Source organism: Acipenser ruthenus, chromosome 6, assembly GCF_902713425.1.
Source record: "Acipenser ruthenus chromosome 6, fAciRut3.2 maternal haplotype, whole genome shotgun sequence".
In the NCBI taxonomy this organism is placed as follows: Eukaryota; Metazoa; Chordata; class Actinopteri; order Acipenseriformes; family Acipenseridae; genus Acipenser; species Acipenser ruthenus.
The window spans coordinates 81,209,930-81,282,018 of record NC_081194.1 but is presented as its reverse complement, the minus strand read 5'-3'; the positions used below and the strand labels follow the sequence as shown (position 1 = coordinate 81,282,018).

The 72,089-nt window shown below is 39.3% G+C and overlaps 1 protein-coding gene and 1 long non-coding RNA gene across 2 annotated transcripts; both read left to right on the top strand.

Annotated features, from left to right (window-relative positions):
* Positions 1–2,215: 2,215 nt before the first annotated feature.
* Positions 2,216–9,063, top strand: LOC117411513 (hepatocyte nuclear factor 3-beta-like). Its single transcript, XM_034019129.3, has 3 exons — positions 2,216–2,418; positions 6,244–6,345; positions 7,133–9,063. The coding sequence occupies exons 2-3, from the start codon at positions 6,277–6,279 to the stop codon at positions 8,300–8,302; spliced, it is 1,239 nt and encodes a 412-aa protein (XP_033875020.1). The 5' UTR covers positions 2,216–2,418; positions 6,244–6,276; the 3' UTR covers positions 8,303–9,063.
* A 2,318-nt stretch (positions 9,064–11,381) lies between these two features.
* LOC131737354 (uncharacterized) lies at positions 11,382–54,348 on the top strand. The gene is made up of 2 exons (XR_009328974.1): positions 11,382–11,674; positions 52,361–54,348. It is a non-coding gene; the product is annotated as an uncharacterized LOC131737354 (long non-coding RNA).
* The last annotated feature ends 17,741 nt before the right edge of the window (positions 54,349–72,089 follow it).

Here is a 72,089-nt window from a genome sequence, read left to right as displayed (position 1 = left end):
CAATCGGACTGTAATCAATGCATTGAATTGGTGTTATCAAGACACATCAGACCCCTTGGAATGGTCTGTGTGGTCCCCCATGAGTAACACATGGGGTCCGTAGGTGATCACCAACGCATTGAAAGGTGAAAAGAATTGTGGGATATGTGGGAGCGAGTCTTAGAAGCAAAGGTATATTTCAAGGTTTTAAAACGACATATCCCACAATTCTCTTCAACGTCCCGTCCCTGCCTATTGGCTGAGCGTCGTAGAGCAAGCTGGGCGGCACATTCAAAGTTCAAACTACACAGATAGGACACGGAGCATTTAAATTATTTGTTTTGAAACTACTGACTGTCTCTGTTGAACCGAATAATGTTTTGTTTTTAGCCGTATTTTTATTTTCATCGGCAGACGCGGTCTGGATGCAAGTACAGTGCTGACATGTCATTTCCTAAAATTCTATTAAGTAATTGTTTTGTTACAGTTTAATTGGTTTAAAAGCAAACACGATTATCCATAAACTAATGTTCACAGAAAATAAATATAAAAAAATAATTTCGACAAAAGCTGCCGGGAAGCACTGTGGTTGAAAGTGAAAACGTTACTCACTTAACGTTTTTTCCACCAGAAAGGAGAAATGCAGAAACGTCAATCTGTTAACTTTTCTCTCATGAGACTGGGTTGCTCTCATCACCTTTCAATGCGTTGGTGATCACCTAACGGACCCCATGTGTTACTCGTGGGGGACCACACAGACCATTCCAAGGGGTCTGATGTGTCTTGATAACGCCGATTCAATGCATTGATTCCAGTCCGATCGGGTGAAATTATAAATTTCAATTGCGGTATGTAAACTTTTGACTACAACTGTATAGGGCAACGATATGAAAATTGTATATCGATATTGTACACGTATTTCGATATTGATAATATCGAAGTCTTCCAAAAGCCAGTCTCGAAGTAATTTAATCTTCAGTTGCTCTGCGTGTAAATGCTGACTCATTAAACCTCTGAATGTATTTAGGTGTCATGCGGAATTTTGCATTATTTTTGATGTGTTTTGATGTTTTAAAAGTACATCTCATTTATAATATCGAAAGTTCATATTTTCAAAATAGCTTAATAATAGTATAAGTAATGAACCGCTAATGCATGCACATATCTCAAAATAATGCAAAACGGATGGCCAATTGTGCTTAATGCAGCAGCAAATAGTGTTTGGTACCTAAACACCAATCAGTGGAATACAAAGGTTAAATCATACTTCAGTGTGTGGTGTTGCCTATGAGACTGACAATGATTGGTATGTATAGGGTTTGTTGTATCTTGATATAAACGGAGGAGGCTGTGTGGTCCAGTGGTTAAAGAAAAGGGCTTATAACCAGGAGGTCCCCGGTTCAAATCCCACCTCAGTCATTGTGTGACCCTGAGCAAGTCACTTAACCTCCCTGTGCTCTGTCTTTCGGGTGAGACGTAGTTGTAAGTGACTCTGCAGCTGATGCATAGTTCACACACCCTAGTCTCTGTAAGTCCCCTTGGATAAAGGCGTCTGCTAAATAAACAAATAATAATAATAAAATAAACTTGATTATACTGCGCTGTATGCATTACTTTTATTAAAGATAAGACTAAGACTCCAATGGATGCGTTTCAAATTAAGCATTAGCTTTAAAAAGAAATGCTTAAATCAACGAAATTGTCCAATGATAGAATAATAAGAACTGTTTAATTAAGCAATAAGGCACGAGAGGGCATGGGTTGTGCTAGACAGGGTCACTTTTTGGTGCGATGTTAGAACAGAAAATAGTCCCTAATAATATTCAAGTAAATTCAAATACATTCAAGTAAAACATTTTACATTTAACAATTGTTTTAATAAAGACTTTAAATAACTATAAACAACTTGCTAAATGTGTTCATGTTTCTGTCTTCAAATAACTATCAAAAAACCTTGCTTAGTTGTGTATCTGTGAGCTGCCTGCCTTCCAGCCTATTGGAACAACACTGTTGCTAGATATCATCCCCTCCCATTGACTCTAGCGTATACCAAACAGCGCAAGGGTTAAGGTGCTTTGTTGGGATGAAGATTATTAATTAAATAATTAATTTAAAGTCAAATTGTATTTTGAAGAACGCCAGTCATTTACGCATTTAACAGCCCAATTTGTGTGGTATTAATTTAATTTCGTATCTGTAAAGAGAGTGAGTCCATGGTAGTAAAGGAGAGGAGAAACAGCGAAGAAAGGCGCGAGTCGGATAGTTAAGACATCGCGTGTAGTAATGTAAATAGCCTACTGTCGAAAAATATTAAAATATCCACAGTTCAAAATTAATGAAGAGTCAGTTTCACAAAACGACGGCTGATACCTACTAAAGGAGTAAAATAAAACGGAATATCTGACAACTAGATCCGACTGAAGTTACAGAAAATGACTGGTATGTACAAATAAAATACAAAACAGCGTCTTGTTTAAAACAGCAAACTGGTTCGTAGTGCAAATTAATATAAATTGGAAGCTATACTATGTAAAGTCAGATTCAGTGCATTATCTAATATCAATGAGGTTACACAATGACGTTGTAAAGTCAGATTCAGTGCATTATCTAATATCAATGAGGTTACACAATGACGTTGTAAAGTCAGATTCAGTGCATTATCTAATATCAATGAGGTTACACAATGACGTTGCATTTAAGGGTGCTTTATAGAATATTGGAACAATTCCAAACTATTACATTTTAATTTGAATAATATTTATATAGCATTTGGGCAAAGAGGTCCGAATTAAATTTAGTTTCACTATAGTGAATCACATTATTACAAATACGCATTTTTTAAACTCAAGGGTTCACCTGACCGCTTTCTCGTCTTGACAAACAAACATTTATATTATATAATAGCTTAGCCACAAAGATGACCCGACTCTGCGTATTCTGTCTATCATTGGCTCAGTTGCAGTCTGCCCTGGTCGGCTTGAACATTGAGGTAAGAGCGAAGATGTTCCTGAAGAAGACTATGGCTGTGGAATAGAAGTTCTTATCTTGACCCACCTTCATGATCAACAGCTACCATTATGGTACGAACGACATGTTGATGCGTTTTAATATACAGATTTGAATATGCTTTACTTATTTACGGTTATCTGTCTTCTATGTTTACTCGTAAACTGGAAGCAGGTTCAAAACACACACCCCCACGCCCCCACCCCACACACACACACATACACACACACACACACATATATATATATATATATATATATATTGCAGGTTTGAGACTGTCCGTTTGGCAAATACACAAGGACATTTAAAGATTAACACTTCGTCAACTCCCCGGAAAAGATGGCGGACCTATCCTCTTGGAAGAAAAGACACCCTGGTGATGCATCTTCCTCACTGGAAGTCACACCAAACATACGTTGATCAGTAAACGTGTATTATGCGTTCGGTGGCGTTTTAGAACCAGATCGATCCCTATCGCCTACTGTACAAGTGGATTATTCAGTGTAATAAAAAGAAATCAAATCGCCAGCAAATTCTACGCAATGCAAACCGGCCTATGTTATTTTTGTACGATCCGTCTGTAGCTTCATATCCCAAGATGACCCATTCCTGTTGGAGCCGGCAGGCTGGGTTTTGGAATTCCGTTGATTTAGTTAATGATTGCTGCCCCTATGTAGCGAATAAAAACCATAGATAAAACAGGAAGCGTCAATAGAGTAAACTGTATTGTTAAGGTGAGTTGAGTGGACGAATAAAGTGAGTGTGTGTGTGTGTATATATATATATATATATATATATATATATATATATATATATATATATATATATATATATATATATATATATATATATATATTAACAGGGCCAAAGGATAGACCTAGCAAAACTCAGAACATGCGATTATTATTAAACTAAATGTAATAATAATAATAATAATAATAATAATAATAATAATAATAATAATGTGTATAAGGTATACAAGTTCACTGTTTTTGTCATGGGAAGTTTGTTCAATGCCCCCGTAAACATGTATACATATTATGCGTATTACTGTACTAATATTTACTATTGGACATTTCTGTATGTTTTTCTTCAAGCAGACAGCAGAGGGCACTCCCGCACTTATTCCATTTCAGTTCAGATCGCATTTCTCTGTGGCAGTGTCAGATGCAGAGATGAGCAGCATTGTCACTTATTTTGAACGCTCTCTGTATGGGACGTCTACAGAGTGTTATCATACAAAAGTGACGAAAAACGAAACTGAATACAAATAAATAAATAACCTAACCGAATATTGCATTAATATCGAACATAGTTAAAACGTGCAAGTGTTTATTTACGTGTGTGCTGGATTGTGTTGCGTGGTTTTGAAATAATGCGCCTAAAAATGGTAGGCCTAGTTCTTAAAATGAATAGCCTACACCGTAAAATAATTGTATGCTCCAAAACATTGGCCGTATTTATTTTATAGCTAAATAAGATTTATTTAATAATAGCTTATTTTTTGAAAACACTGAAATCAAGCGCAATTGATCATCTGAATTAAAGCAGTACTATATAACATGTATTCTTGTATTAGGCTATAGCATGTATACAGTATATCTGACAGGTTCGTCACGGTTCCAACTTAAACAGGTGGGCTTTATGCTTCCCCATTTCAATATCGATTGGCTCAAATTCTACAATTCAGCTCTATGCAAACAAATTAGTTTCCATGTTGGTATACACAAGAAAAAGTAATTGAGCGCTGTGATCCCGAATACTTCCAAATGCAATAGAATGAGTATGTGTGAGTGGGTTCGGCCACTCGAGTATTCGCGCATAAAATGAAAACAGATGCCGGAGAATTCGACCACTTGCTGTCTCTGTGTAATAGGCAAATATATTAGCAGTGAAATAGTACGATTAATTCCACTTCAAAGAATAGCCGTGTTTTCAGAAGGCTGCTTTATCAGCCATCGCTGAAGAGAGCCGCTAAATCTCAGATGATCAAACACATTAAATAAACTGTACTCTGTTTAATATCTCAAACAGAAAGAGAGTCCCGCTCAATCAATAAAACACCAGGGCTCGGGAATGGGACTGAGCAGTATTAAAACAAGGGGAATGCACATTCGACATTTTGTTTCATAAAAGCATATTCTTTTAATATAATATCTATTTTTTTTAATTATGGCGAAAGCAACTAAAACGACTATGCATTGTTAGCGTGTTACATTATTTTCATATATAGTTAGTCTTGAAATTATAATTTCCATGTGAAAGTTAAGATTACAATTGTTTTTCTTGTGTTTGTTTGTTTTATTTGAGCCGATGTGAGTGTTTTATATAAACTCTTTTTTGGTAAAGTCACTGTGTGGAATTCGCTTTCAAATGTTTGCTTACGTTGCGAAACATTCAGATAGGCAGGGAGCTGAGAGCTTGGAGTAACCTTGGACCCCTGTACCGACACCAGCCTTACACCTTTCCCCGTACCAACACCAAATCTCATTCCATTGCAAACAACATTGCACTAATGGATCCTAGTCTGAACAAAACACACGCAGAATGTAATCTTCATACTGAAAATACCACTACCTCAAAACTGCACCTTTATTATTATTATTATTATTATTATTATTATTATTATTATTATTATTATTATTATTATTATTATTATTATAGTGTATTGATACCGTAGAATAAAGGGTTCGACTGTGACTTTAAAAGTTTTTAAAACATGCAACAACGATTTTAAACCAGTTTAGCTGAAGAAAATCTAGATAAAAACGTAGTATTTTTTTTATCTATGTATTTATTTTGTTTTATTCAACAAAAGGATATCCATGCCAAAAAAAATAAAAATAAAAAAGTGTATCTATGAGTTTAAACAGCCTCTTTTTCTATTGAAGAGCAACCAGATTAGGATTTAATGGAGCTATTCAAATGGGTTTATTCTTTTTCAGCTAGGGCAGGTGTATAATAGGGGGCCAAGCCGAGGAGGCTCACGCCAAGGTGTGAGCTGATTATTCAAATAGGGCTCCGAAGAAGTAGGGATTGGAGGCACGCTGCCGCACACAGCTATATCACAGCGTCTGCAGACAGCCACCAACGTCACTTCGACTCTGTCATCAGCATAGACTTTCCAGCACCTCTGGGCACCGCGATTCTGAAATCTACACATGCACGAGCACAGAACTGCACAGCAGACCAGCGCTTTGGGAAACCCGTTGCCAGATATTTTGGTTTAGGAAAGTTTTTTTTTCATCTTCTCTCCAGAAGTAGTAGAACACAGATTCTGCTGCTTCCGCGATGCTGGGTGCAGTGAAAATGGAAGGACACGAACATTCAGACTGGACCAGCTATTACGGAGAGCCCGAGGTGGGTAGCAATACTTTTTTTTGTCTAAAGCCGATCCTTTTTATACAACTCTGTATTAGCCTTGAGATAATATTAACTGTGTGATCAAATATTGACTTGAGGCGACTCCAAATCCTGCAGATCTCTGAGCGCTACTATCCTAACAAAGTTGGGTTGACAGGGAACAACTAACTCAAATCGTTTTGCATAAAAGCCAGATACATTTAATTTCTTGCGTGTTTTTAATGTTAATTAATTTATAGCCTACATTTCTAAAAAGGATATATATATATATATATATATATATATATATATATATATATATATATATATATGCAATGTATGCTTGTTAATTTTGTAACTTCTGCGCAACCAACAGGAGATGGCAGTTTCTCGTATAGATAACTCACTTTTCAAATATTATTGCTGCCGATAATTTGACACGTCCTGTCATTTTAATGAATAGTCAAGTTTTGTTGAAAAAACAAACAAACAAATGTTAATCAATTGTCTATCTAAAAGAGGTAGGGTAGCTATTAGAAACTCGACAAATGCCGTGATCATTGTCTATTTGATTATTATTATTGTTTTGCTATATTGTAAACACAGATGTTTCTCAGTATTTTAAATAACTGTGAACTGTGAACAAACGCATTCAACTAAAATAATAAAAAATACAAATAAAAGATGATTGTTCAAATACACAATTAAGTGTGTTGACTGAATATAATCGTACATTTATTGTTATAATATACCGACAACATTATTGTTGTTTTTGACTAAACCCTTTCTGCTTTTCTTCATCTAGTGCTACACATCGGTGGGCGGCATGAATCCGGGACTTGGCATGAACAGCATGAATACGTACATGAGTATGCCAGGAATGAGCTCCACGGGCAACATGACGGCCAGCTCTATGAACATGTCCTACGTGAACACCGGGATGAGCCCCTCAATGCCGGGCATGTCAGCGTGCACAGGGGCCATGAACGGCATGGGCGCTGGGATGGCGGGCATGAGCGCCTCTCTCAGTCCCAGCATGAGCGCTATGAACGCCCAGCCTCCATCCATGAATGCTTTGACATCCTATACGAACATGAACGCAATGAGCCCCGTGTACGGGCAGTCTAATATCAATAGATCAAGGGACCCGAAAACCTACCGAAGAAGCTACACGCACGCCAAACCCCCTTACTCTTACATCTCCCTCATCACCATGGCCATCCAGCAATCTCCCAACAAAATGCTCACCCTCAGTGAGATTTACCAGTGGATCATGGACCTTTTCCCTTTCTATCGACAGAACCAGCAGCGCTGGCAGAACTCGATCCGCCACTCTCTGTCCTTCAATGACTGTTTCCTTAAAGTGCCGAGATCACCCGACAAGCCTGGCAAGGGCTCTTTCTGGACTCTGCACCCGGATTCGGGGAACATGTTTGAGAACGGCTGCTACCTTAGGAGACAGAAGCGCTTCAAGTGTGACAAGCTTCCAAAGGACTCGGGCAGGAAGGCTTCTGATGGGGGCTCTCACAGCAGCTCCGAAAGCTGCAACGGCAACGAGTCTCCCCGCTCCAATGCGTCCTCTTCAAACGAGCACAAGCGATCCATGCCGGACATGAAGTCAAACCAAGCACTGAGCCCCGGACATGCGGCTTCCCCAGCGTCTCAGGCACAGCATCTGATGTCCCAGCATCACTCGGTCCTCGCCCATGAAGCGCACCTAAAGCCAGAGCACCACTATTCGTTCAACCACCCTTTCTCCATCAACAATCTAATGTCCTCCGAGCAGCAGCACCACAAAATGGACCTTAAAACGTACGAGCAGGTGATGCATTATTCTGGTTATGGGTCTACCATCTCAGGAGCCCTTTCCATGGGTTCAATGGCCAGCAAAACGAGCTTAGACCCCTCGCAAATTTCTAGCGACACGTCTTACTATCAAGGTGTGTATTCCAGACCTATCATGAACTCTTCTTAAATGTTCTGAGACCCAATGGACCTTTTCTCCCCCCCCACGATTTGTAAATTTGTAAAATGATAGTTTGTGAACACGCATTCCGAAATATTTTTGATGTTTCTCACTGACGTGTCGAGGTTGTTTAGTATTTTTTTTGTAAAGGGGTGTTATATGTCATAATATGTGGCAAAACATTTGTTTTCATGCCCTGCAGTTTTTACGGACCAAAAATGATGTATTGTTGAAAAAAAAGAAAAGAAGAAAAAAAGTCTCAATATATTGTGTAATTGAATAATAGACGCTGTTTTTCTTCAAACCACTAATTCGTCGTTTGTGTGTTCCTTATTTATGACGTGTAAATGTGGATTCTGGTAGAAAACAAGAATTACATAATCTATATTAAAGTGTTATTCCAACTTTCTCTGAATTTTCTGTGTGTGAGTTTGTCCCCCTGATAGTCATTTGCTTATTAATGTCTAATTACATTTACTTGGTTGAAGTCCCTATGAAAATACAATAGGCCCCTCTTATTTCGATTAGAAGGTTAGAGAAAAACTAAGTAATAGATTGAACACAGATTGATAAAAAAAAAAACTGTTACATTTTTGGTAAAACAATGTATTTGTGATACATTTCTGGGTTCCTTCTATTCAGCCTGCTAACATTTATTGGCGAACCAAGATAATCCTAATATTTTTAGACAAGCTTCATTACATAAAAAACTTGTAAAAGTGTTACACATGTAAATCATTTGTTTTTCTCGCGTGAATTGAGAATGTATATACTTAAATATATAAATAAATACATGAATATAAGTAATAAAGCAATCTGAATAGCATCTTATCTATAAAGCAGCCTTCATTTCTCGATTGTTTTTACATTTTCAGAGGTTAAATAAAATTGTTCATTTCCTGTGTGAGCGGCGCCAGCAGGTAAGAGGTTCTCGTATCTGACCTTCCTGTCCCTCGATTAAAAGGGTGCAGCTTCACAAATAAGAAGGTCATTTCAGACGCCACACATTCCCATTATAACGCACAGTAGTACCAAATGTAGAATGAAACAAACTAAGTCTTACAGAGCACCTAAAACACGAGCGCTACCAAAATGAACACTACAGCGTGAAGTAGCCGATATGAATACATACTTTTTTACGTGTTTAAAATCTGTTGCATTGGATTTATGTTTAGACCTATTACAATGTGAATGAAGTGTCTTCGTCTGTCTGTGGTTTGATTTAGCTTCTGCTATTCCAGACTTAAATCACTATTGATAAAAAAAGAAAACACACACACACACGCATAATAATTGCAATACAATACAAAATATATACCATAAATATAACTGTATTATTATTATTATTATTATTATTATTATTATTATTATTATTATTATTATTAGTGGTGGTGATATTAACATACATGAATAGTTTAGTAAAAGGCCTCTGTGATCTGGTATAATACAAAATCAGCCTTCATTATTTAATGACAGTGTTTGATCCTGTGCTAATGCTCATTTAAACCATATCAGATATACTGTATACGTTGTCTTGCTAATTCACTTCAAGAATTAATGAAATCAAATATTTAAAAAATATATCAATATTTTATAAACGATCTGTACATTTTATAAGATTGTGTTTACAGCAACCTTTACGGTAATCAGCTGTATTTTTAGGTGTTTGTTATTTCACACACAAAGTAGTAACAACCTGTACAGTGCATGCACATTTATGTACATTTTATGGGAAAAATAAATGAAAAAAAACTGTAAAAAGTATTTTGCTGTAACCTTTACAGTTATATACCGTAAGTTTGCCGGTAAATATGTGTGCGGTGAAACCGTAAATTTTACTGTAAAAGGTTGGCAGCACAGGTGCCAATCTTTTTCTGTAAAATTTATTTTCTTTTCTTATTTTTAAAAATTTTTTTACAGTACATACACACACTCACACTATCTGAACACTTACATTTCCCAAAATAGTTTGTTAGCCTGAGTGTTGTAACGGCTGATCGTTTTATTAATAATCTGCTACATTTTGTATCGGTGTTTATTACTAACAGGAATCTATTGCAAATTAGGCTACTTTGTTAAAAAGTTGTAGCTATGCGGCAAACAACTCGGAGGCCAAAAGTGCTTTTAAAATATAAGGACTTAGCCTATAGGCACTTCAATTGCAGTACCTAAACGTGTATTATTATTATTATTATTAGTATTATTATTATTATTATTATTATTATTATTAGTAGTAGTAGTAGTAGTAGTAGTAGTAGTAGTAGTAGTAGTAGTAGTAGTAGTAGTAGTAGTAGTAGTAGTACTAGCAGTAGTATTGTTTTTATGTGCAGTAAATTAGGAACACATTTAAATATATATTATTCATAAAACTCCAGGCATCGTTCACTACAGCAACACGCATATTTAGGATAATAGTTATCTGTTACATCTTGGCTTTTTTTTTTTTTTTTTTTTTTTGCACACAGATGGCCTGTTACATTTCCCATGGATAGACCAAAATCGTACCCACATAACAAGGATCAAATCCTCTCTAAATTCCAGATTGTAGTGAGAATGCAGGCCTGGTCACAGATCCCCGGTCTCTCTCTGTGTTTCTTTCCTCGGGGAGGACACACACGTTGCGATCCAAGCATGAAATTTGTTTCATTACCACATAAAAGCCCCCCGGGGCGCAGGAGAATAGATGGGGAAAATGGGGCAGATTTTGGAACAATGCGTGTGAATGCGATGCTCTAACCTGCTATGTTCCATACCACAGGCCCATTGTCAGGGGGGTCGTTTTAAACTACTTAGTGTCCCCCACTCCACTGATCCTAACAGATAAGATGGAGTTCTCTCCGAATAAATCAAAATCGGGGATGTCATTTGGATGACTGAAACCGATCGGTTTTTTTCCTCCCACAGACCATTCTTTTGCACCGCCAGTAACTTGCCAATGCCCCCCTGCAATCAAACGCTCTATTTTTTGTACAGTCCGTTTACTGTTGAAACCGCATTCCGCAAACCGGTTTTAAACACCCGTGGTCTGTGAATAAACAAAGTCAGTAAACAAGGAAATCTAGCAAACCCAAATTCAAAAAAGGTAAACTTTCAACAGCAACGCGTCACACTTCAGCAAATTTACACAGATATTCTATTTTCGTTCTCTTCTCTTAGCTATTACGCTTTAATGCATTTTATTACGGAGATCGATATCTTGGTAAAATAACCATTTTTATAAACTAGCGGGGCAGTGAAATCTTTGCTTTGTGCTAAAGTCAACAGTGCTGAGTTGAGCTCAAATAAATGCTGCGATGCTCGAGCCCGTTGCAGTAGTCTGTGAGGCTAGTCTAAGCGCGGGACTGCCATCGCTTTCAAATCTACAGAACACAAGGGCATCAGGTAGGGATATTTTAATAATGTATATATTTTGCGTACATCTTTGTATTTACTTTAAGCCATCGGGTTTATCGAACAATATTTTTTTAAATATATATTATATTACAATACGGAGGTATTGTGTAGCAACGATACAACATTTGCTGTTAGTTTCATATAGAGTACAGGGTATGAAGTACTGCACTAGCGAGTTTTTATAAAGAAGTGTGTGTGTGTGTGTGTGTGCGTGTGTGTGTGCGTGTGCGTGTGCGTGTGTGTGGGTGCGCGTGTGCGTGCGTGTATCTGTGTGTGTTTCCTTGATTGTCAGGATAGCTAGAAGCTGGCGTATGTTGTATAAGCTAGTGATTTTGTTTTTACTGTCCTAACAGTCACAAGCTGTTCACTCAAATAATACAAATTATAACCGCAATATAGATTTGTTTCTTCTTTTTAACAAAAAGCGACACAATACTTTCAACAGGTGTTTTTGACATTTTAATTTGACTGTTGCAACACTTAGGTTGTGCTATGCAAATGATGTCTTTTTTTATACATTCTGCAGGATATATGGACTAACTACGTTTTACACTAGATTAATTTCCAATTTTAATAAATAGTTAAACTACAGACTCCAAACCACAGAAAACAATCGCAGGAATGCTATAACGATGTGAATTGAAGAAAATCTAATTAGTTGTCTTGTTTGATGCATTTTTAAGTCGAGAACACATGACAACTGCTTAGCTAATGTAACTATAAATCATATCGACATGTTTCGCTTTCCATGCAGTTGTTTATTTTTTCCTTATTTATATAACAATGCACCATACTATACATTTTATTAATGTGAGCATTTACAAACAATTTCATATTACAATAATGGATATCCATGATAATGCTGAGTGGTATTCACATATCGATTTAAATATATGACCCTATGGTGTATCATTTTTCTTTCATTTTGTATTACTTAAAATAATAAAATGTCATTAGCTAAGATATAGAAAAATGAATATTTATATTAACGCATTCGTTTATAAATGGATTAAAAACACATGCAAGTGACAACTTTGTGTGAATCTGTCATAAACAACTACCTATCTGACTATTATTTTTCAAACATTTTTCCACCTATTTGAACAGCTTTTTTGCTATCTAAAATTAAATACACTATTGTCAGTCTGCAATGATTGCTATCACAAACATCGCTACGGAAAAGACGAACAGGCATGACGTGTGTCAGTGTGTCGTTATTAGCCTTTTACTGTGCAGGTTACTTAGTGTAATTGTGTATTAAGATCTTTATATGCGAACAATAAATGCGTGTATTATTACAACGGAGATACCTCTTTATTGTAAACGGCAGTTGTTCCCGAACAAGACAGTATGCTTTATTTTGGTTTGTAGGGAAATACATTAATCTTCTCTTGAGAATATATCTTTTTATTTTTTATTAAAGCCTCGGTGTTTCAAAGAGACCCAAAGGAATGCAGCCCCCTATCCCGATGCTTGTGCTTTTCCCTCAATCACACACCCCGGCTCTGATGTGATTTCCAGTACAAGATGGAATCTGTGCAGGACACACGGAAAGGCTAATCGTTTTTAAATAATTAATACTCTCCTATTCTGCTCGTAATGCAAGCCCTCGGATTTGTCAATTACTTATCATTAAATGAGTGTATACCCACGTACTTCATTTCAGATCCCTTGATGGGGGAATAACCTCAGTCAAGCCCCCTTCAGTGCTGCATTAAATGGGAATGGCCTTTTGATATCTAGGTTCAAATGTAATCTTCTTACGTTAGACTGCGCCAGACGCAACTGCACCGGGGCCCAGCCCTGAGTCCATTTTTTTTTTGTTTATGAGCCCACTTTAATGACTAGATGTATAAAAGATATAGACCATCTACTCATGATTACAAACAAACAAACAAACAAACAAACAAACAACAGAAAACCCAACAACAACAAAAACAACGTAGTATGTGCGGACTGTCAATAAAAACATTCCCAAATCACAGTTGACAGATTGTCCATCTGGAGGCGGGACGCAGAGCGAGCTCTCTGGCAGTCGGTCAGTGTTAAGGTCCGTGATTGCTCTGCGGGGAGAGGCGTAGTGTTGTGAGCCCGAACAGAACTGGGGTCGTTTGTAGATGCACTTACGCTGTCGTATCTGGCAAGTACGATGTCAGGAGCAGAATATATGATAGAAGTAGCGTTTCTATAAAACGTCACACGCTCTACCTGGGGCTCGTTTCTATACATACATGCGCTGTCGTATCCGGCTCTTACGACGACTGGAACACAATATCCGATAAGAGTAGTGTTTATAGATGACGTTGCTCACACGATTTGATTACCTGTCGTATTTTTACGACGCCAGTGTACCCGGTGTATAAATACGACGTGGATCACAACCATTTCCTGCGTTGAACTTGTGAGAAACACAGAGACAATTGCTGCGACACAGAGACATTTCAGAAGGTGTGTGCGCAGCGTCTTTGATATGCTTTCTGATCAGGACATTATATTGAAATACCACTGAAGAGGGGGGATACCCAACAGCTCTTTAAGTTGCGTGATCCTTCGCTAGCAGTACTTTTCATCTTCTTTGACAAAGCGGTTATGCGGGTGTTACATTTAGAAAACAACACATCCTTATGCAATCAATCAATCAATCAATCAATCTTTATTTTATATAGCGTCTTTCATAGTGGACCACCATCACAAAGCGCTTTACAAGATGCAGTAACAAGAAAATCCATAATACTTTAAATACAGAGAAATGTAATGAATGTATTATTCCCTTCTGCTTCTTCCAGCTATACTTCTGCTGTTTTCTTTGTGTCGTTGTTTGAGCACCTGCAATTATTGTTTTTCCTAACTGCTTTTTCTCAACACAACTTTTCTCCTACAACTTTGCTTTATATATATATATATATATATATATATATATATATATATATATATATATATATATATATATATATATATATATATAATTATTGTGTTTCACTGTTCTGACAGGTTTACTAATTATTTAGGACAATATTTATTTAGCCTTGTTAATTGCGGTTATTTTCCAGTTGCAAATATATACATCAATTGGGGATAATCACGATAGGTTAGAAATTGGGTATTAGGTCAGTAGTTACATGGACCCCATGTGCTGCGTCATTCATCTAGTTTCAGATATTGCTAGCTGACCTGTATTATTGAAAGCAGGTGATAACTAGTCGAGTTTGCAGGTGATAACTGATCGTAAGACCTATCGTATTTGAACTTACGATATTGCAATATAGAACCGAGCCCCTGATCGTATTACTTGTCGTATTCTATCGATACTTACTTGGTGTATAAATACGACAGGTAGATCTCACGGTCATTTCCCGTTTTGAATCATTGGAAACATGCTGCTCTAATATATGCAGTGCATTTAACGCATAAACAGAAATATTTACCACAGAGCATCGGATCATATGAATTTTAATAGAAGATGTGTGCGCCGCATTTTTGACTGGTTTCGGATGAAGCCATTATTGCCAAATAGAGTTTAAAGAGGGGTGATATCCATAGCCTATATTTTTGAATTTAGTGTAACACCTCCCCGGTCACGGGAACGTACTGGAACAGCAAACACCTGCCTTTTATTCCAAGCTATCACAGAATGCAGAGCGACTATGCCAGTGCACTGCGATATGGCACAGAACAAATGATAGGATTCCTTTAGGTTATTTTATTCAGATTAGCAGGAACACGGTCGCCAAGAAAAACCACACTCATTCATTTTAGAAGACGTTTGTTTATTTTAAAAAGCCTAAAGTAGCCACACTGTTTAAAAAGTACTTCTATAATGAGACAATCATTCTATTCACATGCAAGCAACTAGACTTCAAACGGGTAAGCAAGGTTCACATCAATGGAGGTCATGTATTAACAAAGTGCCAGTGCAACAGCGTCGCTACCCAGCGAATAAAAGGAAGGACACATTTTCATGAAATAGTGAAACAAAATAGTACTACTACTACTACTACTAATACCGCGGTCTATACACACACAATGTGTCCGTGCAGGGGAGGGAACACAGAAATAGAGACAGAGAGAGAACCCAGCATCAGAGCCTATTTCAGTGGTTCTCAATCCTGGGGGACCCCTGCCCTGCTGGTTTTTGTTCCAACCAAGCGCTCAATTACGTAATTGAAATCTTAATTGAACTAATAATTTGCTAATCTGATCTTTTTAATTATTTTAAACAGATGGCGATTTCAATTTAGGTATAAAATTGTAAAATTAATTTAAATGATCCAACTTTTTATAAGCTACACTATTTAAAAAGTCAAATTAAGCTAATTATTAGTTAAATTAAGGGTTCAATAAGTAATTGAGAGCTTGATTGGAACAAAAACCAGCAGGGCAGCGGTCGCCCAGGATTGAGAACCACTGGCCTATTCTATTTCACTTCCTAAATTGCTGTCGGCTACCGCCAGGCTAACAATACCCAAGCCGCTCACGTTCATTATTCTACACTGGCATATCCGCCCAATACTTGGGATGCGCCATTTACTCGTCCGTTTCACTCGCTTACTCGTCGTTCCAGGCTCCAAACGCTGCGTACCCACGCCTGCACAGACAAACAAAACCCCCAGGGTAGCGAGCCAGTTTGTTAAAAATAATAACACACAAGTGTAAAATACATGTGAACAGTGCATTCTTGACCCTGTTACACCGGTTCTAATTTTTTTTTAAAAAAATCCAGCATTTGTTCTTTTACTGAAACAACAATTTCATTTTTCTCTCTTTTTGAACATAGTCGTTACACGATTGTTCAGTTTCAAAAATAACACATGCTTACTTTAGACTTCGAGAAGTAGCCTACCTGCATGCTAGCCTTGCTGAAATGCTTCCTTTAAATACTGTTTGAGATGGCATTCCCATCGTCCCCGACACACCCAACAACTTCCCTTGTTAATTATGTAATACTTAGTATTACATTATTAAATAATTAGTCATGGCGAAGCAGTGCTGTGTTTATGGTGCAGTCCCAAACGTTTCATTTACATGGAATAAATACAATAAAAATGGAAAATGGGGTAGTAACATTTCAAACTGTACTTTATATCTGTTACCTGTTACATATGAGTAATGATTAAAATACACTGCTAGCCGGCCTGTCGTTTAAAAACACGACAGCGACACCGATTCGAGTGGATTGTATAAACTGGTGAAAACCTGTCCAGTTGGCAAGTGATAAGCGGTCGAAAGACCAGTAGTATTTGAACTTACGATCTCTCAATATAGAAACGACCCCCTGGACAGCCTGATTTGGCTGAAGTGGAACCTGTTCGCTTGTTCGGTTCAACAGCCCGGTCTGCTGGAGGAGCAGTTCCATACGGTGAAACACGGTGAAGCACACGGTGAAGCCCCACTATTGCCAAAAGTTTCGCATCACTTACATTTTTTTTTTTTGGACTGAGACATAAATAAATAAAAATAAAGCTAGATTAACACAAGGTAAATGTTTTATTGATCATCATGTAATCAAATAAACTATACAACGATATCGCAAACGTCTACCGGAAGCCTTAATAGTAGTACAGTATGTTGGATTTTGAAATGTCACATTTTTAAGTTGTTGTCAGTATGGAAAACTGCAAAGCGGTACTTAATTCAACATGCTAACGTGACATTATTTCATTAGTCTGAAGCAAAATGATTTAATTGTATAGGGAGATGCAAAACTTTTGGCCAGGACAGCAGTGTGGAGTAGTGGTTAGGGCTCTGGATTCTTGACCGGAGGGTCGTGGGTTCAATCCCGGGGGAGGGGGACACTGCTGTTGTACCCTTGAGTAAGGTACTTTACCGAGATTGCTCCAGTAAAAAACACAACTGTATAAATGGATAATTGTATGTAAAAAAAAAAAAAATAATAATGTGATATCTTGTAACAATTGTAAGTCGCCCTGGATAACGGCGTCTGCTAAGCAATAAATAATAAATACTGTTAATTCACTGTATTCTAAGAGCTAAATTACAACGGTACATGCAAAATACGATAAACGTAGCCTCGATGTACTGTATTGATATATTTTTTGTATATATTTGACCCATAATATTAATGTTATAGTTTGTTACATATGATGTAACTACTGCTTGGAACATTCTGTCTAAAAGAAAATAAAAATCACCACAATGCACAAACAGCATCCCCATATCGCTGCCAGCCATAGAACAGAAATGGAAATAAATGATTTCGCGGAAAGGCTAAAACATGTTCCATTTCCACATAAAACAGGCAGGGCCGCCGAGAGCCGCCACGGTCCTGGGAAGGCTTTATGCAATGAAAACTTTTTCTGTATGTTTTTGCCATACAGGACCTCAAATTAAATACACGTGCAGGTCGCTTTTCATAACGTAAACAAACTAAACTTTCAAATATAAAATGGCATGGGGAAGTTGGATAAATTAATAGTGGTGCAATCGGCAAACTAATGTCTTAATCGATTATCATAGAGGCATTTATCAACAATAACGTTTTATTTTTCTAAATAAAGAACATTTGCTTTTTAAAAAAGATCACATAACTAAAAACACTTGTGCATAATAGTTAAACAAAAAGGCAAAACTTGCAATTAAAAACTAGAACATTTCCGATTATACAAAAAAAATTGAACGGACTTGCGTTTTTTACAACTAAAAAGAATAGGCTACGAGTATCCGCATCAATGCTGACTATTTTAACTACTGTAATAAATTCAGTTCATTTTTAGATAATATTATACAATCCAAACACAACCTGCTTTGAAACACAAGACGGTAATCGGTCGATTTAATATTGACCTTCCTTTGAAATTATTAAGCATAATAAGTCTATGCAAGTCGCCTTGGATAAAGGCGTCTGCTAAATAAACTAATAACAACAACAACAACAACAACAACAACAACAACAACAACAATAATAATAATAATAATAATAATAATAATAATAATAATAATAATAATAATAATAATAATAATAATAATAATTCCAAATCATTTTAAATATATATAAAAAAAATTAGTTCGGTCTCTAAAAATATTTTATCTTTGCATCACTCTGCGCGAATGTACTCAAATGTACCCCGCAGGTTTGAAAAGTAAGTTTGATTTACACCAATTGTCAAGTCCAGCTTGACATATTGCAACGGGTCCGGAGATATTTTCGTCTGACTTGGGGTAGGTTTCAAGTCTGACTTGGGAGATAAGTCTAGCTTATGTGTTTATTGCAACTGGCCCCATTTCTTACACCTGCCGGCGTATGGCGCAATGACGACGTTGTACAGCCTACGTCTGGGCGGCGGCGGGAGGGGGTAATGGACACAGCATAGTAACGGATAAATCTCCACTATCTCGTTTTTTTCACTTATGTGGGTGCGTACACTAACAGGTTTTCAAACATTTGGTACTGAATGATCACATTTGTTCCGGCTCTCCCGGGCCCCTTGCTGGCCCGTGGCCCCCGGGGAAAACAGGCTGAACGTGTGTGTCTCTAACCTGCCTCACGAAATTCCGACATAACTAACGAATGGTCAGAAATTCAGTATTTAAAAAAAAAAACAAAAAAACAAAAACAAAACAAAAAAAAAAAACTAAAAGCTTGCTTTTGGGATATTAATTTGTTAAATGTGTTCATAGAATTATGTTTTCGCGTATGACTCTGAGTTGTAACAAATTGATTTGTACTGTGGGCTAGGTTTTCATGTGCACATGTGTTTTTTTATTATTATTATTGAAACGTGTTCCTACTAACTTTTGAACTTGATAACATTAATTTAAAAATTCAACTGATGCCCATGATTAATACGTTTTGTGAATAAATTGAAACTATTAATATCTTTCAATATTCACTAAATCGAGCTATTAATCAAATTGTTAATCTTGTTTCATAACTGATTTATTAAAACGGATATACTGTTGATTGATTACTGTCTTGTTCACAGTCATCTTAAAAATAACATTAGAATATGTTTTATCGAATAATAATAATAATAATAATAATAATAATAATAATAATAATAATAATAATAAACGTTTTTTTTTTGACCGGTTCAAATTTTGCTGCTGATGTATTTATTTTCAAAAGGTTTTCTTTAGTTTGTTTTCTTTTTTCTTTGGGGGGGGGGGGGGGGGGGGTCTACCACACAGTCTTGCACCAGGGCCCAGTAAATCCTAACGCCGACACTGAGCGCAGTGCGCAGAAGGCACATGTTACCCCGTGGAGATTTCACACACGCTCACAGACACAAAAGGGTTTGAAAACATCAGCAGAGAGCGAGATGCCTTTGGTGGAAGCTCTAGTTTAATACATCACAGGCAACCGGTCTACAGTTGTTATGACAACAAGATCAGCCATGGTCCATAAGGCGGCTTGTTGACCCTTTCACTTTGGTAACTTGATTTAATTACAATTCTTACCAGTCACGCATTTGAATATTTTTTTTTCTGAGAATAGTCTGACTTTTACTAGCAAACAGTGAGGTGTTTACTGAGCCCACTTTTGGTCTGTCCGAAAGTAAGCTACCCAAGCACTCCAGACAAATTGAAATCTAAACCTCTACTACATTTAAAATACCAATTACGTTCCTTTTTTGTTCCATATTAACGTGGAAACATTAGAATCATCAGATACCCAAAACGAAATAGTCATAAAGGGATCAAACAACCGATTTCACTCAACCGATCAACCAATCAATCAATCAATTATAGAATAAAAACATTTTTTTTAACACATAGAGCAGGATGTAGTCCAATTGGGCACCGTCTGCATGAACTTACTGGTAACCATATTGAGATAAGCAATCTACCAAAACGAGAACAACTATGTAATTTGTTACTGTAAGCCATCTACCAAATCACAGAAGAAACCATTCGTTAGGCTAGAGGTGGAAGAGACCTCATTTGTCGCATTTAAATTTTAAAACGTTGAACATAAACATGTTCTGTAAAGTTTAATTGCCGTTTGCATTTTTAATATTGTGTAACTATAACTTGGAGTTGTGGCATTTTCTTCAAAGTAAAAAGGGAGCTGTACCTTAACATGTACAGAGCATTCCTCTGTGGTAAAGCGTGCAGTGTCTAGAACACCCAGGTCGAGCTGTCTCCTGGGAGACTACAATACCAATCTTACAAGCTGTAATTCTGCTTTAGCCTACTGCTGGGGTGGGACAGTTCACACTATCCCGACTTAACTCCTCTGTCTTTGGAAATACTCCTAATCCTATCTCTTAGCAAAGGGAGCTGCTATCCCACAGTATATTAAAGGACAACACAGTCAGAATAGTCCAAGCTGTGTATTCACGTAAAAGGTTAACTTAAACAGCAATGGCCAAATGTTTTGCATCACCGAGAATTTTAGGACGATTGAGACATAATTAAAAAAAATATATATGAACATAATTTCATAATAGAAGCCTGATCTCTGTTATTAGCTGTTGCCTAAATTGCTATTTCAGGTTTTTCACTCCATCTTATTGGTATGATTCTCTATGACGTGTGATTCACAATGTCTAGAATTCACATCCTAGCCCTGTATTTAATGTAATATGCCTGTATTTAATGTATTTGAATTTCTTTTACTGTTTGTATCTAATGTACTCTGGCCTGTATTTCACTGGAGTAAATGTATTATCTATTGTTCCTCACTATCTTGTAAAGCACTTTGTGATGATGGTCCACTATTATTATTATTATTATTTATTTACAATTTACTTACAATTGTTACAAGATATCACATTATTTTTACATACAATTACCCATTTATACAGTTGGGTTTTTACTGGAGCAATCTAGGTAAAGTACCTTGCTCAAGGGTACAGCAGCAGCGTCCCCCACCTGGGATTGAACCCACGACCCTCCCGTCAAGAGTCCAGAGCCCCAACCACTACTCCACACTGCTGCCCACTATGAAAGGCGCTATATAAAATAAAGATTGATTGATTGAGAATTCATATATTTTATTTAACATCATGTAATCAAAGAAACTACAAAACGACATCGCAAAAGTCTACCTGAAGCCATAATCGCATTACGGTAGTATTTAATGTTAGATTTCAAAATGTAAAATTTCTGTCAGTTTTTCGTTACGTATATGGAAAACACAAAGCGGTATGTAATTCAATATGTTAACGTCGCATTCAGCAGGTTTCATTCGACTTCACGAAGCAACATGAATTAATTATATAGGGTGATGCAAACCTTTTGGCCATAGCTGTAGATCTGCTGTAAATATTGTGTTTGTTTACAGTAATGTAGATAAGTTTGAACATTTCTGCGGCCAGCATGGCTGATTCAGGAGGAATTTTTCCCTTTGAAAGACGATGGAGTAAAAGTAATTACAGAAAGCTTTGTTTTTATTAGAGAAGTGTGTTTTAGCGATTGGCAAAGTATTTGAATGTGAAAACAGCCTTCTTGAACAATGAATGGTTCAGTTGTGGCTTTTTTGAGTCAAACTGATCTGGTAAATAAAATTGTTGAGAACGGAATTATTATAAATTATTCTCATGTTGCCCTTTTGCCGCTAAAGGTACCGGCAAAGAAAACATTTCTATCAAATGTTCCACCTTTTCTAAAAAACGATTTAATCGTGAATGAGTTCTCACGGCATGGGCAGATTCTGTCAACCCCAAAAAGAATACAGCTGGGTTGTAAATCTCCATTGTTAAAACATGTACTCCTTTCGGAGACAGCTGTTTATGGTTCAAAATAAAACACATGAAGAACTTAATATTATCCTGAAGTTTAAAGTAGAATGATCTAATTATGTGATGTTTGCAACATCGGACACCATGAAATGTTTAAATTGTGCTGTTGGTTAAAACAAGATAAAGCTCCTGGAATCGATGGGTTGCCCATATCATTGTTTTTAAGTTTTTGGGACTTGTTTAAATACGACTTTTTCAAAGTGTTTGAAGAGAGCTTTGAGAAAGAGGAGTTACCTCTGAGCTGCAGAAGAGCTCCTCCCTATAGAAGGGTGATCTTAAAAAAAAAAAATAATAATTGGAGGCCTGTGTCGCTGCTGTGCTCTGAATATAAGGTCCTTTCCAGAGCTCTGACCCATAGACTGAGAGCAGTGATCGAGAAGGTTGTGCACCGTGATCAAACTTAGTGCATCACAAAAAGATCGATTTCTGATAAAAAAAATAAATAATAATAATTAGGGATATATTAGTGGCTTCAATTTACTTATAAAATGTTATAGCTAACTTGGAATCTGCAGCTGTTTAAAAGCTGAAAACAATGAAAGAGGACTAGTTAAGAAAATTATCATTTCAATTAAGGGTCTAGTTAAGTAATTGAAAGCTCAGTTTGAATGAAAACAAGCAGACACAGTGGGTCCCCAGGACCGGGGTTGAAAACCACTGACTTAAACCTATAGTTTCTGTCTTATATATCACTATTAATTATGCAAATATGATTTCCAAGACTATTCAAAATACATTCCTTGTTTTGTGTGGTTGATGTATTTTCAGATATGGGGTTAGAATCTGCTAGCCTACCTGTCGTATTGAAACATGACACCAATACGATCCGACTGGAATATAAAAACAGGTGACAGCTGGTCGAAATAGCAGGTGATAACTCATCAAAAGACCTATTGTATTTGATCCCCGAATATAGAAACAAGCCCCAGGTCTTTGTTCCAACCCGGGTCTAAATTGGTTAATTGAACCAATGAACCCTCCATCTAAGACCTGAAGTAGTTAATGCTCATTTTACCTGTTAAATCTTGTGGAGTAGTGGTTAGGGCACTGGACTCTTAACCGGAGGGTCATGGGTTCAATCCCAGGTGGGGGACACTGCTGTTGTACCCTTGAGTAAGGTACTTCATCTCAGTTGCTCCAGTAAAAACCCAACTGTATAAATTGGTAATTGTATGTAAAAATAATGTGATAATTTGTAACAATTGTAAGTCACTCTGGATAAGGGCGTCTGCTAAGCAATAAATAATAATAATAATAATAATAATAATAATAATAATAATAATAATAATAATAAATCTGGAGTGGAATGACCTTCCAGGATGCGTGCTCTACAGGATTCATGTCCAAGATATTGCTTAAAGAATACTAGAGATATTACAACACTGTCCAAGCAAGCTATAGCCTACTGAGACCTCATGGTGATCAGCAGTGCCTATATGTGTCATCTTACAATGGATTCAAAGCATGGTAGACTTTCCCACTCTTTCCCAGGACATTTAGAATAACGGCATAGCCGATATGGGCCTACAGACAAATAAAACATAAATGCTATATGTCCATCCGTCTGTCTATTGCCTAATATGTCTAAGGCCTACCACTGACCTATTCTGCCGATGGGCCTTTTGCTTTGTAGTCTATTATTATTATTATTATTATTATTATTATTTAATAACATTATAAAACTACCCTGTGACACATCAATAACAATTTCTAATTTTGTTTTCATGTTATAAACAAACTATCTAACCACTAAGGCCTAATGCTAACCTGAATATTTTTATATTCCTCCTTCAGCGGTAAACATAAACTGCCCTGGTTTGATTTGATATTTCCTCCTACGTTCCTCAGCGACTCACACACAGCTATGTGCGTCAGTATGCTTAACCAACCATCAGTTCCAAGTGTTTGATCTGTTTGTACATCATTGTATTTAATACATACTGCAGGTAATTAAAAAACCCCAAACCATTCCATATTCATTCCATGACCTTATAAACATTGAGTTGATCTGTACCTAAAATACATATTTTTCATTTTATAATTCTCTCCTTGAAACAATTCATTTTACAATTTTAAAAGTACGTACCATACAGGCAAAAACATAGCTTAAAAATAAAATGTGTTACTTGATTGGCCTTAAGGTGCGCCCACCCAGTTCAGTTGTTTTCTTATTATTTCACTGGATTTCTTTCATTGCTGGACTGGCACATGCACAAACCACACAGAAATAATCTGCATTTGTACCCACACGTCTTTCCAAATCAGATTTTCATGAATAGAATAGTTCAAATTCATCACAAAGTTATTATTTTACATCCCCTTATCACACAATGCCGAACACCCAAACAAGCTTTTGATTATCATATTTTAATAGTTTCTTTATATTGTTCTTTTAATTATATTTGTTGAGGAAATATTAACTGTTACACATTTAAAGTCATAATTCTGTCTAATAAACTCTAGTAATATTGGTTTATTTAGCAGACGCCTTTATCCAAGACGACTTACAGAGACTCGGGTGTGTAAAGTATGCATCAGCTGCAGAGTCACTTACAACAGCGTGTCACCCGAAAGACGGAGCACAAGGAGGTTAAGTGACTTGCTCAGGGTGACACATTGAGTGAGCTGGGATTTGAACCGGGGACCTCCTGGTTACAAGCCCTTTTCTTTAATCACTGGACCACATAGCCTCCTACACTGTACTGTATTGCATATTATTATTATTATTATTTATTTCTTAGCAGACGCCCTTATCCAGGGCGACTTACAATCGCAAGCAATAAAAATACATTCAAGTGTTACAATATAAGTCATACAATAAGAACAAGAAATACAATAATTCTCAAGTGTGACAAACCACAATTCAATAATACAGCAGATAATAGTGAAAGTTACATCAGGATATGATTAAGTAGTGATAGTTACATCAGGATATGATTAAGTACAAAATACTACAGATTAAACACTTGCAGATTACAATATTCTGAGGTACAGGATTAAATGCAGTAAAATAGGGGGCAGATAAGAGCAAAATAAAGCATATTTAAATGAAGGGTGATAGTGTCCCAGGATACAACAGAGGAGTTCTACAGGTGCTGTTTGAAGAGGTGAGTCTTAAGGAGGCGCCGGAATGTGGTCAGGGACTGGGCAGTCCTGACATCTGTAGGAAGGTCGTTCCACCACTGCGGAGCAAGGGTGGAGAAGGAGCGGGCTCGGGAGGCAGGGGAGCGTAGCGGAGGTAGAGCCAGTCTTCTAGTGCAGGCGGAGCGGAGAGGTCGAGTGGGGGTGTAGGGAGAGATGAGGGTCTGGAGGTAGCTGGGTGCAGTCTGATCAAGGCATCTGTAGGCTAGTACAAGAGTCTTGAACTGGATGCGAGCGGTGATCGGGAGCCAGTGGAGCGAGCGGAGTAGTGGAGTAGCGTGGGCGAAGCGAGGTAGAGAGAACACCAGGCGAGCAGCAGAGTTCTGGATGAGCTGGAGCGGACGGGTGGCGGACCATACCATTGAGAGAAACATCCAGCAACTGGTATCGCATTATTATACATCATCATGCGTTCTTTGGATAAGATGTAAAACCAAGGTCCTCTTAGTGACTCCGCAGCTGTTGTTGATGCATAGTTCACCTCCTAGTCTATGTAAGTCGCTTTGGATAAAAACATATGCTAAATGACGAATAAATGAATATACTGTACTTCAATGGAAAGATTCCCTGCACTCTGATTGGCTGAGTGATATATCTGTAGTATATGCCCTTAGAATGTTTCTAACCGCATCACAAAAGCAAATTAAATAATATCACTCTGTCAGTTTTATTTATGGCAGGTCTTATTTTTTACTTATACAGCTGCAGTTTTACTATATACCGTCACATTTTATATTAAGATATATATTGTACAAACGGGTGCAGATGGACTGACTTTGTCTGTGGCTGTATTGCACTCTGGAACTGTTAACTTGCTGAATCAGGCCGTCTACGCAGGGATCACCAGGTGCTGTTCACCCCATGCGGCTGTGCAGGACTCTGATTGGGTGAGGAACGTGATCATATTTTACACTGTTGTTAGTTAAAGGTCAGTGGGCACTGATTGGTCGAAGCCTCACATACTTGTAACTTTGTGTTTTCTGCGTCTGTGTCTGAGGGGGGATAAAAGGGGGGCATCAGGTGTGTGAGTGTGTGTGGATTCAGAGAGCGAGGAATCGTGTGCTGTGAGCTGTGTTACTTGCTGTGAACCTGCTGCTGCTAATAAAGAGTTTGCTGGCTGTTGAACCGTGCTCTGTTGTCAAGACTGCTTTCTTTTTCCAATAGCAATTTCATCCAGTGCTACAATATAAATCCCTCTTGCGGTTTACTTTAGAGGTGTGGTCGGCTAACATCATTATCAGTATAAACAGAGGAAACAGATCAGAAATTAAAAATGGTTAAGGTGGATCTGTCATTCATGAAACAGTCAGAATCAAATTATAGAACAGTAGCCAAATCATTCTTCATGGAACACAACCTGGTGATTACGTCTTTCAATTATTGTCTCTATTTAAATATCTCCTCCATATCCCAAAACACCAACCCAAATAAATAAACGTGTTTAATTGGTTCCGTATGCATGTGTCAAGTAAAATCCATATCGGAATCCATGTAATAAATCTGTATAATATAACACATAGTAAAATCCATATCGGAATCCATGTAATAAATCTGTATAATATAACACATAGTAAAATCCATATCGGAATCCATGTAATAAATCTGTATAATATAACACATAGTAAAATCCATATCGGAATCCATCTAATAAATCTGTATAATATAACATGTGTAAATCTTGAAGTGCCCTTAAAACAAAATCACCTAAACTTCTTAATTATCTGTGAAAGCTTGTGAATGAAAACTGTTAGGGACAATCTCGGTGAGTTTCTTCCAACTGGGATTAAGGGGTCATGTTTAAACTACCAGTAAGGGAGGTTAGTACACATATTTTTGTATCTTGTTTTTTTCTTTTTTATATTTAAGATTTAAGAACATTGATATTGTGACAATAAAAATGATGTGTAATTCATTATCCTGTTTAATTGAAGTGAGCTTTACTTTTCATAACCATTTAGTATCAAGGCTCATTAGAAAGGAATGCTGACACCTACCCATTTCCTGCAAAATATTGTTGGGCTTCTAGAAGTAATCCAAGTAGTACAGCATCAATTGTAAATACATTTTCTCTGCACATTCCTCTGTTTTCGCCTAAATCTGGCATCAAGTTGTTTGAGCAGGTTTATCTGGGGTTTTGATTGCAGAGAGGTCTCAGACTCATTAGGGGATCCGAACTGTAACTGGATCTAATGTGTATCTGATGGCTGGAAGCAGACAGGTGACTGGAAAGCACCCTTCTTCCTTGATAATAAAGGCAGGGCTGTGTAACTGAACCTCACTTTCCTTCATATCTCTCAAGTACAGTGCTTGTGTCTTTGACATGGCTCCACTGCATTCACTTCATGAACCCAAGAGCTATGACCTCGGCTTCACTTGCAGTGCGTTAAGTAGGTTCACTTGATAATAATGCAACCTGCATGCCATTTACGTAATACGCTTGGAATCTAGAGAGATGCAAAATACTGTTTTTGTAAATGTGCATGCTTCCTATAAATAGGTCACAAACAGCTTCTCCAAATCAACCCGTTAATCCAGCATAAATGTAAACTATCTTTTGAAATGGATGTTACCAGACATACTGTAGGATTACATTTTAAATTATGACACAGCTCTCCTTATACCTTTTAAAACTATATAAAAAAAACTGCATTTCATGCAGTGTTAGTATCAAAACATTGCACACACTTATAATATACATGAAAACATTGCACACACTTATAATATACATGAAAACATTGCACACACTTATAATATACATGAAAACATTGCACACACTTATAATATACATGAAAACATTGCACACACTTATAATATACATGAAAACATTGCACACACTTATAATATACATGAAAACATTGCACACACTTATAATATACATGAAAACATTGCACACACTTATAATATACATGAAAACATTGCACACACTTATAATATACATGAAAACATTGCACACACTTATAATATACATGAAAACATTGCACACACTTATAATATACATGAAAACATTGCACACACTTATAATATACATGAAAACATTGCACACACTTATAATATATTACGTTATCTGGTACTTATAAAATACAAAGAAAGCAACACAGTAGTTACAATGAAATTCTAGGGATAGAGATGAAGCAGGCTTTATTTTTTATTAACCACGGACCTCAATATACAGATACAGTGATGGTTGTGAAGTACTCTGGAAGGACACATTTTGTACACTGCATTGTGGCTGTCTGGTAGCACAGTGTGAAATTCCAGGGTTCTTTCACCAGCAGAAGAGCCCCTTCCTCGAACAAATGTGCAGCATTAACAAACCCTTTCATATAAATGAAGGTGCGCCTTGCACTGAAACATCCCCTTATTATTATTATTATTATTATTATTATTATTATTATTATTATTATTATATACTGGAGCATTTATTATGGGAAATACCAACAAAATACACCTGAAACCTGAAATGATTATACCAAAAACAAACACCATGATTCTAATCATTTTGGTGTGACACTTTGCTATAGATATAAATATGACTTGCTCAGTTTTTGCTGCATGACACAGTGCACTATAAACTCCTCCTTTAGGTCATATTTTGGTTCCCCATCCTCTGAAACATCCTGCAACCTGAAACAGTGTATCAAGCTGCTGTCAGCAAGCAGCACAATGTCCATCCTCTGAAACAGTGTAGCAAGCTCCTGTCAGCAAACAGCACAATGTCCATCCTCTGAAACAGTGTAGCAAGCTGCTGTCAGCAAACAGCACAATGTCTCAACATATTTCCTGCAGTGTCACAAGTTGCTGCTTTTTCTGTACATCTACAAACATGGTGGCCTGCCCCTCTCACATACCAGTGCCAACTCCTCACACTTCCTTCTAGTCCACTTCTGCACATTCTCAAGATCAAATGGACTGGGATGTGGGGGACAGGGGCTCTTGTTTGGTTACAGACAGTATTTAATACAGCATTTAAAGTAAAGTTTTTCCTTGGTGATTTTAACATTCTTATGGACATTAGCAAGTATACGCTATTAGCTTATATCTTAGAAGTGTTTTTTGTAACCTGTTATGTATTCATTCTTAGGTTCCTGCTCATCCCTAACTTTAAAAACACTCCAAATGAAAATGTGAAAGTAGATGAGTCGAGTAGACATGTGTTTCAGCTAGTGCCTTCATTGGGGTTTGTTTGTGTGTCATTTATCATTTAATCATTAAGCCATTACTTAATGTGAAATCCACACACCCCTTTGAACTAAATGAAACCTGGGTTAATCATGTTTAAATTGAATGTGCTTGCAATATTCAATGTGGCATTACATTTAAAACCCATTTAAAGTATCTTTACTGAAACCGAATAAATTATTGTGTCACACAAGCTATATGTTTTCATCAGACTGATCCCTTGATACCCACAATTTTCTCAAGGCTGTTAACTAGGGACAATGAAGGACTGCCTGCTGTAATTGAATTCTCTTTTGGACTAAGTAGAGGAGCATTGTAAATCCCAGATATAGTCACGCTGATTGGATCTCCTTGTTATGCAATTTGCAACAGAAAGACCCCCAAAAGAGATACTGAACTGAGGACCAGGGGCCCACATAATTCAGGATCTTAATGACGTTTTCCATATAAAAAAGAAAGCAGCCCATTGACTCGTAACATGTGTTTCCATGCAGATTCATCAGGGGAGTTCATGCTCCCCTGTCAGTTCAATTAAGATACTGTAAGAAAATGCTTTCACATTGAAATCGCTTACACACGTTAACAGGATGAACATGGTGTCTTTTTCCAAAATGGCAACTCAAATTTGAAATGTCTTTTTCTTGTCAAGCCATACTGAAGAAACTGTGTTTTTTGATGCGCTTAATTATCAAAAAAAAAAAAAAAAAAAATACAAAATTGCATGTTAGACTGATCTAAAACAACACCTGATGTGTATTATACACATTTAATCAATGGACGGAATTAGGGCCTTACTTACATTTATACTTTGTACCATATATGTATACTTTGTAACAGAGTACAGTAGGTACATTTGAAAGCCCCCTATTCATAGTTCATATTGATGTAGAGTACACTGTTCTTGCACTGCACCTACTGTCCTGAAATGATATTATTACTTTGTCTTCTGGCTTCATCATTGCAGAGTTTAGCATTCTGCGCACTCAGCATTGACTGTCCCATTTATTACATTCTCTAATAAGAGGTTTCTGAGTCGAATATACAGTATGTAGCTGTATGAACCCTTATATATTGTAGGATACAAACAAATACCAAAACGACGTTTAAATGCAAAAATAAGTTTTATATTAATAAGTATTTTATTTTACTTTGACATTTACGGTACTATCATTTTTTTATTTATTAATATAATGAATGAATGTCTGCATTTATATTTATTCGTAACTTAATAATTTCCCTGTGACTCAAAGCAAGACATTTTAATGGGATGATTTAAATTAAAAAGGTTAATGGGATTTTAAACCTGTAAATTTGTAATTAGCTTTGCTGATATCTGAATTTAAGATAGCACAGATAATTAGCCATGTTTCAGTTGGTTTAATGACTTGCCACTTAGCTTCTTAATTCTAACATTTTATTTACTAAATAAATGCATAATCCTTATAATAATAATAATAATAATAATAATAATAATAATAATAATAATAATAATAATAATAATAATAATAATAATAATGTATTTGTGAGTCAATTAAAAAAATGACCTTGTTCTTTGCAATGATATCATAAACCGGTCCCTATTAAAACAGCAATGAGTGACTTTGTATTGCTACAATGGATTAAGCTGTACCTGGAAATAGAATTGTTTCCATATTTGGTGTATAGACCTACTATATATTTTTGAAAATAAGAAAAGGCTACAAATTCCGTTAAAAAAGGACCGCTTCTATGTGGGTTACTAATACAGGCGCTCATTTCATCGGGTATTGTATCTGTGTCTCGATATTACAAAAGCTGTCTATATAGGCAACTTACGTCTGCAAGGTGAGAGTAGCTGCAATGACCTGTAGTTACTCATTAACTACTGTGCATTTGACAGGGTCGATATTTCCATCTCGTAAACACCACACGCACGGTACAGTGTGAACGGCTGCCTCTTGGTTTTTAGAAAAATGCATTCTCAAAACATTTACTGTTTACACCGGTTTACCTTTCTAAAAAAAAAAAAAAGCCTCGATGTTGCAAAACACATTAAATAAAGCTCTTGCATGCAACTCAGCCGCGCCTTGCTTTCAAAAAACGGTGCAAACTTAACCCTGTGTTAAATGCTTTTTGAACATAGTCTTTCAGCCCACATCCGAACTGAGAAACACGCGCGCGGATCAACGCTTTGGTGCTGTTCTTTCCCTAGAATATTGCAGGAAACATTTACTTCAGGGTATGGGTTTTGTTATTGGAACACTGGTCCCACCCCTCCGCGTACATGTATTCTGTGCAAAGGTTTGAAACCCTGAGAAGACAAGTGGGAACGTGGCAACTTCGAAACACCGTCTCAGAACAGACCTACGTGAACTCTCGTGAAGTGGGATGCATTGTGGCTTCACGATCGTTTTAATTGAAAGCATTTTGGATGTTTGCATTTATATGCTGAATCGTTCTGTATTTTGTCACATAAATAAACCTGGGGATTTTAGAACCTATTAAATTAAAATGGTCAAAAAGCAAACAAAGAAGAAACTCGTTGTATTAAAATAGTAAACTGAACAGAATTTTTGTTGCTGATACAAGATATTAAGAATTTATTGAATATCTCTAGAAATACCGTAATGAATATATTGCATTAGTTAAAAAATCTGTACAATTTTTCTGGTATATCTTCAATACTTAATGATAAATAATGTCAATATATACAATATTTTTATACACAACTATACACAAGGTAAAGCTTTATTAAAACTGGCATTTGTAATGTTAATAATTTCTTATTTGGCTAACATTTGGGAGGGAGACGTGTTAAATAATTATGCAGAAATAATTTAGACACATTTACACAAAGCAACTGTTTAAACAGATACATGTTTTTATTGAGCATCTGCAAGGAATGTTACTCTGCAGCCAACCTTCACTAGCAGAAGGTAATAAATAAAGTTTTGAACATTTCTTTTTTTTAATAAAAAAAAATAATACTCATCATTATTCATGATGGGACACAGACAGTGTGACAATATGCATAATATGTGTTTTGAAATTCATATGCCCATGTTAAATAACTAATGTTTTGGTGGCTCTGGGCCTTGGAGCCAGAGTTAATCGCTAGAAAATATTTTACTGAACATTTGGTGATAAACGCGGGCGGCCCCCAGCTTAAAGCAATTAATTCAGGGTACTGACATCAGCTCTCCAATCCTCTGACAGCTTGGAGCTGAAATAAAAATGCCAGTTCTCCTGGGAACGGCAGAAGATAGTTGGCTCTTTTTTGGACTGTTTGCTCACAGGCCCAGAGAGCAATCTTCCTCACAGAATGAAATGCAAGGACACAAACAGTGTACCAGGGAGAGAATAGGAGATGGGAATGAACAGTTTGAACTATTTGCTCAGCAGAAGGGCAGCCACAATGGCGGGCCAATGGCTTTCCCATGCATCAACTGGGGCTTCTTAGACCCTTTTGTTGTGTGGCTTCGTCCTCTGGCCAGATAAGAGCACAGCTGCCTCATGCTTTTAATGCCCTTTGTACACTTACTGTATGGTCATTTATCCAGCTTTGTATTATTCAATCAGTACGGACCTGCTATTTTTAATATTTTATCTTCCTGTATCTTCTAAGGCAAGTTCACCTTAGAAATAATAATAATATCTATAATAATAATATCTTTATTTGTATATAGCGCCTTTCATAGTGGACCACCACCACAAAGCGCTTTACAGAGATAGGCTGTGAGCTGTGCACTATATGCAGAGTCACTTACAATAGGACATTGTGAGACAACCAGAAACACAAGGGGCACTGCAATACGGGGACATCAAGAGTTCAAATCACAGCGAAGCTGAGGCCGCAATGTTTAAAATAAACATATACGATTCATGGTGGGATTCACTGACATTCACTTGTACAGTTTTATATATTGGGTGCAGAATTTTTAAATCTTAATGTCAGTCTTTCATTTTTCATTTTATCTTGATCTAAACCGAAAGAATTTCTGTGCCTAAAATTAGAAATGGTAAAAGAAAGAAATATTCATCACTGATGTGCTGTGAACAGTAAATGATCGGCTTTAATGTCAGCTACAGTGCAGACAGGAAGACAAATGAAAGCCTTTGCAAAGTGTGGAGTAAGAAGGTAAATAAACAAAACAAACAGCAGCACTCCTTCATTTCTGATCGTATTTGTCCTTGAACAATGTCACTGTTTTCAGAAGGAACAGGGAACCCTACACTGAAGTCTCCTGCAATTTACCAAACAAACAAACAAACAAACAAATACATACATAATAAACATAATAGTAACAAATTACCATTTTGATCAAATCAAATGAAATAAGTGTGCACCTGTATAAAATCAAAACCACAAACATTCTCACTATCTGTACAAAGCCCCAGAGTATCACCCTCCCGCTGGGTGGTCAGAAGTGGACTCTGAAAGGCAGAAGTCCCTTTAAGTGCCGTCTAGAAAGCTGCCATCATGTGTCCCCAGAGAAGACAAGCACCTGTTTATCTGCGGTTATCCACAGCCTCTCTGCATTTAGAAGAGACCTAAACAGCTCTCCCTGTGCTCAACAGAGCCCCAGAGACAATCTCAACACAGTGGAAGTCTAACCCTTATTACTTGCACTTTCCTGATTGTTGAAGTGCATTTCATATGCTTTTTATATTTCTAAAAAATGTATTACTATAAGAATTTGATGTTAGCATACATAATACCCATAATGATGGAATATGTACGTAATCGCACAATATGAAATTGTTATTAATATATTTCAATGATTGTGTAACGTTTGTAAAGTGCTGCTGCACAGTATAGGAAAGCATGTTTATGTTTACACAAGGGTAATTAAACATCAATACGTTGTTTCTTGAAGTTCTCTGTACCAATACACACAGCTATGGCCAAAAGTTTAACATCACCCTATAGAATTAACTCAATTGGCTTTACGTGTTTCTCAAAATATTGAATTGCATACCGCTTTTGTAGCTTTTCATATATTTAACGAAAAACTGACAAAAATTGAAATATGTGACATTTAGAAATTTAACATGAAATACTGTACTACTATTATGGCTTCCAGTAGACTTTTGCAATATCACTTTGTAGTTTCTTTTATTAGATGATGTTAAATAAAAGATCAAAATTATGTTCATATAGTTTTATTTTTTAATTATGTCTCAATCTTAAAATTCTAGGTGATGCAAAACTTTTGGTCATAGCTGTACTTTCAATGAATACCTGTATTATAAATCATTTCTGATACAAGAGCATATGGCTGCAGTTTGATCGTTGATCATAATGAGACAAACCCACAGTGTGGGTGTTTGAATTGCTTAACCAGTTTGAGGTTGAGCTCAGGTATGCAGAAATAAGCAGACGTCTCATTTCAAATCTTGACAGCCTTCAACGTGTTACATTGCAAGGGAGTGTTAAAGAGACTTTCTCAAAGTCACGCTTCAAAAATATTTGAATAAAGCACCATTCATATGATTCACCACAGATTAAGCCTGCTTTTCATTTTCATACAACTTATGTAACAAAGAATGCTTTAGTTTGATGTTAACACTGGTAATTATGAGGCATTCACAATTAATTGTAATTGAATGCATTATTCTAGTTTGTTGTCCCACCTTTAAATGTCACATTTAAAACGTTAGTTATTTTAAAAACTTAAAATAGACTTGGGATCAGTGAAAGACTGGTATTGATTAATTATCTTCAGGGACATTAAATTGTATACTGCTTCTACAGGTCTTGCAAATACTAGCCCTTTATTAACTGCACATATAGATATTTTTAAATAAGGTGAAAAAAAAAAAATGTTGGCACACATATAATTTGCATGTGTGATACATCAATCAGGTGACAATAACCTGGCCAAACAGTTCAGTCATGTGGCACTGCACTTTCTCCTTGAATGGTATCAGTCATTTATTTATTTCAACCTAGATTAAAATGTCAACATGAGTTCTTTTTTTCTTTTTGATACAACAACCCACTTTGTATTGGCAATAAATGTCTTAATTTAATTCTTGGCAATGTTTGAAGAACTACACAAGCATGAACACAACCCTGATACTAGGTGGAAATGTTGTAGTGTTTTCTATGGTTTCTCTTTGATTCTTAAAAAATATTTTTATATCAAAGTGATAACTTATTATACCTTTAAAAATATTTTTTTATTTGAATTCTCTATTTTAAAATCACAAATTCAAGAACACATTTCAAAAGCCTCATACATGGGGGTTCCATGCGGGTCAATTTACACGTGAAATGGCGATGCGCGTGCATGTTTGGGAGAATTACTCGTGTAAATCAGGTTTGTGGCCAAAAAAAACGGCCAAATAGAGGGATAGGGTAAATCTCATTTACTGGTGAAAATGACGAAACACACAGGAAATCCACGCCCAGTTTCGCATGGAAACCCGCATTTCACGTTTAATGTTAATGAGCGTGTTTATCCTTAACTATAAATATTGCAAGGGAGCAGGTCAGCTGTTACTGTGGATTCCAAGACGGCAGAAAGTAGTGGCTGATGGGCGATTTTATGGTTAGCAGTGGAGTAGTTCTCCTCAATGCTAATGCGGGCGGTCTTTTTTCATTATTGTTTTTTTTTTTAGCTGTGTATGGTCTGTCATGTTGTATATATCTTGTTGGTTTACAGTTCTGTATAAAACCACTTACCACAAACTGCGTTATAGTATTAAAGCAACTGTTTGAGAATACCCTTGCTGTAAAAACTACGCTAAAGTTAACCACGAAGAGCAAGGGAGCTGCTTAACTGAATTAATTCCCATCCTTTTTTTGATCCCAGCTATGTCCAAAGACAACGCGCGTTTGCCCTCCACGTTAATAAATATAGTTTGTGAACTGGATGTCATAAACCAGCTCGATCGCCCAGAACAGCGCAACAACATCCAAGTTGTTGATGTCCTCTCAGAACTGACCAAATAAAATTGCAAATGAAAGTATTGATTGTGTTTTATTAGTTTGCATCATTAATATTTAACACAGCAGTAAATCCAACACAACTTAAAAGAAAGGAGAGCATCTCTGACAGCACGAGCCTCCTCAAATTGAAAAACAATTTGGTCAAAAGCAGTAAAGCACATTATTAACCAAGCTGGCACAGGATATTTTGCTTTATTACAGCAGTTTAGATTCACTCGTGAACCAGTTCTCTGCACATGAAAACCACATTTTCACAAAATGTCACTAGTAATCTTCAAAAACAGCACGAGTAATTTACGGCATAGTTAATTTACATATCTACCCCCACCTTTCCCATTCATTTGCATGACGTCGGGTGAAAAGCCCGGTTTACTCGAGTAAAATAAACTTAGCGAATGGAAACCCAAAAAAGCATTTTACACGAGACATTTTTCTCGCGTAAATGTCTCGAGTTAAAAAAAAAAAAAAAAACCTTGCATGGAAACCCCATGATAGATGAATTGGAATGCAAACAACATTGTATTAATTATTATTATTATTATTATTATTATTATTATTATTATTATTATTATTATTACTAGTTGTGGTTGCTTATTTAAATTTGTGCTTCATGTTTGATAATGTCAACCCTTTCAGTTTGTTGTTGTTATTATTATTATTATTATTATTATTATTATTATTATTATTATTATTATTATTATTATTTAGATCTATCATTGTCATTCTTATTACTTAGATCTACCGATGTTCCCTTCCATTAGGTCTGGTAGTCTACCACTGTACTCATACAGATTTGGCTTGCACATTGTGAGTTATAAATACTCAAAAGCTTTACCTTGAAGTACTGAAGCCATAAAGGACAGAATGTTTACTTCTAAAATTTACTCCATAAAACAAACCTCTCACTGACACCCAAAGCACCTCATTTTATCAATAAAAAGGCATTGGTGTTTCTGTTTGCTTTACTACACTTAAAAGCCCTAAAGTGTTTTTTTTATATGTTATGGTTTAACACAAAGCAATTTACCTACGATAAAGTAAAGCTGTAATCCAACATTCAATATCGCACCTTAAGTCAACAAATTGGTTGATATCAAGAGTAAATCACAGATGTGTTGCCATTAGGCAGCAGAGCATTCTTAACAAAGATGAGCAAGAGGTCTAGTGCAATTACAGTGAACCATTCAGAGTTTCAGAGTCTTCTTCTTCTTCTTCTTCTTCTTCTTCTTCTTCTTCTTCTTCTTGGCTGTCCCCAGGATGTGTTTTAGATTATTTTAATGCTGTCTCTGTATCTACAGCACTGTGGTGGATGAGATTTGTCACTTTAACTAGTCTTCAGTTTTCATATGAATATACTGTATAAATAATAATTATAAAAAAGGAAAATACATAAAAACAGACAGAAGAAGTAAGATATCATGTGTTCAAGTTCCTGCTTGTTGTATTCTAGTCCTACTTATAGTAAATGGCAAATCTGCAGCTTTCTGCAGTTAGTGGAATTGTTATTTCCATCTAGTATTGCATATCATCAACATGCCTATTTTGTAAGATAGTGTACCAGCTATTTGCTAAACCTCAATTTAAAATTAAACCAGAATAAAGCACTGCTTTAAAATGGTTGAGTGCACGCACATGGAAACTCAACATGATTTATTCAATAAATAACTAACCCTAGGAATACATTTTGAATGTATTAATGCTAACAATGTCCACCATTCCCAGAAACATTACTTATCTTCATCAGAGCTGTTGTTTGTTTTGTTAATTGGTATTTTTTTAAAGCCACTATACGGATAGCAGTGCGATAATTCAAATGTAATCAGCAATTTAGAATGGCCACTTCTTCATGCAATCAAAGCTACTTTTACAGTTTCATTTTTTGCAGGCTCATACATTGGCCTAATTAATTTCTTATGGTACAATTTTCATTCCATATTATCAAGCTTTGTATCAAATCTGTAATCTGTGTTTCAAACATTTTGTCAGTGCAAGGTACAATAATAAAACCTACCTATATGTAATATTAAAAAGCATAAATAAAATAATAATTTTAAAAGTAGAACCTTTCAACTAAATACTAAGGTAATTCAATTTGCAATTTGTATTGTTTTAGGTGACAAATGTAATTGTTGTAATCCCTTTAACGAAAACCTAGAACTGAAAAATGCAAACATTAAATTACTAGAATTCGTAGACTACTTGATTGATTACAAAACCTGATCATGAACTGTGCTTAAAAAAAAAACAAGGAGATGAAACATATCAGGGGAACCAGAAGGTACAAATGAAAAAAAAGACAAAGAAACAAACAAGATGAGGGATGTGTAGTGAAATTCTCCTGCCATAACACATCATAATGCAAATAGCAACACTCATTATTGCTGTACAACATGCAGGCTACTGAGTTATTTCTATTTTAGGATCCTAAAGGAGTAGAATATATACGCATGCCTGGTTCTGGGTAAGATGTCTGAGCTTTTAATATTGTTTTGCTTATTTATAATATGATTTTAGCATTTGTTAACATTTTTAAATTTCAATTAAGACACAGTTTTTAAAAACTACTAAATAACAAAACAAATAAATAACTATGATGAAAGTTCCAAATAATAATAAAAAAATATTATTACTGCTTACACTATTAGTACTGCTTACAGTAAAATGCCAGACATTATCTGTAGTCATTAACAAAATGAGAAAACAATTGTAAAGAATCAAAACATGAAAAAACTTCAACCTGACAACAGGTTATGAGTACTATAGTACTGCATGAGTCATTGTCCTGCGAAAGTTATTAAAGAAAAAGGATCTACTGTAGGTTCCCAAAAGGCAGGTGAACAGAGGCCAGTTGTGTCATGTTGACAATCATGCAGAAATCCTTTATTTTCTTTTAAAAAGGGGTTCCCTGTCGAGCAGAATACTGCCTAATAGCACAATAGCATACAACAACAGAGCAGACATGAAAGACTAAAGAGGAGCAGTATACGTGCACCTGGCTCAGTCGAAACTTGGTGGGGCTTGTTGTCTGCTAATCAGAAAGCTTTAGCACTACACCCTGTGCCTGGAAACATCAGGGGTAAAAATCAATACATGAAAACGGTTCAGAATGTTTTGCATAGAAGGCAAGACTGAAAGCAAGGATATTTTAACAGAGATAAAAAAAGAATAAAATGGGCTGATATTAGGGAGTGGATCTACAGCACAAGGTCCTTGTTGCCGTTAGCTGTGACCGCCCAGTGGCACCGGCCAAGTATGCTGGCAATGTTTGCCAAGACATCCATCTTTTACCTGCTTCTATTAAACAGAACCCTTTGTTTGAACCTCAGAGCCAGCAGCCCTCTTTCATTCCCTCCTGTCGACAGGATAACTCACTGCAGTAATGCATTTATGATAAGCTTCAGTTTGGTTCTATTACCTCTTATGAAACTGCAGCATTTATGAGCGCTGCTGCATTTTGAAAGGTGTTTTTTAATGCATGTTTATATCTTTGAAGTGCTTTAAAGTGGTAAGGGTATGTAATAAATTTGTCAAATTTATTTATGCTAAGCCTTGTAGAAATGTTAGTTTTGCAACTGTATATTCCATTCATGTTATTTATTTAGTCATGCATTTATTTATTTATTCATTTATGTATAATTTTGTTCACCAGGGTTGTTGAGATGCCATCATCGTCTAATATTTTTCTGATTTTCATAATTTATTAATTGAAGCATGTTTAGACTTGGGTAGTCTATGGTTCAAGTTACACTTGATACTTTGTAACAATTTAAACAAATAGTGAAATGTAACCATTTATTTCACTATATACAATGCGATTCCTTTTTAAACATGTCACTTGGTGGTTCCACCCCTGGCCTTGATCACTGCTTGGCATGTTGGCAATAAGAGGTTCAGTGTGCCCCATGCCCAGTTCTTAATGTCCCATGAGGTTCAGTGTGCCCCATGCCCAGTTCTTAATGTCCCATGAGGTTCAGTGTGCCCCATGCCCAGTTCTTAATGTCCCATGAGGTTCAGTGTGCCCCATGCCCAGTTCTTAATGTCCCATGAGGTTCAGTGTGCCCCATGCCCAGTTCTTAATGTCCCATGAGGTTCAGTGTGCCCCTTGCCCAGTTCTTAATGTCCCATGAGGTTCAGTGTGCCCCATGCCCAGTTCTTAATGTCCCATGAGGTTCAGTGTGCCCCATGCCCAGTTCTTAATGTCCCATGAGGTTCAGTGTGCCCCATGCCCAGTTCTTAATGTCCCATGAGGTTCAGTGTGCCCCATGCCCAGTTCTTAATGTCCCATGCCATGAATTGTTCTCCCTTTACTCAAGTTTAATACAAAAAACCTATCGTCCAAACAAGCTTCACAAAAGCAGCACATACAATCTAGAGGTAGCTTTACATGCTAATCAATATGTCATCAATGTAGACAGACGTTGAAGGCTTTATACTGTTTCTTTGGTACATGAGACAGACTGACACAGTGTAGATAAATAAAATCAACAACAAAATTCTTGTGCAGAATTTCATTCTTTTTTGGTCTAAAAATGAAGTACAGTACCATGAAACCATTCCCAATTTCAATGTTGAACAAACTGCTTTAAAATAAAAATGAGAGCTGGGGACAGAAAATCACATCCAGAAACATGTATTCATACTACAAAACACCATTGAGGAGATGTAGCATTGATACCAACCGGCTATGAAGTCCTACTCTTATTTAATATGTGGATGTACATAGGCGGTGCGTATAAGACGCTTAATAAATTGCCCAAACCCTCACAAGAAATTGTTCTGACCAACACAAAAAATATTTGTGCGAGAAGAAGATTGATTTTTCTTTTCCTGCAAGCACGCAAAGAACCTCTAACGAAGTCTAACGAACTTTCCCTACTGCGCAACTGCCAGACTGCTAGGGCAGCTGGGATATCAAAATCAACAAGTAGTACAGAGACAGGATTTAGTTGCATTTCAATGTCATTGGAGGCGACAACGTTTGGCTGGTTTAATGTCAATTCATACCGCCGATCTGAGCCCCCCCCCCCCCCCATACCTCTGCAGGAGGCAGCCGACGAAAACTCTGAATCCTTCTCTCTCATTCCCTTGCCTGGAACATCCTCTTCACAATTTCTACATTAATTCGAATTGCTGTTATTTATACAAACAGCTTGATCTGAATCTGATTTTATAGAACTTGTGGCAAAATATTTTCGTAGCATACTGTCTGTTTTGACACACCACCGTTTTGTGAGAATTTGATAACTGTGACGCTACAGTCAGAACCTTCTTCCTTCGACTGTTTGAACAAATGCCATCTTTCAGAACACTGTCTGTGGTGCCAGATTATGAATGTTTCTGAAGTTTTTCTTTAGATTTTTCCAGTCCTTCACTCCATTTTCAGTGAAAGCGGGGTCTTTTGAACTTCTGAAAAAGTGTCTGCAAGGAAAGCAGAAAACCGCATCTGCCCGCTTACTGTACTCTAAATATGAAAACGCATTTTAATATTCTGATGAAAATGAATGTTTTTGCTTACCAAAGACAATTTTTGGATACACAGGTAAACAAGGCTATGACGGTCCTGTTGCAGTATCACCAAGGTTCAAACTACAGGATTTAGTTGCATTTCATTGTCATTCGAGGAGACAGTGCTTGGCTGGTTTAACGTCCATTCTTCCCACCGATCTCAGCCCCATATAGATATTCGAAAGTTTACGATAAAAGTGCAGTTATTTATTTATTTTTGCAAATATACCTTATGAAATACATTGAATACCCCTTGATTATAAGTATGATAGTAAGTGCGTGTTTAGAAGCTTAATAGTCAGTATTAATAGTTGATTTAAATTGATGTGAAGTGATGGAAATGGTGTTTGAAATTGGTGTAGGTACTGTAGGACTGCAGAACAGGTTAACGGATTTAAGGGTTTAAAAAACAGTGCAGCTTGTTATCCTTACTGTTTTTCTAATTTGCTTAAATAGGCATAACATGTTTTAAAGTACAAGCTAGTACTATGTTAAACTTCATTTATTTGGCCACTCTATGTTGTAAAAGAAACAGTGTCAAATATATATGTAGCATATACATAGTGGTTTCGAGGTCTGTAGAAAGCACATAGGCACAGTACCTCCATGGTGAGGTCACCCAAAGGATTGAAGCAGCTGTTCCTGAGCGTGGAGATCAGAAGTCGAAGGATGCCTGAGGAGATTGACAGCCTGGAAGGCGCTGCTACCGGGAGAGCTCTTTCGAAGCCACATAGAGTCTGACTGCTTCACATTCAGCAGATGTAGCTCTTGCAATCTAGCAAGAGCTGCCTGTAGCCTTTTCCCGACCCTGCAGCGTTCCTGCTGAAGTGACTTGGTGATCTGTATTGAAGATGAGCTGCTGGAACTTCATTTGTTGATTGTTCCAGAGTTGCATCAAGGTGTACCACATTCTGATGTCTAGAGAGATGAGATGCCGACCATCCTATGTGTTAGTTAATACAGGATCGATGCTGCTAGCATTTCTGCATGGAATGGAAAAGGTAAACTCACATTCAGAGATATGGGTTTCACAACACTTAATAGTGGAACTCCTTAACTCATAATCAAGACAGATTTCCAGTCTCGTACCATGTCTCTCACCATGTATTAATGTTTGTAGTATTTGAGAGGATGAGCGGACATATTAGATGGGAATTAGTGTTAGCCTTGACTGCGGAAATGGCTGCCACAATCTGGAGGAGGGTTTCTTGCTTCTGAAAGATATTTTTATGTGAGAATCCAGGTTTTGAGGTTGAGGCGAGAGTGCGATATGAATGTTCTGCCTTAGGAATAATGCAAATTGCGAAATTGAAGTGGCCAAGATAACAGGTTGCGTTTAAAGATTGATTTTGATTCTTGGAAGTTGTTAATGAGCTGACAAATACATTCTAGGATTGTCGAGTGGAAGGCTGCCTTGGGATTTGACAGTGTCCTGGATGATTCAGAGGAATTCTAATTGGGCAGATGGTTTATCTTGAGAGTGGGACGCCTACTGAAGAAAACAGGGATCGCAGATTGAAGATTGCTTGAGTGGGGGGTGGGGGGGGGGGGGGGGGGGGTCAGAAGGTGGGGATATAAGGAAAAATTTGTCTTCCCCAATTAGAGACCCAGAGATTCCGGGTTTGGAGGAAGCAGAACGAAGATTTTTGCATATGAATGGGACAGAGAGGCGGTGCAGAGCGTATGTGTGTATCTGTGACTGCGGGGCGGTGCAGAGTGTATGTGTGTATCTGTGACTGCGGGGCGGTGCAGAGTGTATGTGTGTATCTGTGACTGTGGGGCGGTGCAGAGCGTATGTGTGTATCTGTGACTGTGGGGCGGTGCAGAGCGTATGTGTATATCTGTGACCGCGGGGCGGTGCAGAGCGTATGTGTGTATCTGTGACTGCGGGGCGCTGCAGAGTGTATGTGTGTATCTGTGACTGCGGGGCGGTGCAGAGTGTATGTGTGTATCTGTGACTGCGGGGCGGTGCAGAGCGTATGTGTGTATCTGTGACTGCGGGGCGGTGCAGAGTGTATGTGTGTATCTGTGATTGTGGGGCGGTGCAGAGTGTATGTGTGTATCTGTGATTGTGGGGCGGTGCAGAGTGTATGTGTGTATCTGTGATTGTGGGGCGGTGCAGAGTGTATGTGTGTATCTGTGACTGCGGGGCGGTGCAGAGTGTATGTGTGTGTCTGTGACTGCGGGGTGGTGCAGAGTGTATGTGTGTATCTGTGACTGCGGGGCGGTGCAGAGTGTATGTGTGTATCTGTGACTGCGGGGCGGTGCAGAGTGTATGTGTGTGTCTGTGACTGCGGGGCGGTGCAGAGTGTATGTGTGTATCTGTGACTGCGGGGCGGTGCAGAGCGTATGTGTGTATCTGTGACTGCGGGGCGGTGCAGAGTGTATGTGTGTATCTGTGACTGCGGGGCGGTGCAGAGTGTATGTGTGTATCTGTGACTGCGGGGCGGTGCAGAGTGTAGGTGTGTATCTGTGATTGTGGGGCGGTGCAGAGCGTATGTGTGTATCTGTGATTGTGGGGCGGTGCAGAGTGTATGTGTGTCTGTGACCGTGGGGCGGTGGAGAGCGTATGTGTGTATCTGTGACTGCGGGGCGGTGCAGAGTGTATGTGTGTATCTGTGATTGTGGGGCGGTGCAGAGCGTATGTGTGTATCTGTGATTGTGGGGCGTTGCAGAGTGTATGTGTGTATCTGTGATTGTGGGGCGGTGCAGAGCGTATGTGTGTATCTGTGATTGTGGGGCGGTGCAGAGTGTATGTGTGTATCTGTGATTGTGGGGCGGTGCAGAGCGTATGTGTGTATCTGTGATTGTGGGGCGTTGCAGAGTGTATGTGTGTATCTGTGATTGTGGGGCGGTGCAGAGCGTATGTGTGTATCTGTGATTGTGGGGCGGTGCAGAGCGTATGTGTGTATCTGTGACTGCGGGGCGGTGCAGAGTGTATGTGTGTATCTGTGATTGTGGGGCGGTGCAGAGCGTATGTGTGTATCTGTGATTGTGGGGCGTTGCAGAGTGTATGTGTGTATCTGTGATTGTGGGGCGGTGCAGAGCGTATGTGTGTATCTGTGATTGTGGGGCGTTGCAGAGTGTATGTGTGTATCTGTGATTGTGGGGCGGTGCAGAGCGTATGTGTGTGTCTGTGACTGCGGGGCGGTGCAGAGCGTATGTGTGTATCTGTGATTGTGGGGCGGTGCAGAGCGTATGTGTGTATCTGTGACTGCGGGGCGGTGCAGAGTGTATGTGTGTATCTGTGATTGTGGGGCGGTGCAGAGCGTATGTGTGTATCTGTGATTGTGGGGCGTTGCAGAGTGTATGTGTGTATCTGTGATTGTGGGGCGGTGCAGAGCGTATGTGTGTGTCTGTGACTGCGGGGCGGTGCAGAGTGTATGTGTGTATCTGTGACTGCGGGGCGGTGCAGAGCGTATGTGTGTGTCTGTGACTGCGGGGCGGTGCAGAGTGTATGTGTGTATCTGTGACTGCGGGGAGGTGCAGAGTGTATGTGTGTATCTGTGACTGTGGGGCGGTGCAGAGTGTATGTGTGTATCTGTGACTGCGGGGCGGTGCAGAGTGTACGTGTGTATCTGTGACTGCGGGGCGGTGCAGAGTGTACGTGTGTATCTGTGACTCCGGGGCGGTGCAGAGTGTACGTGTGTATCTGTGACTGCGGGGCGGTGCAGTGTATGTGTGTGTCTGTGACTGCGGGGCGGTGCAGAGTGTATGTGTGTATCTGTGACTGCGGGGCGGTGCAGAGGTTATGTGTGTATCTGTGACTGCGGGGCGATGCAGAGTGTATGTGTGTATCTGTGACTGCGGGGCGGTGCGGAGCGTACGTGTGTATCTGTGACTGCGGGGCGGTGCAGAGTGTACGTGTGTATCTGTGACTGCGGGGCGGTGCAGAGTGTATGTGTGTGTCTGTGACCGCGGGGCGGTACAGAGTGTATGTGTGTGTCTGTGACCGCGGGGCGGTGCAGAGTGTATGTGTGTATCTGTGACCGCGGGGCGGTGCAGAGTGTATGTGTGTATCTGTGACTGCGGGTTGGTGCGGAGCGTACGTGTGTATCTGTGACTGCGGGGCGGTGCGGAGCGTACGTGTGTATCTGTGACTGCGGGGCGGTGCAGAGCGTATGTGTGTATCTGTGACTGCGGGGCGGTGCAGAGTGTATGTGTGTATCTGTGACTGCGGGGTGGTGCAGAGCGTATGTGTGTATCTGTGACTGCGGGGCGGTGCAGAGTGTATGTGTGTATCTGTGACTGCGGGGCGGTGCAGAGTGTATGTGTGTATCTGTGACTGCGGGTTGGTGCAGAGCGTATGTGTGTATCTGTGACTGCGGGGCGGTGCGGAGCGTATGTGTGTATCTGTGACTGCGGGGCGGTGCAGAGTGTATGTATGTATCTGTGACTGCGGGGCGGTGCAGAGTGTATGTGTGTATCTGTGACTGCGGGGCGGTGCAGAGCGTATGTGTGTATCTGTGACTGCGGGGAGGTGCAGAGTGTATGTGTGTATCTGTGACTGCGGGGCGGTGCAGAGTGTATGTGTGTATCTGTGACTGCGGGGCGGTGCAGAGTGTATGTGTGTGTCTGTGACTGCGGGGAGGTGCAGAGTGTATGTGTGTATCTGTGACTGCGGGTTGGTGCAGAGCGTATGTGTGTATCTGTGACCGCGGGGCGGTGCAGAGTGTATGTGTGTGTCTGTGACTGCGGGGCGGTGCAGAGTGTATGTGTGTATCTGTGACTGCGGGGCGGTGCAGAGCGTATGTGTGTATCTGTGACTGCGGAGCGGTGCAGAGCGTATGTGTGTATCTGTGACTGTGGGGCGGTGCAGAGTGTATGTGTGTATCTGTGACTGTGGGGCGGTGCAGAGCGTATGTGTGTATCTGTGACTGCGGGGCGGTGCAGAGTGTATGTGTGTATCTGTGACTGCGGGGCGGTGCAGAGTGTATGTGTGTGTCTGTGACTGCGGGGAGGTGCAGAGTGTATGTGTGTATCTGTGACTGCGGGGCGGTGCAGAGCGTATGTGTGTATCTGTGACTGCGGGGCGGTGCAGAGTGTATGTGTGTGTCTGTGACTGCGGGGCGGTGCAGAGTGTATGTGTGTATCTGTGACTGTGGGGCGGTGCAGAGCGTATGTGTGTATCTGTGACTGTGGGGCGGTGCAGAGCTGTATGTGTGTATCTGTGACTGTGGGGAGGTGCAGAGTGTATGTGTGTATCTGTGACTGCGGGGCGGTGCAGAGTGTATGTGTGTATCTGTGACTGTGGGGCGGTGCAGAGCTGTATGTGTGTATCTGTGACTGCGGGGCGGTGCAGAGCGTATGTGTGTATCTGTGACTGTGGGGCGGTGCAGAGCTGTATGTGTGTATCTGTGACTGTGGGGAGGTGCAGAGTGTATGTGTGTATCTGTGACTGCGGGGCGGTGCAGAGCGTATGTGTGTATCTGTGACTGTGGGGCGGTGCAGAGCTGTATGTGTGTATCTGTGACTGTGGGGAGGTGCAGAGTGTATGTGTGTATCTGTGACTGCGGGGCGGTGCAGAGCGTATGTGTGTATCTGTGACTGTGGGGCGGTGCAGAGCTGTATGTGTGTATCTGTGACTGTGGGGAGGTGCAGAGTGTATGTGTGTATCTGTGACTGCGGGGCGGTGCAGAGTGTATGTGTGTATCTGTGACTGCGGGGCGGTGCAGAGTGTATGTGTGTATCTGTGACTGCGGGGCGGTGCAGAGTGTATGTGTGTATCTGTGACTGCGGGGCGGTGCAGAGTGTATGTGTGTATCTGTGACTGCGGGGCGGTGCAGAGTGTATGTGTGTATCTGTGACTGCGGGGCGGTGCAGAGCGTATGTGTGTGTCTGTGACTGCGGGGCGGTGCAGAGTGTATGTGTGTATCTGTGACTGCGGGGCGGTGCAGAGCGTATGTGTGTATCTGTGACTGTGGGGCGGTGCAGAGTGTATGTGTGTATCTGTGACTGCGGGGCGGTGCAGAGTGTATGTGTGTATCTGTGACTGCGGGGCGGTGCAGAGTGTATGTGTGTATCTGTGACTGCGGGGATGTGCAGAGTGTATGTGTGTATCTGTGACTGCGGGGCGGTGCAGAGTGTATGTGTGTGTCTGTGACCGCGGGGCGGTGCAGAGTGTATGTGTGTATCTGTGACTGCGGGGAGGTGCAGAGTGTATGTGTGTATCTGTGACTGCGGGGCGGTGCAGAGTGTATGTGTGTGTCTGTGACTGCGGGGAGGTGCAGAGTGTATGTGTGTATCTGTGACTGCGGGGAGGTGCAGAGTGTATGTGTGTATCTGTGACTGCGGGGCGGTGCAGAGTGTATGTGTGTATTTGTGACTGCGGGGCGGTGCAGAGTGTATGTGTGTATCTGTGACTGCGGGGCGGTGCAGAGTGTATGTGTGTATCTGTGACTGCGGGGCGGTGCAGAGTGTATGTGTGTATCTGTGACTGCGGGGAGGTGCAGAGTGTATGTGTGTATCTGTGACTGCGGGGCGGTGCAGAGTGTATGTGTGTATCTGTGACTGCAGGGCAGTGCAGAGCGTATTAATTGAGGTAGTTGAGACGCCGATGGGGTGAATGAGGGACTTCATGTCGTCGAAATATTGTTATGACACTGAAGGATGAGTTCGGGTGCGTCTCCTGGTTGCTGGGCTGCTGTGCTGAGAACTGCAGCTTGTCCTGTGCTACCGAGTTCGCTGAAGCGCACTTGTGAGAAGGAGGCAATGTGGATGAAGCGGCTATAAAGGTACATTTATTACTGAGCAACGCTATACGCTCGCTTACAGGCGGGATGTTGATATTGTTGTCCTGGAGGGTTTAAGAGTTTGGAGAGTGGCCGATCCTTATAAAATAACTGCTCCGGAAGGCTGAGCCTGCTGGTGGGGGCGTTTTGATCTCAGTAGCGCCGGGGAAGCAGGTCTGGTTGCTAGTGTTGTGTTTGACAAACAACTCAGACACTACGTTTTGATGTTGTGCTGTTTTAACACTCCACACAATGAGGCCAAACTCCTACCTACTGTCGTAACCCTTCATGCAAAACTATCTCACGTAAAATCCAGTTCCTTCACGCTTTACGGTACCTATCCCAAGTTCCCTTGTTTTTTTAAACCAGAATGCAATATTAATTGTCGTAATGAACTATAACCCATAAATAACAGCTAGGTAGTGGTCTGTATTAAAAGTAGACGGTACGTCGGAGAAATTAAAAATATTTTGAGGAGAATCCGGCAAGGAGGTTCCTGCAACATATGCAAAAACCAAAACGCAAAATGAAAGACGAGCAGGAAGCAGTGCACAGCTTAAATAGGGTGGAGAGAGATTGACAGATGGGACAGCCATTGGAAGCAGCTCGGCTGACAGAGAGCAGGCTGAGTCATCCCGCAGGTGAGTGCCTTCTACAGCGCCCCCCGAAACTACGCTATAAACACGACATTTATTTGTGTCAGTCAGTCCGACTATTTATCAAACTCAACAAAACTCAACACAATGAATGAAAGTTAGTGTTCAGATTCATTAGTAACATTGTAATAAAAAATAATTAAAGCCTTATATATATACATATATATATATAATCATGTAATCTGTGTGTATGTTACTGTACATCGTTGGGTTAAATAAATGCAGGGGAAAAAGTGTGGAATAGCCTCCCGAATGAAAGACTGCACCGCCTATGTGGATGTATATCCTGCTCAGGAACCCTTCATTAACCATAAATGTGACCCATTGGACCTTGCTTTCAAAGTCAGGGGAGACAATCATCAGAGAGTTTGTATTGATCTTGCTCATTGCAATAGAATATATCCTGGAAGACACAGAAAGAAAAAAAAAAAAAGCAGCCAAACTGAGATGTCAAGAAGGTAATTATCGGACCTCAATCATTTCACATGCTCAGAAGCACTACAATTAGAGTAAAAAGGATCAGCCATATGTATTTATTTATTTAAGCAGGAGGTCCAGCTGAGATTACCAATAATAGCAGGTTGCAAGAATGATGGAAGTATAAATGTGTCTGATCCCAGGTTGAATGTATGATGAGATTGTCTTTTAGAGTGATGGTGCTGTTTTTAATGATGTGAAATTACTACTGTCTGTTTCTGGTCATCTTGCCAGGACTCTTGTAAATGAGGCTTCGGCCTCAATGGGTTTACTCCTGGTTAAAGAATAAATAAATAAATAAATAAATAAATAAATAAATAAATAACAATCTAATTTTCAAGGGAGACCGGGTTAAAAAAAAAGTGGAAAACAAAATCACAATTATTGCAAAATAATAACAAATTGTAATAACTTGTTCCATGTGATCTTTAGGAAATCGAACCCTTAAAACAGCCTCAGATCTTATACCATGAAGGTTAGGTACTGATACTAGTAGCACATGTATATTAAGACAGTGTGGAAGCTTGCCCAGCTCAGTCTTGTAAACAATTCATAATTATAATAGAATGATTTGATATCTACAAAAGAGACCAAGTTGTCAAAAATAAGTTCCATGACTGAATTATGAGTTATATATATATATATATATATATATATATATATATATATATATATATATATTCATAGTACTGCTTAACAAGTTCTGTCCTTAAGTAATTTTCAATTTCAAAAAGTTCTATATCAGTAGATTGAATATATGACATTTATCAGAGACCGCATAGTACAGGGGATATTGAACTGATAGCGGTTTAAACACACTCCTGTTAGTGAAAGAATGACAGTTTGGATTCATGAACAGGACTGCAGTGGCCTGACAATTTGCTGCTTCGTGTCTCTGCTCATACGGTACATAGTTTAGACCTTTTTAAAGTGTGGCAGTTTGCTGAGCAACTCGTGTGTTATAAATGCCAAGCAGCAGATGGAAATTTCACAAATGAAATGGTGTTGACTATAAAAAGGCAATTTGGTCTGTAAGAAAAAAAAACAAAAAAAAACCAAATTATTTTTATTTTAGGTGTATTCTTTTTTTTCTATTATGTATCCACTGTCTACCCTCTCTTGGGATACTCATTGTAAATGATTGAATGGCACTCCCACTACAGACCTCACATGTTTTGAGCACAGTATTTGTTCAGCAAAGTTTTGTTGTATTTGAACCTAATGCTCTAAATTCCAGAACCCCTCTCTTGATTTACCATGGGTTCAGTGAGAGCTGGCTCCCTTTTCTAAGAGTATCCAGAGGTGCCACTACACTCAATAAGAATGTGGCGAATGCACTCCTGTCTTTCTGAGACAAATGTGCCCGAGTGCAAAGACTCTTTCCAGAAGAATGTTAATGTGTCTCCTTTCTGACACCAAGCTCTGACGGCAGCAATAGGTTTAAGAAAAACAAAGCCACACTTAACACTGTTTAGTGTATCTTTCACTGATGGACCATGTATGAACTATTTTTGAGGATAGTTCAGATTTTTAACAATACAAGACAGCAACTTAAATAGACTAGATTTACACTGTGGTCATAAGTATCTTTTTTTTGTTGTGTTGCTAGTTTTAAGTTACTGTAGTATTGCTTCTTCATTTGAGCAGAAACAAAGACTGAAAGCTTTAGTGAAAACATTTGATAATTGTATTTAGTTGTATTAGTTTTACCTTCTGGAGGAGAATTCTGACTAGAAACATTAGCTACAATGGCAATTCTGCACTTGTAAAATGTTGCCATGATTAAAGCATAGCAAAATGTAGTAAGTGAAGCATAGACTAAAATATTATCAGCATAATAAAGTACCAACAAGACATTATTTGGGTCATATTCACAAAGCATTTACCACCAAACCTATGTAATCACCATTTCATTTTTCCAAAAAGAAATCAAAACGTTGATATTAAAAAGCTTAAAATAATGAACTTAGGAAGTTAAAGGCTCCTACTACGTGCACCTCAATTGTTTATTGCAGGTTTGTAACATTAGTGTTTGCTGTTCCTTTTACTAAAAGAAAGGTGCAAACTATACAAATAAAAAAGGAGTGATTTTCGCAGGGTGGAAAATGCTTTGTGAATATGGCCATTGATCTCTACCGAGCAGCCCACACTGACTGATTATTCTAAGGTGGATGTTTCTTTTGCGGTACAGAAATATGAAATGGGTGGAACCCCCATACAGATCAACTGCTGCTCATGCAGCCTTTCTGTTAGTTATTATTAATGCTGAAGATGAATTGCATCCACTTAAGGTGCTGTACTGGTATTGAATATCATTGCCTTTAATGAAATGTTTCTTTTCTTCCCAACAGGTACAAGTAGGCGTCTCACCGGTGATGAATGTACAACTGAGAAGAGAAACAGAACGGCTTTTGAGTCACTGTGTTCATTAGTACCTGGTTAGGACTGCGTCCAACCTGATGGCAAATATGAAATATCAAAGCGCTTGTCAGCACTCCTGAATGAGACAAAGAAAGGCTGCATTAATGATTAACTGTGCTAAAAGCCCCGTCTTTTGTATTCCCATGGTGCCTGGGCTATCTTGCTGCCATGTGACATGATCGGGCCCTTTTCTAGCAGATTGAGGAAAGCTAGTGAGCAAACACAGGTGCTTAGGAGTCAGCATGGCTGTCAGGGGCAACCACAAACAACACCAGCTATGCCTGGTTAAATGACCTCCTCTGTTTGCTTCCATTGCTGCTTCCTGGGGATCGTACATTTCAAGCCCAGTGTCTCCTGCCCCCATTCTCAGCTTTCGCACGCAGTGTTGAAAAACCAGGCAGAGCCACTTCTTTGATACAACAACATTCGGTGGCCAAACCAAGGGACAGAGTACACTAATTAAAAGTGTTCAAGACTTTAGCTGCCAAAACAAAACACATTTATTTTTCCTCAAGTGGGGCTATTTTGGTGACCCTGTGTCAAACACAAAGGAGCCATTCATTTTGAAATGAGCATTTGGAAATCTGTGTGTGTGGAAGAGAGCAAATCACTATTAATAGTTGGCAAATAAGAAACGTTTCAAAGAAGGTTGTTTGCAGCTTTAGAACGCCAGACACGCCTCGGGCTAAATGCCAGTGTCCTGGGTATGAATGTTACACAGTAGCAAGACTCGTACAAGGCTTCTCTGTTGTGGAAAGTACAAAGTCCCCCTAGCGGAATAGTGAACTTTCTACATAGCACAAGTCAGAATGGCTGTCTTTTATTGTTCAAATATTTATATTTGTATATTACAGCTCTGTGCAATTACGCAGGGCCAGTAAACCTGTATTACCAAGAAAATGCTAAAGGTGTTTTAAGTAAACAAGTAAAATCCACAAGAGAGGAAATCAAGTTATAAAGAGGAAGGTTAAGAGCAGTGTCAGCACAGCCTATGACACTGGGGCCTATTGTAATGTCTAAACGATGTCTTAATACCACGTTCCTGAAATGACACTTCATTATTGTATATTGTATATGATAAAAGCAGGTGAATAAATACCCGTGTGAAAAGGCACAGTCAGATTCATATAGAGTTGAAGAGTGGTGGTATTTAGATCAGCCACTGTTGAGATCATTAAAATAGACAGCTTACTTAAATAACGGAATAAGCTTATTCAAGAGGTATTGCTTTGCCTGTCTACTCCATTTACATAGTTTCTTCATTAACAATGACTTCAGCTTTTGATAATGATTGCTACATAGACTAATAGGGATTGTTTCCAACAAAGTCTACTGGCGCAATATGGTATAAGACTATAATGTTAAAAGAGGATCACTCTCAAAAGCAAAATCAAACCTAAAGCTACGGCCAGGTCTCTTATTTGAGCACACAAGGCTGTTAGACTGCAGCTTTATTGCATAGTTCTTGTCAGTGCAAAAAGTCTCATCTATTGTCTGTGAAAACTCCTAGCAGATTTCAGGCAATGGCGAAAAGATTAAAAAGACCCATTGAAAACTGTGATAATCTCAAAGGCTCTTTGAAGTTCTGCATACAATGCAACGTTTTACAGAGCAGGAGCACTTAAAAAGGCTGTAGACTGAATGAACTTGGGTCTTTTGTAAGATCTGTACCAACAACACAGTCCTCTGAACTACGGAAAACAAACAAATATTCATAATATGCAGTCGACTAGCTGTGATGTTTGGTGCTGCTTGCAAGCATAAACTCAATATGTATTTCAATTACATTAGTTTACAATAGAATCTGTCATCTTGCTAAAATGTCAACCATGGGCTATGATTTTACACGATCTGTGTTTTTTTTTAATGCTAACTTGATTTACTATCCTGTATTAAGAAATAAAGATAGTTAACTGAACTTTTCCCATTGTGTTATGCATTGCTTATTTTAAACATGTGCATCTAAAGCGTATACATTTCATTTCATCACATCACCAGTGATCATTATTTGCCCATTAATTGTGCAGTGCCCAGTACAGAAATGCTTTTTGCCTCCATTAAGCGTGGAAGTGTTTAGCTCGTAAATACCAGCTGGAAAACACATTGCTTGCAGTTGTAAACCCAGTGTCCATAAGCAGCAAGAGTAGAATAGAGACTCTGAAAGGTATTTATAGGGCAGTCTAACTGCCATGTTAATAGTGACCGTTCCATAGTGAAAACAGGAGCCTTATTACACACTCTTTGTGAACAAACGCCGGTCAACTAAATGTAAAGGAAGTTTGGCATACGTCTCATGGAAAAACTGTATAGACCCAATAAGATGGAAAGAGTTCAAATAGACAGGCTCTTATCTTAGGAGATATAGAGACTAAAATGATAAAGTCAGGGGGGCTTGGGCAGCTCAAATGGCAGAAGAGTATACAGCCACTGCTAACAGCCTGTTAGGGCAGACAAGCGCCATTGTTGACATGAAATATAACTACAAGTAAAGTCATTGGAAAGCAGGGCTATTTTTTACCAACAGCAGTAAACAGATAAACCTCTACCAGTGCTTGTATTATTGATATTTGTGTGCCTACCAGTGTTGCTCTTCCTCTGTCTCAAGCTTTTCTTTGTCAAATGTTTAATTTAGAACTTAACATGTAATCTTAACTTTACAAATAGCTCATCATTTGTGATCAGCCTTTCAAATATATAAAGTTTTTTCCAAGCTGTTTTTTTTATTTTTCATTTTATTTTTAACTGGAAAAGTGGTTAACAAAGGCAGGTACAAACAAGATAACCCTTTTAAGACACAGGAGCGAGGGCAGGAGGCAATTCTTCACACAGAGAGTGGTGAGGGGATGGGATGGGTTATCTAGTCATGTTATTGATGCTAAATTACTGGGATCCTTAAAGACACAACTTGACAAAGTTTTGAGATCAATCAGCTACAAGGAACCCGACAAGCAAAGATGGGCTAAATGGCCTCCTCTCAATCGTACATTTTCTTATGTTCTTTTGCAATTTTCACTTTAAGGTCGAGTCAAATGATCGGATATCTCAAAATAATTAAGTGAAGTAATGGATCAGAGTTCAAATGTTATGTTTTTTTTTTCCAAATATTTTACTTTAACATTCTACTAATTACCAGGGTATCAAAAAAAGAGTCTTCTGATAGAGTGACTTAAATTAAAATCCTATGATTGTCATCACCTATCCAATTGAAACCACTTGCAATTCAACTGTGTGAAATTATCAGATATAAAACCTGAAATAAACAGACATTCAGTGAAACCCTGCTCCTTCCCCTTCAAATGCTCATTGTGGAAGAGGTAAGTATTCATACAAAATATAACAGGATAGAGGTTTTGTATCAATATTGCAGTTGTGGTTACAGAGCTTTTAACCTCATCTAATCTAGGACAGAACCAGTATTGGCAGTGCATCACACAACGCTGTAACATAAGCCCCTGTAAAAATGTACAAAGACAGATCCATTTGTGTGCCAGCCTTTACTATTACTAGTATTTATTTATTTTTCCCATTGTGAATGATGGTGCTGTATGCATATAAAAGTGAGTTTTTAGTCTTGACTTGAAAACTGTAAAGGTCCCAGATTCCCTGACAAATGAAAGCAGATCATTCCATAATTTAGGAGCTCTACAAGAAAAAGCCCTTCCTCCTGTGTTGCTTTTGTTGACACTAGGAATAACCAGCAGCCCCACATCCTGTGATCTAAGAGTGCGGTTTGGAAGATACGGGGTCAGTAACTCCTGCAAATAACTAGGTGCTAATCCATTCAGGGCCTTGTAAGTTAACAGCAACATCTTAAAATCAATTCTATACTGCACAGGGAGCCAGTGTAAAGAGGCCAAAACAGGGGTAATATGTTCACTTTTTCTGGTTTTATTCAGAATTCTAGCGCCGGTATTCTGAACAAACTGCAAGTGAGATACCACACATTCTGGTACACCAGAAAAAAAGTGCATTACAATAATTAATTCTAGATCAAACAAAGGCATGCACTAGTCTCTCAGCATCAGATACAGAAATAATTGGTCTAAGTTTGGCTATATTTATCAAATGGTAAAAAAATACTTTAGTAACTTCCCAAATATGAGTCTCAAATGATAGATCAAAGATGATCCCCAAACTCTTAATTTCTACTTTAAGTTTTGATGAGAGACTGCAAGGGTCAAGCTCATGTAATCCCACATTTCCTTTTAGTTGGTTCTGTGAGCCCACTAGCATAACCTCTGTTTTATCTGAATTCAAAATTAGAAAATTCTGTGACATCCAATGCTTGATGTCTGTAAGGCAAGTAGCTAATAACACCCAGGCAGAAGAAATTCCTGGCTTTAGGGACAAATCTAGCTGGATATCATCAGCATAGCAATGGAAGTTCACTCCGTGTCTGAGGATAATGTCACCTAACGGTAGCATATATAATGAAAACAACAAGTGATCTAGAATGGAGTCCTGTGGAACACCAGACAACTTCCGATAATGCAGATTTTACCTCCCAATAGAGACGAACTGAAACCTATCAGAAAGATAAGATTTGAACCAGGATAGGACAAGGCCAGACAGTCCTACTGTGCTTTCAAGACGATTCAGTAGGATGGAATGGTCTACAGTATCAAAGGCAGCACTTAGATTTAGAAGAATTAAAACTGATGGAAAGCCCGAGTCAGAGCTTATCAGCAGATCATTCATAACTCTGACAAGGGCCATCTCGGTACTATGTGCAGCACAAAAACCAGACTGAAACTTCTCGAATATACCATTAAGAGTTAGACATGTTTGTAATTGAATTACAAAGAGAATGAAATGTGGTACCTTTTATTGGACTAACTAAACAATAATTAATCACAAGCTTTTGAGACCTCAAGGTCTCTTCTTCAGGTGAGAGTAGGAAGAAGCAATATGTAATTGAATTGCAACAACTCTCTCGAGAACCTTATCTAAGAATGGCAATTAATTATTAATAACACCAAGAACATCTTTTAATATTTTTGTAGGGTTTTATAGGATCAAGAGAGCATGTAGTAGCTCTCATATGTTGAACTAGCTCTGTCAGTTCCTGTAAAGTAATCAAAGAAAAAGCCCCCATAGTAGCCTTAATAGGTGTAGTTGGTAATGTAACACTTTTTTTTAATGGCCAGTTTTGGACAATTACTGAATAAAATGCCTATGAGATACCCCATTACCCAGGCGTGTGGCTGTACTCTTTTATTCTGCCTAACTTTTTACGAAGCTTTTAAAGTCCAGGGCAAGCGCAGAGTCAACTCCCAAAGGATTAAGAGATCCGTCATATGGTGAGAAGAATGGCTTTTTGGAGGAAAATATCACTGTTTTATAACCAGTAAAAACCTAATATTAATACAGGCAAAAAAAAAACAACAACAACATTCATTTCTCTCAACTGGAATATTGGTCTCTGAAAATATAGCCCCTTTGTCTCTTTGTCTAAAGTTTTTCTTACAGCAATTCATGTCCAAACAATTTAGTTTTCTCAATGTCTGCTCGGCTGGTGACAGGTGCGTGTTTTACCAAGTGCGGACAGGTATGGGCCCTCATCCAAACTATCTCACCCTGTCTGTCAGCTGTCTTCAGTGACTACCTGCTCAATCCATTAGTGTGCATTCATTTCCCACAGAAGGGGGAACAAGCTTCATGCCAAACAATCACACCACCACGTGCAGGCGAAAAGACAGAAATGCTGCAAGCGCTAATGGAGAAGACAGGGAGTGGGGCTGACATTGCAAATACAGCCGTTATGCTTGAGCTCAAATAAACGATGGGTATACAGCGAAATAAATGGCTTGAAACTTTACATACCGTCTATGGATTAATTGACATGGAACCAAACAATGCCTTTTTTTCTTTTTCATTAAACTCTTGTGGAGTAGTAGTTAGGGCTCTGGACTCTTGACTGGAGGGTTGTGGGTTCAATCCCTGGTGGGGACACTACTGCTGTACCCTTGAGCAAGGTACTTTACCTAGATTGCTCCAGTAAAAACCCAACTGTATAAATGGGTAATTGTATGTAAAAAAATAATGTGTTATCTTGTAACAATTGTAAGTCGCCCTGGATAAGGGCGTCAGCTAAGAAATAATAATAATAAATGATTTAGAATATTATAACACAAAAAATAGTTCCAATAATAATATTTTAACAATTTTGTTATAACAATTGACTATGTATGTATTTAGTGATAAAACCCAAATGTATAATTTATTGATGTTTACGTCATACAATTCCAATTCAATATGAATGAAATAATTGAATAGGAAATTGTGTGCTTTTGTATGCAATTAGAATGTCGTTTTTTTTAATAGGACTTAACATAAGAATGTGCACAGCAGTATCAAAAAGCATTTGTATAAAATACAGAATATAGATATACATTTATTACAAAATTGATCCATCTAGACATACAGTTTTGTCACGTGATTGATCAATAAGCAAAACACTACCTCGTTTGTTCAAAATTTAGAGTCGACAAGAAGACAGTCAAAAGTGCAAAGTGCAGTTCGACAACAGTAAAATACAAATTAAAGCAGTCAAGTTTATTATCAATAAATAGAGCGATCTGCAATAAAATGCTCATTTAAACCATGTGTTATCAGCCTCATGTTTTTAATAAGCAGCTGTTGGTAAGACTTGTCCTTTATCACCTGCTATGCAGGTTATTACATCATGGCCTTCACTTCATTCAGCAGCTGCAGCTCAGGAAAACTTTCACTAGGAAACAAAGAAAAGCAAAACAAAAGGGTGGCTTACTGTAAGCAGCCAATCAAAACAACAACTTCCATAAAAGGCTGCATGTTAGTAAAGGAACGGAAGACATTTTATTGATAACAGCTGTCTATAAATAAAAATACAAACTTTGCACAAACTGGTCATCATAGGAAGAAAAAAACATGCATTGAGAATTAGTCTGGGTTGAGCGTGTTGGCAAATAGACTAAATAACCTCAGTAGGGTTTGATACAAAGGATCAGGGCAGCCTGATAACAGAACATCATAGGATAAGATAAGAAAGCCAGGTAAGGACATCAAGATTGTGATTGTGACTGTTAACAAACTTCCCAAGATAAACCAGGAACGCCTGGATGAGGAACAATGAAACAGAAATGGATAGCAGCAGCAGTAAATGATTGCTTCCTGACCCATTATGTCAAGAGACTGATACTGATAGTATTTGTGGAGATATGGCCCCAACCTAATGATCAGGTATTTATTTGTAAAATAGAAGTGGTTGAGCGGCTAACAAGGGTACGAAAAACAGAAAGAAAGAAAGAAAGAAAGAAAGAAAGAAAGAAAGCAAGCAGAGTTTAAACAGCACAAAACAAAACCTTGAAAAAAGCATGAAATGCAGATCCAACCCCCTCCCCAAAAGATGGGCAGTCAATATTATAAAAACAAACAAAAGGTACGTTATCGAGAGGGATGCAGCTACAGCAGTGGCACACAAGTCTAAGGTCACCAAGCTAGGGTTAGGGTTAGGGTTAGGAATATGCACATCATATGTTTCCAGATAAAATGTCTTAGAATACAGTGCTGAAAAATCCAAACCATTGTTTAACTCAAGTAGGTACAGAGCAGAACATGGAGACTAAATAATGTATTAAAAAGGTATAGACCACCAGAACAAGAAGTTGAAGGTTATATGCATGCGTTTTAGCCATGTGCTAAATGATATGCAGCTAAAAGAATTGATATATTTGAGGGTTTGTTTATTTTATGACTCATCTACAGTTTCAAAAATATCAAATTGCTCAAGCATGCAATGTTTCAGGAATATGCGGGTCTATTCATAAAGGGTTAACTTGTCGAAATGAGAAAACAGGAGTACTGGAGTTGCTATTCATAAGAGGTAATTCAGAGGCGTCGTTAAGCCTATGCGATTTTTGTCTATGAAGGCATGTTTTTAATGAATTGAGAGAAAGGTTAACGATTACCTTTTTAGCATAAGGTTTTCATCGGTCCTGAGCGTCATCCTGCTATTCATAAGAGTGAACGACAGCAAAATGCTGTCGATAACCAGGAGTTATTGAACACTTTCTACAGTCAAGTCTAAACTAATGGCAGCCTCGGCAGACTATTTTTTTAAAGACATATTTTATTACTACACTTGCTCTGATACACAGTTTAACACACCCGTGATTAACACTGCCTATTTAAAAAAAAAATCTGTAGCTTATATGAAGGAAAATGTTTAATATAAATATATACTCACACAAGAACATGTTCTCTAGCATAATCATTTTGAAACAGTTTTATGAATAGTGCCCATGATCCATACTTTGCATTAAAATGATTCAAAGTGTTTAAATACAAAATATTAAGTTGTTACATTTACTTTGAAAATATATTTTTTTATCTTATGAACCCATTTTGAAAATGGTAAGAAAAAAAGTTTTTTTTTAAAATTCTTATCAAATATAATCTCTTTCTGCTTGAGCTGCAACATCTGAACCTACTGGAGAAAAGAAGTGATAACGAGTACACAAAGATCTACACTTTAGAAGAATGTAGCAAAAAAAAAGAAGACAAATTGATTGTAAATGGCGGAATAATAAATATCTGAATAAATGTAATGAGCAAAGTTACAGAGGGGCCAGCATTCTGAGGTACATGAAGCATCACAGCAATGCAAACCTAGATGTACTGACAATGGATTAAACAACAGACAAAATAAAGTACAAAGAAGAACTTATGCAGTTGATTCAAGGTTAAAAAAGTATGAAAAAAACAAAAAGCACCTGACATGACTTTTAATAAACAGTTACATCATCCCTCCAGTCAGTGAGTCAGAAAGCAAGTTTCCGCTGGTCCTGTCAGTGACCTGCAGGCAGATTTGTGCGCACATTGTGCAGAAGGTGCTTGTTTGAAGACGGCTCCAGCTGTGTCTCTGTTCAGTCCTTGATTCCTTTGACAATGGTGGAGTGGCTGGGAAAACGGTTTGCTACTCAAAAACTATCCTAAAAACACAAGAAAAAAAGAAAGAAAACACACAAAGAATGTACAAACAACCCAGAAACAAAGGGCCCTTGTAACGGAGCCGGGAATCTTGATGAAAAATTCAAACAATATTAAATTCAAAAAGTCAACACCAGACACACTTCTACGAAGGGCCTACAAACAAACAGAGTTACTCTGTACACACACATTAACAACCACATCTCAGACCTTTCAAGATGATGATTGCTGCTTTTACTTCGGCAGGGGTTGTAAACTGATACAGGGTGCAAACAGTTTGTAGTAGATGTAGTTATGTTCTGACTGTAGTGTGTGTGTCTGTGTGTAGTCACGGGTCACCTACAACATCTAACTGTGTGCAGGTCACAGCACACGTTTACACAGGTCACCTACAACATCTAACTGTGTGCAGTCACAGCACACGTTTACACAGGTCACCTACAACATCTAACTGTGTGCAGTCACAGCACACGTTTACACAGGTCACCTACAACATCTAACTGTGTGCAGTCACAGCACACGTTTACACGGGTCACCTACAACATCTAACTGTGTGCAGTCACAGCACACGTTTACACAGGTCACCTACAACATCTAACTGTGTGCAGGTCACAGCACACGTTTACACAGGTCACCTACAACATCTAACTGTGTGCAGTCACAGCACACGTTTACACAGGTCACCTACAACATCTAACTGTGTGCAGTCACAGCACACGTTTACACAGGTCACCTACAACATCTAACTGTGTGCAGGTCACAGCACACGTTTACATGGGTCACCTACAACATCTAACTGTGTGCAGTCACAGCACACGTTTACACGGGTCACCTACAACATCTAACTGTGTGCAGGTCACAGCACACGTTTACACAGGTCACCTACAACATCTAACTGTGTGCAGTCACAGCACACGTTTACATGGGTCACCTACAACATCTAACTGTGTGCAGTCACAGCACACGTTTACACAGGTCACCTACAACATCTAACTGTGTGCAGTCACAGCACACGTTTACACAGGTCACCTACAACATCTAACTGTGTGCAGGTCACAGCACACGTTTACATGGGTCACCTACAACATCTAACTGTGTGCAGGTCACAGCACACGTTTACACAGGTCACCTACAACATCTAACTGTGTGCAGGTCACAGCACACGTTTACACGGGTCACCTACAACATCTAACTGTGTGCAGGTCACAGCACACGTTTACACAGGTCACCTACAACATCTAACTGTGTGCAGTCACAGCACACGTTTACATGGGTCACCTACAACATCTAACTGTGTGCAGGTCACAGCACACGTTTACACAGGTCACCTACAACATCTAACTGTGTGCAGGTCACAGCACACGTTTACACAGGTCACCTACAACATCTAACTGTGTGCAGTCACAGCACACGTTTACACAGGTCACCTACAACATCTAACTGTGTGCAGGTCACAGCACACGTTTACACAGGTCACCTACAACATCTAACTGTGTGCAGGTCACAGCACACGTTTACACGGGTCACCTACAACATCTAACTGTGTGCAGTCACAGCACACGTTTACACGGGTCACCTACAACATCTAACTGTGTGCAGGTCACAGCACACGTTTACACAGGTCACCTACAACATCTAACTGTGTGCAGTCACAGCACACGTTTACACGGGTCACCTACAACATCTAACTGTGTGCAGTCACAGCACACGTTTACACGGGTCACCTACAACATCTAACTGTGTGCAGGTCACAGCACACGTTTACACGGGTCACCTACAACATCTAACTGTGTGCAGTCACAGCACACGTTTACACGGGTCACCTACAACATCTAACTGTGTGCAGTCACAGCACACGTTTACACAGGTCACCTACAACATCTAACTGTGTGCAGTCACAGCACACGTTTACACAGGTCACCTACAACATCTAACTGTGTGCAGGTCACAGCACACGTTTACACAGGTCACCTACAACATCTAACTGTGTGCAGGTCACAGCACACGTTTACACAGGTCACCTACAACATCTAACTGTGTGCAGTCACAGCACACGTTTACATGGGTCACCTACAACATCTAACTGTGTGCAGGTCACAGCACACGTTTACACAGGTCACCTACAACATCTAACTGTGTGCAGGTCACAGCACACGTTTACACGGGTCACCTACAACATCTAACTGTGTGCAGTCACAGCACACGTTTACATGGGTCACCTACAACATCTAACTGTGTGCAGGTCACAGCACACGTTTACACAGGTCACCTACAACATCTAACTGTGTGCAGGTCACAGCACACGTTTACACGGGTCACCTACAACATCTAACTGTGTGCAGGTCACAGCACACGTTTACACAGGTCACCTACAACATCTAACTGTGTGCAGGTCACAGCACACGTTTACACAGGTCACCTACAACATCTAACTGTGTGCAGGTCACAGCACACGTTTACACGGGTCACCTACAACATCTAACTGTGTGCAGGTCACAGCACACGTTTACACGGGTCACCTACAACATCTAACTGTGTGCAGGTCACAGCACACGTTAACACGGGTCACCTACAACATTAAAGTGCCTTTGCTTTTAACCAACGTTTTATATAAGATTAACCAAGGCCCAGTTCAAAATCAGTTAGAAACGGTTTAATACTTTGAAACAGTGCGTGTATGAAGAAGGGGGATCGACTGTGTTTATTGGGCCTGTTGTGTCCACGGGAGTACTAATCCTAGTAGCATGTTGACTATTTTAACACAAATTATGGGATGATTTAACATACTCTGATAAACACTTATTTTGGACTACCTTATCTGAGGAAACATTAGCTAGTCCAAGATTAATCAGGGTCTCTGAAACCGTACAGTTATTTGACATAACAAATAAATATTTATTGCCATAGTAACACATTGCTCGCAATAAATGCATTGTATGTATGCTATTTTCCATTAAATGTGTTTACTTTAAACATGTCATGTAATTTCTTAGATATAATAATAATAATAATAATAATAATAATAATAATAATAATAATAATAATAATAATAATAATAATAATAATAGGAATTGTTTCGGTTTTGGTTTACCTTTATTTGAAGGGGGTAAACCTCCATTAATATTTTTTTTTTTCATATGTGGTGTTTGGGAAGATAATGACTGGTTATTATCAGGTGATGCAGCAGAATTGAAAAGCTCTAAAGCCCTAGTAAATTGTTTGAATTGAGAAGCTCTGGAGCTGGCCCCAGTATACTGTGAATTGAGAAGCTCTGGAGCTGGCCCCAGTATACTGTTTGAATTGAGAACCTCTGGAGCTGGCCTCAGTATACTATTTGAATTGAGAAGCTCTGGAGCTGGCCCCAGTATACTGTTTGAATTGAGAAGCTCTGGAGCTGGCCCCAGTATACTGTCAGAATTGAGAAGCTCTGGAGCTGGCCCCAGTATACTGTTTGAATTGAGAAGCTCTGGAGCTGGCCCCGGTATACTGTTTGAATTGAGAAGCTCTGGAGCTGGCCCCAGTATACTGTTTGAATTGAGAAGCTCTGGAGCTGGCCCCTGTATACTGTTTGAATTGAGAAGCTCTGGAGCTGGCCCCAGTATACTGTTTGAATTGAGAAGCTCTGGAGCTGGCCCCGGTATACTGTTTGAATTGAGAAGCTCTGGAGCTGGCCCCGGTATACTGTTTGCTGCTTTCAATACCCTGTTGCTGAGGGGTCTATTGATTCAGCTGGACAGGGCTGCATTGCGAGTGAAGGGTGGAGCCTGGCCCTCTAACAGGAAGGAAAGTGAACAGGTGCTGCTCTATCAGCTGAGTGCGTGCTTCATGCATGACTCACTTTGGAGAAACATACGCCTGATGTGAGCTCAGAATAGCAGCAGGGTAACCTCTAGCCCACACTGATAAAACCTACTCATGCTTGCAAGAGTAATGTCACCTCCAAGCAGTGTCTGATAGGCTACTGCTTAACCCTATGATGCCTTATTTAAAAGGATGTTAATTTAATATTATGATTATGTTTAACCATCAATGAACCCCACTTTGTAATACAAACCCCCTTAGAAAGTTTACTGTGATACAAGCTTAGCAACATGTAGAGTGAACGCATGGTAAAGCACAGACACGTATGATAAAGCATGATATAAAAACAAAGCAGAGAGAGCATGTAAAGCATGGGAAACACAGTACACTGCAAAAATATTCTGATAAACTTTTATAAAGGGCAATACCAGTTGTACACACATGCGTCAAATGTACTTCTCTTGGCTCTCATCAGATGGCAGCATTTAGCATAATGGCTCCCTCTGTTGGACACAATGAGTTTGCTGTGGAATTAAACGCAATGAGGTTTATGTCTGTAGAAAGGGTTCATTTTATATTCCCCATGTACTGGTACCGTACGATTTTAGAGCATGCCAGAGGCAATGTCCCTCTGGTACTGCATATTTACCATGGTACAGTCCAATCCCCCTAGTGTTACTACAATGGTGTGGTATAACCATACAATGTTACAGCACAGGGGTAAACTATATAATCTCATACAATGTTATACAGCACTGTGGTAAACGATATAATCTCATACAATGTTACAGCACAGGGGTAAACTATATATTATTATATTATTTGTTTGTTTATCAGACGCCTTTATCCAAGGCGACTTACAGAGACTAGGGTGTGTGTACTATGCATCAGCTGCAGAGTCACTTACAATTACATCTCACCCGAAAGACGGAGCACAAGGAGGTGAAGTGACTTGCTCAGGGTCACACAGTGAGTCAGTGGCTGAGCTGCGATTTGAACCGGGGACCTCCTGGTTACAAGCCCGTTTCTTTAACCACTGGACCACACAACCTCCTATATAATCTCATACAATGTTACAGCACAGGGGTAAACTATATAATCTCATACAATGTTACAGCACAGGGGTAAACTATGTTTCAGATACCAAACTTCTGGTACACAATAATGTTTGAAGTAAGCTGCTCATATGACCGTTTTGCTAAATTCTATTCTGTCTCTGATGTCTGGGAAACACCAAAATGGACCCAAGCAGAGCTCAGTTTTCTACATTGAAAAAAAAGACTTGGTTTGAATTGTATGTGTGTTGATTTATGTTCACTTCAACCTAATAAACAGATGCTGCAGTATACATCATAGTATACATCATAGTTAAGTTTGTACAAATACCTTTCAAATGCTGGATATAAATCAATTAAATCTTTTATTTTATGAGTTAAAGAAAAATGAAAGAAAAAAACACATTTGTACTAAACCGATGTCAACTTTGTCATTAAGAATAATAATTTAGTAAATAATTTTAGTTACAATAGCACAATGTTTTGCAGCAGTGTGGCGGAGTGTCCCGCCCCTATTTATTATTATTATTTGTATTTTTGTTTGCGGCGCGGGTAAAAGCGGCGCGTCTTTTATTATTATATTTAAAAACCCTGTGAGGATGCATGACTGATCAGCTACTGATTATTTAACTAGCTGACAGTCATGCATCCTTACCAAACGCGTGCAGACTCTGGCCGAGGGATAATAAGATAATTAACAACTAGTTAACCCCTCGGCCAGAGTATATAAACCTGCAGCTCTCTGCACTTTGTTGGGTGTACAGAGGAGAGAGAGAGAGAGAGAGAGAGAGAGAGAGAGAGAGAGAGAGAGAGAGAGAGAGAGAGAGAGAGAGAGAGAGAGAGAGGGTCCGCTGCCGTCTCCTCCTGAGGGTCTGCTGCCGCTGCCGTCGCCTCCCGAGGGTCCGCTGCCGTCGCCTGGGGTCGCCAGGGATCCTGCTTCAACTGGGGTCGCCAGGGATCCTGCTTCGCCTGGGGTCGACAGGGATCCTGCTTCGCCTGGGGTCACTACACTGTGGTCGGAGCCCCACGGAGGGGAGCTGCCGGCCTTGAAGAAGGGGGGGGAGGTCAGGATACCAGCTTCCCCAGCCGCACTTTCGCGGCAGGATAGAGTGTGGAGGGAGCCCCATGAAGGGGAGCTGCCTGCCACGGAAAAAGGGGGGGGGAGGTCAGGAGACCAGCTCCCTTAGCCGCACTTTCGCGGCAGGAAATACTGTGGCTGGAGCCCCATGAAGGGCAGCTACCAGTCATGAAGAAGGGGGGGGGAGGTCAGGAGACCAGCTTCCCCCGCAGCAATTTCCAGGCAGGAGCGGCCGGCCATGAAGAAGGGGGGGCAGGTCTGGAGACCTCCCCAAAAAATTTTTGGCCAGAGGAGCCGGCCGGTGCGCGGGCCTTTGGAACGCTACGGCTGTTTGGGTGGGAGGAGGACATCCCACCGTGGCCGCCACCTTTGGTCCGTTGCTGCCCCTGTTCCTGCGCCGGGACTGCTAACCGGGACTTTGGGGACTAAGGGGGGAGGTGGCCGAAAAGGCCATGTGTGCTGCGCACAAGGGGGGGCATGTGTGGCGGAGTGTCCCGCCCCTATTTATTATTATTTGTATTTTTGTTTGCGGCGCGGGTAAAAGCGCCGCATCTTTTATTGTTATATTTAAAAACCCAGTGAGGTTGCATGGCTGATCAGCTACTGATTATTTAACTAGCTGACAGTCATGCATCCTTACCAAACGCGTGCAGACTCTGGCCGAGGGATAATAAGATAATTACCAACTAGTTAATCCCTCGGCCAGAGTATATAAACCTGCAGCTCTCTGCACTTGTTGTTGGGTGTACAGAGGAGAGTACGGGGAGTGGAGAGAGCGAGTCACATTTGAAAAAAACAATTGCTAAAACGTGCTGGATTCTCCAGCACGACACTTACTTGTTTGTTTGTTGATTAGTTTGGCCCTCGTGCCCTTTTGTTTTGTGTTTTGTGTTTTGTTTAAATATTTTGTTTGTTAATAAATACGCTGAGTGCTACTGCACTCAGCTTCACCCGCCCATCCACTGTTTTGGTGTCAGTTACTTCCTGGTCCATGACATCATCCACTTCACCACTGCGAGCCAGACTGCCACAAGCAGGTTGAGTATACCTTTGTTTTCTTAAAATAAAATAATGATTTTTCAGCAACTAATGCAAATGACTGAATATTAACTACTGGTTAATAATAGTCTCTGAGTAGAAATGTATCTGATGGTATTTATACATAAACAGTTACCTGTGTTTCCTTTTCAACAAGATTTTTTTGGTACATTTGTGCTCAATCTGAATATATTTTAATTAATATGTAGAAATGACCCCTTTGAACAAATATATAAGAAACTGAATCTATTTAATCATTTATGAAATCAACAAAACCCCTTTAGAGCACCTACTGTTGTTGTTCTTGTTGAGGTGAGGTCCTAACAGAAACCCTAGGCAGCACTGAGGTCTTCTGAGTGATTGCAACAGAGCATCACAGCAGGGCTCTTTCCCACACTTTACACAACTCCAGCAACTTATATATAGTCGTGTGTGCCTGCCCTATTAATTGGATATGATCTGAAGAAACAGGAAAAATATGTAAATTCATGATGCATTTTAACATTCATAGGCAGCAATGATTCTGAACAAATGACTTAATGCAGGTAAACCAACACAAGGGGCAACCCAAGGGGCAGATTAAAACTAAATGCTGTAACCACAGTAAAGAAATCGTGATAAAAGAAAAATCCAAGGCACTGCACAGAGGAGATTTCTCTGGCGATTCTGCAACGCAAGGCCTTAAGGGGTGTGTCATTTTAACGTGGTATAAAAGCAGTTTCAATCTATCGTTGTAGAACACGCATTAGGGTTACATTTAAAAAACAACAACAAAACATATACATGAAATATAAAATTGAGCAAAGCGTTGGTTCAGGCAGGGAACTTGTTTTTAAACTAGATTAAAATCATAAAAATCAAGCATTTTAGGCACCCCCATTACCAGAACATTCGTCAGTGAAATGGCTAGTATCTCATTCGTCATTTGATAAACAACACGTCCAATGATCAGCTAGAAAGGGCTTCATATCTGACCTCAATCCGTCTGGCCTTGTTGTGTGTCAGAGTTCACATCCTCCTCCCCAGCCTCCACCTGCTTTATATCATACCTCAAATCTAACCCTAACCCTAACCCTCCTCCACCCCAGCCTCCACCTGCTTTATAACATACCTCAATCCTAACCCTAACCCTAACCCTCCTCCACCCCAGCCTCCACCTGCTTTATAACATACCTCAATCCTAACCCTAACCCTAACCCTCCTCCACCCCAGCCTCCACCTGCTTTATAACATACCTCAATCCTAACCCTAACCCTAACCCTCCTCCACCCCAGCCTCCACCTGCTTTATAACATACCTCAATCCTAACCCTAACCCTAACCCTCCTCTTCCCCAGCCTCCACCTGCTTTATATCATACCTCAAATCTAACCCTAACCCTAACCCTCCTCCACCCCAGCCTCCACCTGCTTTATATCATACCTCAAATCTAACCCTAACCCTGACCCTCCTCCACCCCAGCCTCCACCTGCTTTATAACATACCTCAATCCTAACCCTAACCCTCCTCCTCCCCAGCCTCCACCTGATTAATATCATACCTCAACCCTAACCCTAACCCTAACCCTCCTCCTCCCCAGCCTCCACCTGATTAATATCATACCTCAACCCTAACCCTAACCCTAACCCTAACCCTCCTCCACCCTAGCCTCCACCTGATTAATATCATACCTCAATCCTAACCCTAACCCTAACCCTCCTCTTCCCCAGCCTCCACCTGATTAATATCATACCTCAATCCTAACCCTAACCCTAACCCTCCTCCTCCCCAGCCTCCACCTGATTAATATCATACCTCAACCCTAATCCTAACCCTCCTCCTCCCCAGCCTCCACCTGCTTTATATCTTACCTCAACCCTAACCCTAACCCTCCTCCTCCTTCCCTAACCCTAACCCTCACCCGCCTCCACCTGCTTTATATCTTACCTCAATCCATGTGTCCCTGTTGTATGTCAGAGTTCGCCTCCGTCCCAGCCTCCAGCTGCTTTATATCTTACCTCAATCCATTTGTTCCTGTTGTATGTCAGTTCGTCTCCGCCCCAGCCTCCAGCTGCTTTATATCTTACCTCAATCCATTCGTTCCTGTTGTATGTCAGTTCGCCTCCGCCCCAGCCTCCAGCTGCTTTATATCTTTATCTTTATATCTTACCTCAATCCATTTATATCTTACCTCAATCCATTTGTTCCCCAGCCTCCAGCTGCTTTATATCTTACCTCAATCCATTCGTTCCTGTTGTATGTCAGTTTGCCTCCGCCCCAGCCACCAGCTGCTTTATATCTTACCTCAATCCATTCGTTCCTGTTGTATGTCAGTTTGCCTCCGCCCCAGCCTCCAGCTGCTTTATATCTTTATCTTTATATCTTACCTCAATCCATTTATATCTTACCTCAATCCATTTGTTCCCCAGCCTCCAGCTGCTTTATATCTTACCTCAATCCATTCGTTCCTGTTGTATGTCAGTTTGCCTCCGCCCCAGCCACCAGCTGCTTTATATCTTACCTCAATCCATTCGTTCCTGTTGTATGTCAGTTTGCCTCCGCCCCAGCCTCCAGCTGCTTTATATCTTACCTCAATCCATTTGTACCTCAATCCGCCCCAGCTTCCACCTGCTTTTTCGGCTTCATTTAAAGAGCTATCCTGCCCCCCTGCCCATGGCTTCTCTGCAGTCAGCCTCTCCACTATCAGCAAGCTAAATTATGGGCAGGGGTACCTTGAAAGGCAGGACCAAAGGTCAGTATTTGTTGTCTAAGCTTTAATACTATCACATGAGTTTTCCTGACTGAAATGGGCATTATATATATATATATATATATATATATATATATATATATATATATATATATATATATATATATATATATATATATACAGTATACATAAAAAAAAACAATTGGGGTCTGATTATAGAAACCACAAGCTCAAATGTTGCAATGTTTCAAGCTAGAATGGAATTCAGCAGTCACTGTAACCCTTTCAAAACCTGGGCACATATCAGCTGTCAGACACCTTTACAGAGTGCTCAGTGAAGCTGTCATTCATTGTAATCAAGGACCAATTTACAGGTTGTCAAAAAGTCTTGCTCTGGTTTTCTAGTGGGGATGTGTGAAGCTGTCAACGAGGGAAGGGTTGAGAGGGCTTAACACTGACAGGGAACAGGGATTCCAATGCAAGTCTGCTAAATCTTAATGCACATCAAAACACCAACGAAAGCAAGCAAAACGTTACAGTAGAAAAGCAATAGCCTTTCGGCCTTGACACTGCTAATTCTGCCTTAAGCAATTAATCCTACTCACAACGCTAGAGCGTGGCTGCGAGTTGTGGAATTCTTTTTTACATTATTTTGCCATGGGATGTAACTATAGTGCCTGAAGGCAATTAATTATCTCAATGTTCTTAACAGCAGAAAGGGCGGATTTTAGACAAGAAGCACTTTAGATTAGCTACCTGATTACTATTATGCCTGTGTCCACCATTGAGACAGTTAATAGAAAAGGAACAGTCAGATTCAAGTCTGTGCCCTTTTTTCAAGTGTCTTAGTCATAATGCAATCGCCTACCAACAGGATCAAGGTTTTAAGGATTCAGGCTATTTGTATTGATTTTATGTGCTGTCATGCTAGGTCTGACAGTCCCATATTTGTGGATTGCGAATTCCTCTTCAAAATGTCACCAGTATTTCATCTCCCAAGCGATGGTCAATACCAGGATCCTCTCCACG

Excerpts from the sequence above, each read along its gene's own strand:
- LOC117411513 (XM_034019129.3), top strand. The coding sequence starts at position 6,277 with ATGCTGGGTGCAGTGAAAATGGAAGGACACGAACATTCAGACTGGACC. Across the intron at positions 6,346-7,132 it reads GCTATTACGGAGAGCCCGAG|TGCTACACATCGGTGGGCGG; the intron begins GTGGGTAGCAAT and ends TTCTTCATCTAG.